The sequence below is a fragment of the Pelodiscus sinensis genome, chromosome 4, assembly GCF_049634645.1.
Source record: "Pelodiscus sinensis isolate JC-2024 chromosome 4, ASM4963464v1, whole genome shotgun sequence".
NCBI classification, from domain to species: Eukaryota; Metazoa; Chordata; order Testudines; family Trionychidae; genus Pelodiscus; species Pelodiscus sinensis.
The window spans coordinates 43,803,022-43,875,110 of NC_134714.1; the positions used below are offsets into that span (position 1 = coordinate 43,803,022).

The 72,089-nt window shown below is 46.7% G+C and overlaps 1 protein-coding gene across 1 annotated transcript; it reads right to left on the reverse strand.

Annotated features, from left to right (window-relative positions):
• Positions 1–16,616: 16,616 nt before the first annotated feature.
• Positions 16,617–59,157, reverse strand: JDP2 (Jun dimerization protein 2). Its single transcript, XM_075926856.1, has 4 exons — positions 58,602–59,157; positions 39,617–39,840; positions 24,159–24,263; positions 16,617–17,782 (listed from the first exon to the last, which is right to left on the reverse strand). The coding sequence occupies exons 2-4, from the start codon at positions 39,815–39,817 to the stop codon at positions 17,597–17,599; spliced, it is 492 nt and encodes a 163-aa protein (XP_075782971.1). The 5' UTR covers positions 39,818–39,840; positions 58,602–59,157; the 3' UTR covers positions 16,617–17,596.
• Positions 59,158–72,089: the final 12,932 nt, after the last annotated feature.

The following is a 72,089-nucleotide window of genomic DNA, read 5'->3' on the forward strand; positions in this document are numbered from 1 at the left end:
CCAGAGAGTTATTTCAAAAAAACTTCCCTTATTTCGAAATATCAAGGCAAGCGTCCACACTACCAAGCCTATTATTTTCAAAATAAGGGGCTTGTTATTTTGAAATAATAACTCCTGCTTGTGAAGAGGAATAAGTTTATTTCAAAATAGTTATTGCGGGAGTTATTATTTTGAAATAACTAATTTTGAAATAACCTGGTAGTGCAGACATAGCCTATGTGTCCACAGCAACCATGTACACCTTTATGGGTACGTCTATACTGCAGTGCTATTTCAGGATACTGAAGTATCCCAAAATAGCTATCCTGCATCTTCACAGTAAGCCCGTTATTTTGGGCTCACTATTCCGATGTCCCTGTAAGCCTCATTCTACGAAGATTAAGGGATGTTTCAGAATAGCGCTCTATTTCAAAATTTCGCACTGTGTAGACAGCACCAAATGACAAAATAAACTATTTTGAAATAAGATACGCAATTTGCATAGTTCAAATTGCGTATCTGATTTCGAGTTACGGTGCTATGTAAGTGACAAGGAGTCCTGTGGCACCTTATAGACTAACAGATGTATTGGAGCATAAGCTTTCGTGGGCAAAGACCCACTTCGTCAGATGCATGTAGTGGAAATTTCCAGAGGTAGGTATAAATACGCAGGCTAGAGATAACAAGGTTAATTCAGCAGAGAGGGTGAGGCCCACTTCTAGCAGCTTGATGTGGAGGTGTTCAAGGAATAAAAGATCCTCCGGAAAAGGGTTTATTTTCCGGAGAATCACGTCTAGACTGCCGCTTTTCTCTGGCTTATCCCCAAGCCGGAAAAAAGCGGCAGCCATATTAATGCAAATACCGCGGGGGATATTTAAATCCCCCGCAGATTTTGCTATTCCAAAGTGTCTAATCTGCATCCCTTTTCCGGAAAAGGGGTGCAGTGTAGACACAGCCTCTAAATTTGGCAATAGATTTTGGCATCTCAGCAGTGTTTGATCCAGGTCTTTTCTGTTGATGAGAGTTGCGAACATTTTATGATCCATTATCAGTGTAAGTGAATCCAATTCACAGAGATATCTGGAAAAGTTCTCACATTCCCATATATGTGCCAGGGTCTCCTTTTCAATCTGTGCACATAGGCGATGCATGGGGGGAACACAAGGCATCTGCAGTGACAACTTGTGGGCTTGTGCACATCACTGAGAACTAGAGCTGTTGAGATAATTTCCTTTACCTTTCTGATAGCCCAATGCTGTGGGTGAGAGGGGCCAGCCAGCAATCAGTGGGGGACTAGTTAAGGGGGGGTGTCTGGTGCCTCAGCAGTGCTCCAGCTGCCCCCACACTCACTGGCAGCAAAAGGGCAATAGCCCCAACTGTGCTCCTCCAGACACATTGTTTGGGGGCAGGACCACCCTGCATTCACCTGCGGGAAGCAAAGTGACACAGCCAGAGGAGCGTGGTGAGCTGGAGGCTCAGCCATTGCTCTGCTTCCCCCGCCACTGCCAGTGAGTGCAGGGGAGAAATAGACCCCTTGCATTGCTTGGGAAAGAGGAAAGAGGTGGGGCAGGGATGGAGCACAAAGAGGGTGGAGCAAGGGTGAGGAGGGGCAGAGCAAGGGCAGGTGACCCCCTGGTTCCCTTCACCAGTCACCTCTGTCTGTGCGTGTCATTTTTCTGATTCTGTGAGTATGCCAGAATAAAATGCAGCTGGCTTCCACTCAGAGCCATGTCATTGCATCAATACACCACCGCGGCCACCACTGCTTGCATCTGCAGTGACCCTTGTGGGTTTGTGCACATCATTGATTAGGCCTCAGTTGGAGTATTGCATCCAGTTCTGGGCACCACATTTCAAGAAAGATGTGGAGAAATTGGAGAGGGTCCAGAGAAGAGCAACAAGAATGATTAAAGGTCTAGGGAACATGACCTATGAAGGAAGACTGAAAGAATTGGGCTTGTTTAGTTTGAAAAAGAGAAGATTGAGAGGGGACATGATAGCGGTTTTCAGATATCTAAATGTGTGTCACAAGGAGGAGGGAGAAAAATTGTTCTTCCTGGCCTCTGAGGATAGAACAAGAAGCAATAGGCTTAAAATGCAGCAAGAGAGGTTTAGGTTGGAAATTAGGAAAAAGTTCCTAACTGTCAGGGTGGTTAAACACTGGAATAAATTGCCCAGGGAGGTTGTGGAGTTTCCATCTCTGGAGATATTTAAGAGTAGGTTAGATAAATGTCTATCAAGGATGGTCTAGACATTACTGGGTCCTGCCATGAGGTCAGGGGATGATCTCTCGAGGTCCCTTCCAGTCCTAGTATTCTATGATTCTATTATTGAGAACTGGAGTTGCTGAGATAATTTCCTTTACCTTTCTGAAGGCAATTTCTTCATTTGGCCCCCATGGACAAGATGTTTTGGACTTTACCCATTCATTCAGTGGTTTTGTCACTGTAAAAAGTTCTTGTTGGTATCAACCAAGGGAATTTACTATCCCTAGCACACATCTCAATTCTGGTACATTAGCTGGTGCATTCAAATCTTGAATTGCTTTTACCCTTCTCAGAGTTAGGGTTGATTCCATCTTTGTTTATTGTCTGTCCCAAACACTCCATTTCAGGTAGCCATAAAATGCATTTTTCCTTGTTTAGTTTCAGTTCAGGCTGACTGGTTTGGCTTAGGTAGGATTTCATTAAAGGTTTTGTTGTGTTCCTCCATCGAAGATCCATATAGCAAAATGTTATCCATGAAAAATATAACTTGTGTTCCTTAACAGTTCTGCCATCTTTTTTTGGAGAATTTCATGGACACTGGTAGACCCAAAAGGTAATCTCTGAAAGGATGTGATAAAGGTAGTCATTTTAGCACCTTCTTTGGCTAAAGGAGTTTGCCAGAATACTGTTGAAGCATCCAGCTTGGAGCACACAATATCTCCTTTCACTCTGGGGGGGAAAGCATATAGTGTTGTGAGGATTTTTTTAGACCAGTAAGACTAAGTTCAAAACAGGCAAATTGATTGAAATAATAGTAATAATAAGAAATTTCAGACAGATCAATAAAAATAGTTTTGGGAGACGAGTCAACGTGGCTTTTGTAAAGAGAAATTGCCTCCCCAATCTATTAGAATTCTTTGAGAAGGTCAACAAAGATGTGGACAGTAGTGATCCAGTGGATAGAGTACTTAGTCTATCAGAAAGCCTTTGACAAGGTCCCTCACCAAAGGCTCCTAAGCAAAGTAAACAGTCATGGGATAAGAGGGAAAGTTCGCTCATGTATCAGTGACTAGTTAAAAGACAGAAACCAAAATGTAGGAATAAATAGTCAGTTTTCAGAATGGAAAGAGATAAATAGGGCTGTCCCCTACGGGTCTGTACTGGGACCAGGACTATCAGTCCAGCTGACGGGGACAAGGGGCAAAGGGGGCAATTGCTCTAAGGCCTGGTAAAGAGCCCAGAGCTCCTGGCAGCCGCTACTGAAGCAGTGGCAGTGGTCAGAGTCCTGGGCCCTGCCAGAGCACCACACCGTGTGCTCCAGGCAGTGCTGAGGGTTGGTTGGGTGTGGCATGATGCACTCCAAGTGATATGGTGGGCTCCCTAGCTCCAGCCTTGCCCCTTCTGCTCGAGGCCCCACCCCTTCTGGGGCAGCGGTGGGGGGGAGGGGGATAGAACAGGCCCTCCCTCATCTTGCCTAGGAGCCCAGTGAAGCTCTCAGCCCTACCAAGTACTGTTCAACATATTCATTAGTGATCTAGAAAAAGGAGTAAACAGCAAGGAGACAAACAAATTACAGACAATACAAAATTATTCAAGCCCAAAAACCAAAAACAAAAGTCCAAAGCCGAACACATGTAGCGCCCCCTCTCCACCTGGTTACCTTCTTTAAAGCCAATCTCCTTACAGGCTTTGATGGATAGGTCTGGGTTCTTCTGGATCCCGCCACCCACTCAACTTTACTTTTTCTGATGGATTTATTTGGCGGTGCCTCCACCCCCCTCACTCCTTCCTGGCAGGGTCACCAGGGCAGCTTGGGAGGAAAATTCTAACCCAGGATAATCCCCATGTATTTGCCAGATAGTTGGAGTCTTCCAGAAAATAGCACAAACACATACACTATAATAAACACAATTATATTAAACAGGAGACAAATAGAACAGGATAAAACACTATTTTTTGGGTCACAGGTGCCCAGCAACTGTAAGATCAGTGTCCCGTTGGTACACGTACTTTGTTGGGGCCCTTGATGACTTTCGACCACAAAATTCTTCTCTGCAGTGGTTTAGCAGTGGGGCTGACTAGGTCCAGTACAGCCCAAAGGACTCACACATGGGAGAAGGCAGTAAATCCCTCCACAGGTTTAATATGCAGCAGGTAATAAAATCCCCAAACAAATTCCCTGACTAACTAAAAATTGGTGCACTCACACACTCCATGAGAGATGACTCAGTCACTGCAAAGGGGCTGCTCTCTTCTCGCAGGGATCCTCTTCAGGCAGGAATCAGGCTGCTTCAGTCCCAGAATTTCCCCTCACCGCGAAGGGGTGCAGGGCTCAAGGTGCAGGCCACACAACTGCACCAAAATTCAAACTATAACCTCCTAGCCCAGCATTCAGACCCACACAACAGGCAGCAGCCCTCAACTAGCCGATAGAGCAGAGCTGACCATATGGTGACTGGTCTCACCCAGGGAGCTGGGGAGCCAACTCAGCCTGGCTGGGTGAGCCTCCCAGAAAACTCCAAAAACTGGGAATCAACAGTGGAGACATAAAACCCAGCTGAGGGATCCTGCCATCAGGTCCCTAGAGGCTAGTTCTCAGGGAGAACCCTGCATGCAGGCCTGGGGCTTACTAGCTCCCACACAGCCAGTCCTCCCCTTGCCCTGCTGGCTCCAGACTCCCCTCAACAATGGCCTCTCCTTCCTGCTCCTGAACTCCCTGGGAGGGGCATCTCACTCCCTATGGGTTGACTGGCGGACTCTGACCCTGGTAGGCAGGGGAAGCCAAGGAAAACTCAGAGTACCACTCCCTGAGCTGCCAGCAGACAAACCCCTGGGAATCTAAGTAATCTCCTTTGGGGTTACACTCAAAAAATTATGAAGGAATTTCACAAAACTGGATAACTGGGCAACAAAATGGCAGATGAAATTCAATGTTGATAAATGCAAAGTAATGCACATTGGAAAATAATCCCCGCTGTACATACAAAATGATGGGATCTAAATTAGCTGGTATCACTCAAGAAAGAGATCTTGGAGTCATTGTGGATAGTTCTCTGAAACCATCCATTCAATGTGCAACAGCAGCCAAAAAAAGCTAACAGAATGTTATATTAAATTATATTAAATTAAATCTATATTAAATCCAGAGTATATCTACACCTTGAATATTGCATTCAGTTCTGGTCACCCATCTCAAAATAGATATAAAATTGGAAAAGCTATAGAGAAGAAAAGCAAAAATGATTAGAGATGTGGAAAAGCTTCCATATGAGGAGAGGTTTAAAAAACTGACTTTTCAGCTTGAAAAAGAGACAATCCTAGAGGTCTGTACATTTTTTTCTTGGTATGGAGAAAATGAATAAAGAAGTGTTATTTACTCTATCACATAACACAAGAACCAGGAGTTACCAAGTCAACGGGTTTAAAAACAAATAAAAGGAAATACTTATTTACACCAACACATAGTCAACATATGAAACTCATTGCCAGGGGATGTTGTGAAGACCAAAACTAACAGTGTTAAAAAAAGAACTAAATAAATTCATGGCAGATTTGTCCATCAATGGCTATTACCCAAGATGGTCACCGATACAACCCATGTCCCTAGCATCGGTCAAAGTAACTTAACATTTATTGCAACTTGGCTCCTTGCCAGCTCTTTAAATAGCTCCCTGCTGACTTTTGCTGCAGCTCAGCCAGCTCTTGCTGGAGTTGTAAACAGGGCACCCATGCTTACTTTCACCTTTAGTCCCTACATTCTGTCAGAAGCTGACAGTGGATGACAGGGACAGGTCACTTGATGATTGCTTCGTCTGAAACATCTGGTATTGACTGCTGTTGAAAGACAAGATAGTGGGCTAGATGGGCAATTGTTCTGACAGAACAATTGGTCACATGAATGCTCTCTCACAATTGCTTCATTAAGTCTTTTTAAGATCCAGACAAATTCATCGTTTTTCATTTTTTTATAGCAGGTACCAAGGGGCACCCCATGCTATTGATTCAGATTTTCCTTGATTATGCCAAGCTACTCCATTCTCTAACTCCGTTTCTACTTTATGAAGTAATGGAATAGGAATCCTGTGAGGTGCATGTGCACTATATGGCTCAGCATAACGTCCATTATCACTAAATATTCTATTGGGTTCTTCCTTCTTTTTCACCTGCCCATCGTGGCTGCAATTGAGAAAGTTGTTGGTCTGTGGTCCTTTGATCGTATACAAGGAAAAAAAAGCTGTGTGTTCAGAATGGAAGTTGTTTCTGGGGTGAACTGGCCCATGCAGTCCAGAATACCTCCAGGGCTAATTAGAACTGAGGCAGGTGACTTCAGCTTTGGAAGGGGTTGAAGGTGATTGGAAGTCCCTTTTGAGATGACTATGACATCAACTTCTGAGTCAATTTTAAAGTCACTAGGCTCACATTGAATATTCATTTTCATTCTCCATGTAGGCTCTGTAATGTCATCATATGTGATAGATCCCTAAAACAATGGTTCTTGATTGTCTGTAATATGAATCAACTCCCTGACAGCTTTGGTGTGGCAAACAACTGCAAAACGTTTAGATTTCATGCATTTATTATGCCATTTGCCTCTAGCTGGACATGCATCATCTCTTGAGAATGACTTTTTCCATAGTTTGTGCAGGTAGTCTGGAATTTGTCCCTCTTAGCCTTAGAATTCTCTCACCTTGACTCAGGAGGTTTGTAGTAATGACTTCAGTCAAGTGTCTGTTTACAGGTTCTAAGCTATTTTCAGATGTTTCAATTTTGTTAAGTTGCTGTAAGTTTTACTGTCTAATCAGCTGAGATTGCTTTGTTCTCTGTATATCTGTAATTGGGGATAAATCACTCTTCAGTTATAGGTTTTATTTGGTAACCCACTAACCACTTTATCGCTGATATTTTCATTCTTTGCACATCCAAATCAGTTTTCAGGCAATGTATGCAGACCTTTTGTAAAACATTCAACACTTGCCCCTGGTTCTTGACTTCTTGGTGGAAACATACTCTTTCATAAACCATGTTTTTGTGTGGAGTAAAGTATGCATCAAAGATAGCCACAACTTTATTGAGCATTATTGTGACCATCATCAGTAAATTCTAAGATATGCTCTGCCCACTTTCTTGTTACATACATTAAAGAAGATATCTGTGTATTTACAATTTCTTGGTGGAGTTTGTTTGCAATTTGAAATCTTGCTAAATACTATGGATGTTAGATTCAGGTAACTGAATAGTAAAGTAACTGCATGAAATCATATTGGTTACTAGACTATTCTATAGTCCTCAGGGATGGGGCTGGCAGCCAGTGTACTCCCAGCACTGTATCAGAGGCAGCAGCGCGGGATGCCAGGTGGGAGCCAGTCCACAAGGGGAGCCAATTTAAAAAACAGTTCCCCACATAGACCTCGCCTGCTGCCTCTGATACAGAGCTCCCCACAGACAGAGGCTGCTGCTGGAGGGTTGGGGGAGAGAGGCTCCTCTGAAGCAGCCTCTCTCCACAGTGGGGTCCAAGCTCACCATGGACAGAGGCTAGTTTGGCAGCAGCCCCTGTCTGTCGGGGGTCCCCACAGAGAGAGGTTGCTCCAGCCTCTGTCCACTGGGAGCTCCACAGGATGTGGAACAGCCTCTGCCCATGGGTACCTCGGACCCCCCCATGGCTGCCACAAAGCAGCCTCTGCCTGCGGCGAGCATAGGCCCACTGTGGGCAGAGGCTGCTTCAGGGCAGTCTCCCCTGGTCCCCTCACCCGCTCTGCTGCCCGGGGGGGCAGGCAGCACTGCAGAGCAGATGCTGGAGGGAACCGGCTTTTAAGCCGACTCCCCCTAGCACAGGTTCCTTCTTCCTCCACACCTTGCTGCCTCTGATATAGAGGCAGCAAGGCGGGGAGAGGGGAATGCAAGTAGTTGAGAAGATTAGCTGATAAGCCTAAGCTTATTGGTTAATCAGCTAGGCGACTACTCATTAACATCCCTACTAAATACTGCTCCAATCTGTCCGTTGTAAAGGTTAGTCAAAGCTGAAATTCTCTGTGGGCACTGAAGGGTGGCATGTTGGTGCTATCCTGCAATCTTTGTTGTTCCTTTTGTATGCAGCCTTTGTTGTTTTTTCCTGTTTCTGTTCTTAGTTTACTCCTGACACAATGTCATGTTCCTCTGTACCAGATATGGACTGCCTCCAGAGCTTGCTTATACATACAAGATGTATTCAGCATCAGATCCTGTAACGCTCTGCCAAATATGGCTAAGTAATAAAGATGTAGCCATGTTAGTCTGGTCTTGCTGAAACAAAAGACAGGACTATGCAGCACTTTAAAGACTAACAAGATGGTTTATTAGGTGATGAGCTTTCGTGGGCCAGACCCAATTTTCTTCCACAATTTGATCTGAGGAAGTGGGTCTGGCCCACGAAAGCTCATCATCTAATAAACCATCTTGTTAGTTTTTAAAGTGCTGCATAGTCCTGTATTTTGTTTCAAATATCGCTAAGGTTAGCTTTAAATAAGGTTATTTTACACACAGTGCCACCTATTGTTTGATTTGTATAATACAATTTAGCTTTCCAGTGCAACTGTGGTGTGTAACCAGGACTGAAAGTGTAGGTGTCAGGGATGCCACAGGGCAGGACTGAGGTGCCTCTGTGCTGCTAGAGCTTTACACTCACTAGTGTCAGATCCCTGTGGTTAGCAGGCAGGCTGTGGAACAAAGGCTGTCAGTCCCCTGGAGTTAGCAGGCTGGGCATGCTGTGATCTGGGACAGCTCTTCAATCAGGGATTTAATACAAGTTGAGCAGGTTGATGTTAAAGGCTTTGTAAATCCCCACCACTAGAGGACAGCAAAGGCACTAAAGAGCAGCAACTAATCCTGGTGTTTCCTTAGTGATGGGTTGTGACATGGTTGTTGATGGGCCACAAGCCTGATGCAGTGGGGCTGTCTGCTTGGGGTGGGGTTTGGAAAGCAAACCTACCCCACGCTCACATGACAGGGACTGTTCCTGTCCCATGGGTATGGGTCCAGCTCTGTGCTTTGCAACCTGATGCACATGATCACAGCATCACTCCCTCAGATTTGGCCTGGTTACCCTGCCCCAGTCATGACTGTAGTGTAGCCAATTAAATAATTAACTGATAAGCGGATGCTTATTGGTTAATGCTACTGGCTACATGCAATCCCCCCCACATTGCTCTGCATTTAACATATTTTCAGAGCCAGTGGGCAGGCACACTGGCTCAGTCCCGGCTTGCATTGGACCTGGCAGCTATCCTCGCTGCAGCTCCGCAAATCCTTTCTATGAAGAGCTGTAGCAGGGGTAGCTGCCAGACCCAGAATGAGCTGGGACTGAGTGCTTGCAGGGCTAACCCTAATCAATTGTGTAGCTGCCAAAATATTTGTTGACTACGCAATTAATGAATTACACGCTTCTTAACATCCACAGTCATGACAGGAGGCAGGATCAAACCTGAGTGCTGCTGCGACCCCATCCATCACACAGCACATTGGGATCTGGGCCCAATTCCGTGGGACAGAAGCTGATGCTGCCAAATGAGTGCCAGGCAGGCTTGCTGTCCAACCCTACCACCACCACCAGGAACCTCCCCTTTGCCAGGGTTTGGACTGCAGTGCTGGGGCAATGTGTACTACTTCAGAAGAGGAGGCAGCAGTGGTGGAGTTTGCCCCTTCCTACACAATACAGTAATTCCTCATTTAACACTATAGATATGTAGAGGGGGCAAGGCGTTCGGCGAGGGGGAGTCAGCGGGGAACGGTGCGGCGAGCAGCAAACCCTCCGTCGCTTTGCAGGAAGAAGAGGAAGCCCTACACAGCCACGGGCAACAGGCCAGCTGGGGAAATCATGTTATTCCGGGGACGGTCGTGTCATTCAAAAAATGTTCCCTAAAAAAAAAGTCGTGCTATCGTGAAAACGTGTTAAGCGGACACATGTTAAATGAGGAATTACTGTACCCAAGTTTGGAACCTCGAGGGTCATAAAAAATAATCAAAGAAAGAAAATGCAACTGGTGGGATGCCATGGTAAGAAGTTTGCAGAGCATTGAACTAGCCCACTTGGCTGCAGTGTGGTGTTGGGAGCTCCTGGGTGTTATTCAGACCCTGCTCCTCTTGGAAGGCCCAGCACTGCAATTACTCACACTAAGTGAAAAGCTGGGATTTCTTGAGTCTAATGTCCTTCCAGCTGAGCTACTGTGGGGGCGAGGGGGAAAATTTACCATCTTACAGTGTCTAGTCCCCTCTGTAACTTCTATTTCTTCTTATTATTTCAGGGTGTTCTGCCAAAGAAACGTACAGCTGCTGTTTTTATTTGTTCCACGTTGATATGGAAACATTCCCAGACAAGGTGGCAGAGCCTGGAGCAACTGCAAAGTAGCTGCTATTTCAGCACGCTAGAGGGAGTGCAGAAAGCTGTTAGCCACGCTCAGTAACTGTTCTGAAGTTCCTGTGGAAAGCTTTTTTGAGGACAGACGTTCCTGAATGTGCACAAAGCTCTTTGCCAATTAGTACTGAGTTTTTCAGGGGTACAAAACTGGCAGCCCTCTGGAACACCAACCTATTCTTGCAGGGGAAGATAGAGCTGCCAGGAGTGACCCAGACTCATCTGTGGCTTGAATCCAAATTCAGTTTCTTGTAATTGCAGAGTTAGTGGTGTGCAACCATTATTTGTTAAGGTATCAGTACAGCCATTTGCCCCAAGGGGGTAAATAAGTATTTTTATACAGGAGGAGGTTATAGTTATGGAGTTAGGGAAGTTTGCCACTTGCCTAAAAGATTACTGCCTTGTTATTCAACAACACAAGCTTAGAATTAAGCAAGCAGAGCAGTTGTATTCATGTGAATATATATACATATATATATGTTGAGAAATAAGGCATGGCCCTGCCATGACTGATATGGCACCTGTCCAATCCCGCTCAGACTTGCAGGGAGAAGACAAAGCTGTCCAGGATAACCCAGACTGAATCTGGGGATTGGATGTCAATTAGTGGTAATTTTACATACATCGGTGAGATTTAGACTGCGGAACACCATGGGGGAAGAATTGCAGACTGGAAGCCAACTGTCTTCAGGAGGTGTACGACTACAACACTGAATCAGACACCTTATGTGAGCCTAACAGCTACAGTAATTGCCAAGTTTTCTTTTTTACTGAAGTTGTGTACAAGCTCAATACAGTTGATACTGAAACAACAGGTTATACATCTCAGAGGGGTAGTCGTCTTAGTTTGTAACTTTAAAAAAATAAAGTAGTCCTGTAGCACCTTAGGGCATGTCTACACAGCAGCATTATTTCAGAATAACTGACGTTATTTTGAAATAACAAAATGCACATCTAAACAGCAAGCCATTATTTTGACAATGTTGAGATGGAGAACTTCTTACTCCGACTCCTGTAACCCTCATTTTACAAGTAAGGGAAGTTGAACAAAGTGTGTTATTCCTTTGACTTCCTGCTGTGTAGACAACTCCAAAAGCCAAATTAATCTATTTCTACTTCAGCTAGGCAATTGACGTAGCTGAAATTGCATATCTTAATTCGATTTATGCCTTGCTGTGTAGACATTAGACACTAACAAAAATGTATATATAGTATCATGAGCTTTTGTGGGCAAAACCTATTTCTTTTTGCCCACAAAAACTCATGATACTATATATATATATATATATATATATATATATATATTTGTTAGTCTCCACGGGTATGTCTACACTTGCTCCCTAGTTCGCACTAGGGATGCAAATATAGCCGACTGAAATTGCTAATGAAGCGGGGATTTAAATATCCCACACTTCATTAGCATAATCTTGCCCGCGCGCTATTTCACTCACCAGCTGATTCGAACCAGGAAGTGTATTTCGGGATGTGTTAGTTCGAATCAAACCCCTTGGTTCAAACTAATGTTACTCCTCAAAAAATGAAACCAAGGGATTTGATTCGAACTAATGCGTCCCGGAGCGCATTCCTGGTTCGAATCAGCTGGCGAGTGGAATATCGCGCGGGCAAGATTATGCTAATGAACTGTGGGATATTTAAATCCCCGCTTCATTAGCAATTTCGGTTGGCTACATTTGCATCCCTAGTTCGTACTAGGGAGCAAGTGTAGACGTACCCCACAGAGCTACTGGACAACTGGTTATGTGGTACAATTAATTGTTTTATCTACTTCTTGGTGTAATACTCTGAGGGCATGTCTACACAGCAGGGCTAAAATCAACTTCAGCTACATCAATTTCAGCTTTTGGTGCTGTCTGTACAACAGGAAGTGGAGGGAAGAACATCCTTACTTCTTATGAAATGAGAGTTACCATGAGTTGGAGTAAGAAGTCCTCCAGCTCGACATTATTTTGAAATAAAGGCTTGTAGTGTAAACATGCTCTTTGTTAGAATATCAGTTATTCCAAATTAACACTGCTGTGTAGATATAGCCTGTGTGAGTCTATGTGAAAGCAGCTGATCTTCCATTGTCAGAAATCCCAGTCCCTGTATTTACTTTGCAAGGTATTATGTATGTTTATTGGAGTTTAGATCCTGCAATACAATCTTTATTTAAAGGAAAATAAAAACTCTCTAGTTAGTGATGTGGGTACACTGTAACTCCTGTGCTATAATGGTTTATCTCTGGAGTGTTATTCATGGGAAAAAATGTGAAATTATTGTGTGGGCAAGTAACTGTCTTGAAGACTGGTCCTTGGTTCCCAACAAGGGAAAGACATGAATTCTATTACTTCCATTTTTAGTATTGAGATGGTTCCTATAGAAAATCTAGCTGTAGTATAGTGCATAGTTTGTACAAACACCTTAACTCTGTAGCACAGAATTGCTAAGTAGACTGACTTAATTACCCTCTACTTAGATTACAACTATTCATAGGATTTCTCCACTTGTTACATACACCAAGTCGCCATGGATGACTAATGACTCTCCATCTTCCAACCATACCATGCACGCAGCAGCTGCAGAAGTAAATGCAAAATACCACTGACATATAGAGGCAGGCTGTATGAGCCTCTCACCTTGTGGCCACCTCTGAACTTTTCTGGAGGTTGCATGAGCTTGAACTCTGGTCTGGGGCTGCCTCTCTTGTGTGATCTGATTTGCTGTGGGTTTTGTTTTCTGCAGACCAGATATGCCATTTCTCATTTTTCTGCACAGTCCAACCCCTATTCATTAGGCTTATTTGGTCATAGCTGAGGCCTAGCCAAGTACCACTGACAAAATGACCTAAGCTGAATTGCAGCCAGCTGGCGATTGACTGAAGAGCAGCAGAGGGTGAATTCTGCTGAGGTGAATGAAAAGGAATGGGCTTTACCCAGAATCCCCTGCACAATCACCCCCTTCAGGGAGGTGCTGGTGGATCTGTCCTGAATAGTCACTTTGTAGGCATTTATTGGCAGCCCATGTCCTAGTGACTGAGCAATGCAACATATAAACAATCCAGTTTGTGTCTTCTCCTCTCGCCTAGTGGCAGCAGGATGTGGCTGGTTGTTGTTTTAAGATGGAAATGACTTACTTCCACATAAAGGTGGTAAGTACTGTTGCTCTCATAGCCTTGTGTGAGGGGGAAACTCACAACAGTATATCTATCACTGTGTGCTCTCCTCAGTGCCTCCTTCTGGCCACATCTGAGGATGAGTTCTGTCATGCTGACACCCTTCCTATAGTTCATTCTGTTACTCTCTCAGGCAAGGTTCCCTCTAAGCTGCGCGGCAGCATGGTCCCTCAGCTGCTTAATGAGCACAACCCAGGGGCTTAAAGTGATCATGCATGAAGCTGCCTGACTTGGGGAGGGACACTTTTCCCTCAGATAAACATACAAAATGATGGGGACTAATTTAGCTATAACTACTCAAGAGAGAGATCTTGGAGTCATTGTGGATAGTTCTCTGAAAACATCCACTCAGTGTGCAGAGGCAGTCAAAAAAGCAAACAGAATGTTAAGAATCATTTCAAAAAGGGATAGAGAATAACACAGAGATTATCTTATTGCCTCTAGATAAATCCATGCTACACCCGCATCTTCAATACTGCATACAGACGTGATTGCCTCATCTCAAAAAAGATATATTGGCATTGGAAAAGGTTCAGAAAAGGGCACTAAAATGATTAGGGGTTTGGAATGAGTGCCATATGAAGACAGATAAAAAGACTGGGACTTCATCTTAGAAAAGAGGAGACTAAGGAGAGATATAATAAAGGTCTATAAAATCATGACAGGTATGGAGAAAGTGAATACGGAAAAGTTATTTACTGGTTCCCATAATGTAAGAACTAGGGTTCACCAAAGGAAATTAATAGATAGCAGGTTTAAAACAAAGAAAAGGAAGTTTTTCTTCATGCAGCACAGTCTACCTGTGGAACTCCTTGCCAGAAGATATTGTGAAGATGAGGACTTTAACAGTGTTCAAAAAAGAACTTGAAAAAATCATCGATGTTAGATCCATCAATGGCGATTAGTCAGGATGGGTAGAAATGGCATCCCAAGCCTCTGTTTGTCAGAGGCTGGAACTGGATGACAAAAGAGGGGTCACTTGATGAATACTTGTTCTGTTCACTCCCTCTGGGGCACCTGGTCTTGGCCACTGTTGGCAGACAGGATATTGGGCTAGATGAAGCTTTGATCTGACCCAGTATGGCCGTTCTTATGTTCTATGTTAATGCTGACTTCTTCCACAGCCACATTCAGACAAGGTTTCCCCCGCCCCTTCCTTTAAAATGATAGCATTTAAGTCAACTTTATTTCCTCTCTGCCCAGTTCAGTTCTCCGGAATGAAGGGCCAACAGATGTTAGGTATCCCTAATGGTGCATCTGCACAGTACTCCTAGCAATTCTACCCTCAGGGATCCTGCAGCAAGGCAGCTCCATCCATGGTCATGATGGAGCACAGATGTAGACAAAGAGCAGATGTTTTTCTTATCTTATTGTATCTGCTAGGTGCAGAGACAATATGTTGGGTTTGGGGCTCATTTCTCAATGATGTGCTGTGAAGGACTTGTGTTTGGCTCAGAGTCTCCAATTACATGTGGACACAGTTACTAGCCTTGTTGTTATAGTGAGACTTGAGCTAGAGAACTCATCTGCTCACTGGAAATAGAGGAATCATGCTTTGAGCTTTATCCCTTCACAGCAACAAGTACAGAGGCTATGACTGGCCAGAAGAGGCATGTTAGGGAACAGAGAAATCTTATATCACCTTCTTTCACGTGCACATGATGCCTGCCCACTTCCCCTCCCCAAATGTGGTCACCTAAGCTACTGTGCCCCTTACAACATGGGGACAGGAGAGGAGCAAGAAGAGCAATTCGGAGGAAGGCTCAGAACGGCATGGCCTCCCTAACTCACAGCTGGGCTGGCTTGGTAGTAATTTACATCCCACCCTGTCTACATGCATATGTGAGTCTGAGCTATTCCTAGAATCATAGAATCATAGAATAATAGGACTGGAAGGGACCTCAAGAGGTCATCGAGTCCAGCCTCCCGCCCTCAAGGCAGGACCAAGCTCCGTCTACACCATCCCTGACAGATGTCTATCTAACCTGTTCTTAAATATCTCCAGAGAGGGAGATTCCACCACCTCCCTTGGCAATTTATTCCAATATTTGACCACCCTGACAGTTAGGAATTTTTTCCTAATGTCCAATCTAAACCTCCCCTGCTGCACTCCTTGTCCTGTCCTCAGAAACCAAGAGGAACAAATTTTCTCCTTCCTCCTTGTGACACCCTTTTAGATATTTGAAAACTACTATCATGTCCCCCCTTAATCTTCTTTTTTCCAAACTAAACAAGCCCAGTTCATGAAGCCTGGCTTCATAGGTCATGTTCTCTAAACCTTTAATCATTCTTGTCGCTCTTCTCTGTACCCTTTCCAATTTCTCCACATCTTTCTTGAAATGTGGCGCCCAGAACTGGATGCAGTACTCCAGCTGAGGCCTAACTAGTGCAGAGTAGAGCGGCAGAGTGACTTCACGAGTTTTGCTTACAACACACCTGTCGATACAACCTAGAATCATATTTGCTTTTTTTGCAACAGCATCACACTGTTGACTCATATTCAACTTGTGGTCCACTATGACCCCTAGATCCCTTTCCGCCATGCTCCTTCCTAGACAGTCACTTCCCATCTTGTATGTATGGAACTGATTGTTCCTTCCTAAGTGGAGCACCTTATATTCCTCCTTATATCTAGGCATGTGCCTCATACCCAGCCAAGGAGTGAACTATCTTTGGGTCCAAGCCACCATTACTGATGCATACACCCATCCTTCATGGCTCAGGAACTAGCCCCACTGAGCCAAGGACCATCAACCACGACTGTAACAAGTGTGGGGGGAAAGCTGACAGTCACTCTCTGGTGTAAAGGGCTGACCAGAGTCTGTGCCAGCCCAGTAAGCACAATCCAGACAAAGCAAAAGAGACAAGGGAATAAGTCAAAGTAACATTTACTGAGAGATACAGGACTGCGTATTACGAGGACATACATCGATGGAGATGGCATTGGAGCCAATGTGGAGGGCTGCATGGGCCTCTTTCCCAGCATGCCTAGGGGAAAGTAGCCAGATGCCATCTAACAAGTAACACAATGAGATAACTGTGGCATATGCGTTTGTAACAAACAAACCATTATAACATACATTTCTATGGGATCACGTCTAGTGATTATATAAATCCATATAGAGACTGCTGTATAAAAACTTTGTAAAAAATATAAAAAAGTGTAAAAATGTGCATTCAAAAGCACGGCCGAGAGGGACAGCTGGGCTGTAAACATTTTACTGAGTGTGCTTGTGGGGCGCCTGCGCCACAGTGCCATGGACAGGCCCCGCTGCAAGGCAGGGCTTGTGTCAAGTGTTTGCAATTCTTTGTTTCGGATTCCATTCCGGAGTGTGCGCAAGGAGCAGTGGCAGGATCCAGAGGGACGGAAATAGGACAGACCTGGGAGATACAGCCAGCATGTCTTGGCCTGTCATCCATTTTCCACGTGTTCATTTCTCCTGGGTCAAGCCCCCACTCCCAGCTAGGTGCATACCAGTACATGTGGGAAGAGAAGAAGCTGCAATTTCCCTTCCCTGTATCTCAATGTGATCCAGCTTCAGAATGCCCTGCAATGGGCTGCTTGCTTGATCCCTACGGCTGGTGAGCAGGTTGAAGGGCCATGAAGATGTACTGCAAAGGGTTGCCCTCACCAAAGCTGCTAGACCCATTCCAGGTTCAGCTTCAGAATGGAATGAATGGTAGATTCCTGATGTTCTCCTTCCCCTTATTTGGTTGGCCTGTAATCCCCAAGGAAGCCTGCTGGGTTCTGGCTGGACAAGGCCTTGGTGCACAGTTCTTCATACAGTACATAAGTGAGGTTTTTGGAGACCCTGATTTGTTGTCTCCTCCTTTTCCTGGCTAGTGCCACCTTCACTTTTTCTCTAGTTGTTCAAGCAGTGGGTTGGCTTCACTCTCTGGTGTCTTGATGCTGTCTGTCCGCACAATGCAAGTGGGACGGTGTCTGTTCAGCATCAGAATCAGCTGCTGCCTCTCCTGCTTCAATTCCTCTATCTGGGCTTTCAGCTCGGCATTCATGAGCTCCAGGCGTTCAGACTCCTAGCAGGGCCAGAGACACAGACACATCTTTAATCTGTCAGCTCATAAGTATGGAGAAAGCACAACCTGCTCTACAGCTCCCCGTGCACTCAACCTTCCTCTGCTGCCTGCACAATACACAAAGAGAAACTGTCCTCTACCAATCAAAGATCTGTTTGCAAACCACCCCGGCTTGATATTGTTCAGCAGTCCTGTGTGAAAGTGATGGCCGTGTCTGTGGCCGCATTAAAAGGTTCAGTGACAGCCAACTCTTTTGGCTAGATTTTATTCCTACTGGTCACTCAAGTCTAGTGCTGGGATCAATTGGGATTTTCCCTCTCAGCCATCTCCTGGGACCCAAAGTAAGACTGTTCCCTACTGCATATTTATTACATGTTTTGTTCTGATTAATGCCCAATGATCCATGAAAAGTGAAGATTAGTCTTCAGCATTCACATGTGCAAGATGCGCACACTTTTATGGGGTATATAGACACCTGTTTTGAGGATATGGCTTAAATGTACAACTAACAATGATTTTGAGATCATCAACAGATATAAATCCCATCAGATCTTGGTTGAGTCTCCATCATTTATTACAGAAAACTTTGGCTTTAGAAACAATCTTCTCAAAAAAGGTATTTTGAACTTAATTCTCTTTGTCTCATTTTTACATGATGAGGTGGGTGTTTTCTGTAAGCAGCAGAGCTTGTGTTGCTTTGCTTAAATTTTGATCTAAGAATTGTACTCTTCCAGATTACAGATTGCATTGTCTATCTCCAGGAGATGGAGGAACAACCTGTGCATTTCTTACTTCCCGTGTGTGGCCCCCCTCCCTCCAAATGAGTGTAGCTAGGTGGGGGTTTTCTATTATTCACTGAACCGTGGTCTAAACTAGGACTTCATTTCAAAATAACCCTCCCAAGGTTGAATTTATAAGTGGCGTGTCCACACTATCAAGCCTGTTGTTTCAAAATAATGGGACGCAGAATTCAAAATCTGTAATCCTGCTTTTCATGAGGAGTAACGCTAATTCCAAAATAGTTATTTCAAAATAGTGTTAGTGTGGACACTTCGGTGACACTATTTCGGAATAATTACTCTCCATAGTAATTCAAACTAATTACTCCCCAGTACTTCTTGGGGCTCTAAGTCTGAGGTAGGGATGTAAGCGACGAGTTGACTACCCAATAAGAATTTGCTTACTGAGTGTAGTTGAGTAAGAACTCGACTAGTCTCTTCTCCCCCCTTGCTGCCTTTATCAAGGGGGAAGCAGGAGCCAGTGCTAGGGCGAGTTGGCTTAAAAGCTAGTTCCCCCCAGCACCAGCTCCATGGGGGGCAGGGGAAGCAGAGGGCAGTGGGGAAACAGTCCCACTCGCACCAGTCCCGACTGCTGCTCCTCTCCCTTTGAAATGTACAAGAGCCGTCTGTGGCTCTTGAACATTTCAAAGAGAAAAAGGCAGCGGGACCGGCTCCTGTGCATTTCGAAGGGAGAGATTCAGCAAGGATGGTGAGCTCTCCCCCTTATCAACTAATCAAGTAGTCAATAGAAATTCCTTCGACTACTCGATTATCTGATTAAACGAAATTTAACATCCCTAGTATGAGGTAGCGCGTCCACATTAACGGATCCTGGCTTGGACTAATTTTCAGGCTTCCCCGTAGTATGGACACACTAGTTCGAATTTATTAAATCAGGAGGGCGTTAAGTCTAATTTACTAATTTCAAAATAATTCCCTTGTGTAGACATGGCCTTACTGTCAGTCTCTTTGAATCAACTACTCAGAAAGTGATAGATATTCCTCAACAAGAAGATCTGGCTATGACTCATGAGTTTGCCCTTTGATTTTCAACTCTGAAGATGGCGATGGCTTTGAACCATATTTGAAAGAGGTATCAGATCCTCATTTCCAGGGCTCGACAAATACGCTTGCCCGCGGACTGGCCCGGTGGGCCATTGTAACGGGCTGGCCGAAGCCCGCACTACGGGCGGCACAGCCCCGTCTGATCTGCTGCCTGGGTGGAGGAGTGAAGCGCCACCAGAGAGGGGGAAGTGCAGTGATTCTCGGCACCGGGCTGCCTGCATGCAGCTCCGGCGCGAGGAGGCAGTGTGCGAGCCAGAGGGCGGGACGCCGGCAGACACCAGGACGCAAGTGTGATGTGGCGTCGTGACGTCATGGCTGGTGACCGCCGGATTCAAAAAGGCTCCAGCAGCCCCGCAACCTGGAAGGCAGAAGCCAGGTAGGGGAGGGAAAGGGAAGGGGTAAAAATAGGGGGAAGGGGCTTGTGCTGAGGGGAGGGAAGGGGGAAGGTCAGGAGAAGAAAGGTGAAGGCACCAAGGAACAGGGGTGCAGGAGAGACAAATGCCAGGGGGCCAAGTAGAGACAATGAGGAAAAGGGCAGGAGGGGAGGTGTCAGTGGGAGGGGGGAACAGGGTGATGCTGGGAGAGGAGAGGGTAAGGGCATTGGGGGCTAGAGGGGGGAGGAGGAGGTACTGGGAGAAAGCTTGAAAGAAGAGGTGGGCATGAGGAAGGCGGGGATGTAGCAAGGCATGTGTGAGAGCACAAGGGCATGAGGGGAATGGGGGCAGAGGGTGGTGAGGGGGTGGGCATCAGGGAAAAAGAGGGCAAAGAGGGCAGGGGCAGTGAGGGAAGGGCGAGGCAGCAGGAGGGTGCAGGTGCCAGTGGATTCTGGGGGTGAAGCAGAAGGGAAGACACCTGCAGGGGAGGGACCAGAGGAGAGAGGCAGGGCAGGTGTGTAGAAGAAGGTGTTAGGAGAGGGGATGAGGAGGGGTAGCTCACATGATCAGAGTGGGGCTACTGGAGGAGTGGGCACGGGGCGGAGAGAGAAGGACTGGTGGAGGGGGGCAGGTCTCAGGAAAGCTGAGGGCAGTGAGAAGGGCAGGAGTCAGGACAGCAGAGGAGGGTGAGGGGTTGGGGGGCAGCAGGCACCAGGGGAGCTGATGGAGCAAGGGGAGGAGACATGGCAGCAGAGGGAAACGGTAGAGGTTATAAGATATTTATTAATAACTTTGGGTATGTCTACACTACCATCCTAGTTCGAACTAGGGTGGTTAATGTAGGCAACCGGAGTTGCAAATGAAGCCTGGGATTTGAATTTCCCAGGCTTCATTTGCATATTGCCGGGTGCTGCCATTTTTAAATATCCACTAGTTCGGACTCCGTGCCCACGGCTACACGCGGCACAAACTAGGTAGTTCAGATTAGGCGTCCTATTCCGAACTACCGGTACACCTCGTTCCACGAGGAGTAACGGTAGTTCGGAATAGGAAGCCTAATCCGAACTACCTAGTTCGTGCCGCGTGTAGCTGCGGGCACGGAGTGAGATCTAGCGGACATTTAAAAATGGCGGTGCCCGGCAATATGCAAATGAAGCCCGGGAAATTCAAATCCCAGGCTTCATTTGCAACTCCGGTTGCCTACATTAACCACTCTAGTTTGAACTAGGATGGTAGTGTAGACATACCCTTGGGTGCCACAGTGGCACATCCAAACAAGCCACATGAATTCAGTACTGGTGCACAACACAAAATTCATTCTGCTCATGGAAGGAAACTCTTAGAGGGAACACTTCTCCCAGCCTCTCTGCCCCCAAGTTAATGTCACACACATTGGGTTAATGCCATTGCAGGACCGTTGCATGAGGGGGTTTTGGTGGGGGCCAAACTAATCCCTATTGGTAGGAGGATGGTGGGAAAAGTCCTTGGGGGGGGTGTCACATGACACCTTTTACTTCTGGTCATGTGTCCATCTTGCCCTGAGGGTGTTACCTCCAGAGGCGTGGTTAATGGGAGTCAGGGGGTGTGGCTGATGGGGGTCAAAGAGTACATTAAAAAAAAATTCTTTGGGTGCACGCTCTACTGAAATGTGCTGTGTACGCCTATGAAAATATTGTTGTAACCTTCACTGACGATTTTGACACTGTGTCAAAATGTCAAAAAATGACAAACAACGATAACCGTGGCCATGATAACTGACGTAAACAAACATGCTGTCCCGGTCATCCCGTTCTCCGGTGGTGCGTGCCTGCGTGGTGCAGGGAGAGGTGGCGAGTCCCTTTTTTGTCTCGCAAGTAGGGTTTTGCATAATTTGTCAAGCCCTGCTCATTTCCATAAGGCATATACTCAGCTAAGATTTGGAAATATAGAAACTGCTGTCCAAAAGTAGATATTGAAAAGTTCCTTCCCATCTTTAGTTTTGCCCATGTTAATCAGGAATGATGGAAGATATAGCTCATTACTTTTTGACCTGTAGAATTTCCCAACTTCTGAGCACATGGAGTATGTCTAGACTGCATCCCTCTGTCAGCAGAGGGATGCAGATTAGGTAGGTCAACATTGCAAATGAGGCAGGGATTTAAATATCCCGTGCCTAATTTGCATAAAAATGGCCACCGTGTTTTGCCAACTCAGCACTTTGTTGGCAAAAAGCGGCAGTCTAGAGGGGGATCTGTCAAGAAAGAAACCCTTTTTCGACAGATCCCTTATGCCTCCCTCATTTGCAATGTCAACCTGCCTAATCTGCATCCCTCTGCCGACAGAAGGATGCAGTCTGGACATACTCATGCTGAATTATAGCTCCTTTGTATTAAAGACATGTCTATCACCTCAAAGGAAAATGGTTTTTAATATTTTCACAATCCCCAGTTGCCATTAAATCAGTGGTGAATGTTGCCCTTTTAGCACTATGCCAAAGAAGAGAGTTCTGACTGACAACTGAAAGCATGATATAGATGTTGCTGTTTTGTAAACACAAGAGAAAAACATGTACAATCTAACAGACACATCATATGCAATCTACTAAAACTGAACTGAATATTACAGAAAAGATATTTTATACTAGAAACATTTTTCTGCCCTCAAGAAAACAAGATCCAGTAAGTAGGGGAGATCCAGCTTCTCAGGAAGAAGAGAAGCAACAAGGATCTTTGTATGGTTCAGACTTTACTGGCTTGTCTTATCAAGAGAATTGGCTTTAAAAACATCTTTGTGTCCTATGTAAGGAGCCCCAAGTCCAAGAAATGACCCCTCACTGCACATGACTGTGCTAGGATATGGCATTTATCCCTGCTGAGGGGGAAGAAGTGCAAGGAAGGGTGAGTGATCTTTGGGGTGGCACCATGCACTGTAGGAGGAAGAACATATGTGTCTACTGTACTTGGGAATCATTCTGGGAGAGACTTGCATGTGCCTTTATGAATCTCTGAGCTTTGAGAGAAATGAACAGACCCTGGGCATGTCAGGACTCTAGACTCTGGTGCTCCCCCTGTATATTCTGGGTGCCTGTTTGTGTTGCACTGGTTGGGCCTGTGGCCTTTTGAGGTCATTTGGAGGAGATGAGCACTCTGCAGGGCTGCACACAGGGATGGGACATGGAATTCAGCTCAGACACGAGAAATTTATCAGATGCCTTCCTGCCCAGCACACCCCATGCTGCTGCTCTAGCTGGTAACAGATAGGGATGTGAAGGACTAGTAGACAGGATCATCGACTGGTCACTTCCCCCCGCCTCCCCTTGCTGCCTCTATCAGATAGAGGCAGCAAGTGAGGGGGGGGGAGAAAAGGGGGTACTTCAAAGTGGCAGCGCTGCTTGAAGCCTGGGGCCAGACCCTGGGCTCCACGCAGCACTGCCGCTTTGAAAAGCCGCATGCAGCCCAGGGCCAGCTGGGATGTCCCCAGGCTGGGTGTCCCCAGGCTGCGTGTGGCATTTCAAAGTGGCAGCGCTGCGTGGAGCCCAGGATCAGCTAGAGACTTCCTAGCTGACCCCAGGCTCCGTGCGACACTGCTGCTTTGAAATGCCACGTACAGCCTGGGATCAGCTGGGGAATCCCCAACTGACCCCGGGTGTTGTGTGGCGCTGCTGCTTTGAAACGCCACCAAAGGTTTTTGATACACTTCAAAGGCAGAGGCACCCTACTGACTAATCGAATAGTTGATGCTAAATGCATTAATTATTCAATTAGCCAATTACTCGATACTTAACAACCTTAGTAACAGACACATGAGGTCATGGTCCATTTACCCCTCAGGACCAGCTGGGGAAAAATGGGAGTGGACCTATGTTCTTGCATGCAACTGGCAAACCAGAGATTGCATCTGCGAGGCACAAGGCCTCAGGAGCTGTAGGCCACTGCTGGACTCCCAGATCCAGGGTGAGGAGGTGAGTGGAGGAGGGAACGCTGAGCCTAGCAGTGGGGGAAAGGGAGATTCAGCAGAGTGAACATCCCCTGCTGGTCAATTATTGAAGAACTTTTAATAGCCTGGGGACTAGGTGTGTATTCTACCATTGCCTCTCCATGGGGAGAAGAGAGAGGAGTGCATTGCTGCAGAGGGGAAGGCTCTACTCAGCCTGCTGGGGAAGGGGCATGGGGCACTCACCCGCTGCAGAAACTCTGTCCTTTCCTTCTTCTTGTTGCGACATCGAGCTGCTGCTACTTTGTTTTTCTCACGGCGCCTTTTCCTCCTCTCCTCTTCCTCGTCCAGCTGGAAGAGGACACAGGCCCCACATGAGAACAGCCAGACAAGAACAGGGAAGTGATGCAGCTGGCAACAGCCCCCTCACCAAGTCTCACAGGCAGCGGTTTAAGCAGTGGCTGTGCAAGCCTCCCCCAGATCACTTGATGCTCCTCAATTCTGATCTGCAGCATCCCTGGCTATTGTGGCCCGACTTCCTCTTCCCCTCCTCCCATGCTGCTACCAGAGCACCTCAGTCCTGCCCTGCATCTCCACCTACTAGTGCAGTTCCGGGCTCTTTGGAATGATCAGCAGTCCCTGCTCCAAACTGTGACAAAATTACTCCTTGTCTGTAATGTGGACTCTAGAGTAAGAGAAACTAATTTTGCTAAAAAACGGTGCAGCAGGGAAGGGTCTTGTGCAATAGCAGAGATTCCCCTGCCCTAACACAGATGTGTGGGAGTATAAACAGAAAGCCTGTAAAGTCACTTGTAGTGGTCTCATGTGCCAGGAGCAACACTGACCCTCCCACGGCTGAGAGAGCAAGAACAGTTCCCCAGAGAGGGCCTCTCTTCATGCTGCCAAGTCCCCTGGCTGGACTCAGCCCAAGCATTCTGCAGAGCTGAGGTTTGTGAATTAGTTCAGTACAGCTCTGGTACAGTGCTGTGTGTCTGGGGGGCACACTACACATATTTACAATGCGAGAGACTTCCACTCTCTTCTCTATCTCAGGTTAACTAACCCTGGGCTGATATTGTAACAAGCAGATACAGTATTTGAAGGAAAATATTTTCTTTAGTGGCCGTACAAAGCACATGGTTGGCTTCACCTGATCAGACTGCTTCTAAGCAGGGTTCTCAGTGAGAGAGAGAGGTGAGGTCCAAGAGACAGTTCTGACTACAGCTGTAGAGGTGTAAAATTTACACAAACAGCGAGGAAGGACTGGCGGCAGCTGAAAGGAGTGCTGTCATTCGAGGAGCATCAAACAACTAGCCTGGCTCCAGAGGGCCATCAAGACCTGCACGAGCCATTTCCTGTTCGATTCTATTAATTTCCTGTTCATGCAACATGTTCAGCACTCTGGGCTGGGAATGTTCGGGTCTGTTTCCTTGGAGCTTAGTGAGCAATGAAAGCTCTAGTGCAGTGTGTGGCGTATAGGGAGGGTGCAGCAAGATATGCAGATCCCATTTTAGCATGGGACAAAGACAGAAGTTTCTGCATTTTACTTCATGACTCCATTGTTCTAGGCTAACCGACTCAAACTCTGTTAAGCCTACATCACACAGACTGCTCAAGAACCCTGTATCTTAGGGTATGTCTACACTACAAAGTTAATTTGAACTAACGGACGTTAGTTCGAATTAACTTTGATAGGCGCTACACTAGCGCTCCGCTAGTTCGAACTTAATTCGAACTAGCGGAGTGCTTAGTTCGAACTAGGTAAACCTCATTCCACGAGGACTAAGCCTAGTTCGAACTTACTAGTTCAAATTAAGGGGTGTGTAGCCCCTTAATTCGAACTAGTGGGAGGCTAGCCCTCCCCAGCTTTCCCTGGTGGCCACTCTGGCAAATACCAGGGAAACTCTATTGCCCCCATCCCAGCCCCCGGACCCCTTAAAGGGGCACGGGCTGGCTACGATGCCCATGCCAGGTGCAAGCCTGCCAGCACCCAGCCAGCAGACCCTGCACCTGGCACGGCTCGAGCCAGCCACCCGATGCCCCCCAGCCCTCACCCTCTTCCTGGGACGAGGCTGGCGGCTCCTGGGAGCTTGCCCTGGACCGCAAGAGGCGGGCACCCGCCTGGTCCAGTGCAGACATCGTGGACCTCGTCCACAACCTCCGCACTAGGCACAGGAAAGCAGCCGTCTAGGGCAGGAGAGCTGCCAGCCTGGCCACCCAGGAGCAGGTTTGCATGAAAATCAAGGTGGTTCACTGAGACCCCCCGACCCTGAGCCCTGAGCTTAGAATGGCCGTACTGGGTCAGACCAAAGGTCCATCTAGCCCAGTAGCCTGTCTGCCGACAGCGGCTAACCCTAGGAACCCTGGAGGGGATGGACCAAAGACAGTGACCAAGCCATTTGTCTTGTGCCATCCCTCTCCAGCCTTCCACAAACTTCGGGCAGGGACACCACTCCTACCCCTGGCTAATATCACTCCATGGACCCAACCTCCATGAATTGATCTCACTTCTCTTTAAACTCTGTTCTAGTTCTAGCCTTCACAGCCTCCTGCAGCAAGGAGTTCCACAGGTTGACTATTTGCTTTGTGAAGAAGAACTTTCTCTTATTAGTTTGAAGCCTGCTACCCATTCCTTTCCTTTGGTGTCCTCTAGTCCTTCTATTATGGGAACTAGTGAAGAACTTTTCTATATGCACCCTCTCCACCCCACTCGTGCTTTTATAGACCTCTATCATATCCCCCCTCCATCTCCTCTTTTCTAAGCTGAAAAGTCCCAGTCTCTTTAGCCTCTCTCCATATGGGACCTGTTCCAAACCCCTGATCATTGTAGTTGCCCTCCCCTCTCCCACCCTCTCTCTTCCCCTCTCCCACCTCCTTTTCCCAGTCTCCCCGAGTTTTGTTCAATAAAGAGAGATTCTATTTTTGAACACAATTGTCCTTTATTTTGTACATCAGGAAGGGGGGCTAGGGAGGGGTAAGTGGAAGGAGGCGAGGGAGGAATGGGGTACGAGCCCCCGATGGGGAGGACTGGGCTGGCTCTGCGGGCTTCTGGGGGTGGAACCTCTCCTGCAGCCCCCCCCAATTGCCCCCTCTCCCCAGATGGCAACCTGCGGCAAGTGCGGCCGGTCTGATTGCCGAGTGCTGTGATGTGCCCAGTGTGTGTACTCCGAGCAATCCAAGCCAGGACTGCTTTGCAAGCGGGGCACCCCTGAGAACTGTCTGTCCAGGGTGGGGGTCGGGTCCCTTTAAGCACAGCCCTTGGCTAGCCTGAGACAGCAGCTCCACGCTCTAAGTCCTCATCTGATGCCCTGCCGGCACTGCTTCCAACCATCCTTAACCCCGGTTCAGGGTCCACTCTGTGTGGACATGCTTGTTCGAATTAGCAAAACGTTAATTCGAACTAGTTTTTTAGTCTGGATGCGTTAGTTCGAATTAGCTTAGTTCGAATTAACTAATTCGAACTAAGTTCGTTCGAATTAGCGCTGTAATGTAGCCATACCCTTAGAAAGCCACTATCAAAGTATCAGGGGCATTACTTCAATAACCTAGGGCAGTAATAATAAAAAACCTACTCCAAGCCCTTTGTTGTAGTACAGTTCAGTTCATAAATATTCATATATTACTTAAGGATGTTGACCCAAATCCTCAAGGTACTTAGCTGCCCAATTACCATTGAAATAAGTGGAAGTAGGTGCCTAAATACTTTTTGAGGATGTGGGCCTTTTACCCTTAAACAAATGTAATCTCAAAAGATACAAGTGTAACAGTGCCTGGAAATTCAACATTCAGGTGACACTTGAAAAATGAATATCAGGGAACGTGGAACTGCAAGATAAAGTCACTCAAATAGCCTTATGCATGCCGCACAATGAAAACCAGGAGCCAGCCTTAAGATATTTCTACATGACAAATGGAGGTGTGATCGCAGTTTGTGTACTACACAAACTAAGCTTTAATCTAGGTAGCCTGGATATCAAAAGCAGTGAAGCTGCAGTACCGAGGGAGCAGTCTTCCCTCTAATTTTTCCCACCCCTGAGCAGAACAAACTTTGTTATGTGCACCAATGTAGAGGTTCTGTGTGACATGGAGATGATGTGTGACATATCACCTTCATATTGGTGCACATAACAAAAGTCATGTGGTGAGAGTGGAGCCAAAAGATTCCAAGTATGAGAGGGGGTTCAGGCCTGAGGCAAAGGGTTGGGGTGCGAGGGCTCTGACTGGGGGTGCAGGTTTTGAGATGGGGCCAGGAACGAGGGGCTTAGGGTTGGTATGAAGGGCTCTGGTGCAGCCAAGGGATTTGGAACACAGGAGAGTGATACAGTTTGAGACAAGGGGTTGGGGTACAGGAGGGAGGGAGGACTCTATGGTGGGACCAGGAATTAGGGGGTTGGGATGAAAGAAAAGGCTCCAAGTTTGGGGAGGGATTCAGCAGTGGGCTCTGGACCAAGGCTCAGGAGGGGGGTACAGACACTAGACTGAGTGTGTGGGCTTTGGGATGAAGGGGTTGGGGAACAAAGTAACAATGTAAAGGGGTAACCGGTTAACCAGTTATCCAGTAAGCACTGCCTTACTAGCATGCTTATTGGGTAAGTGGTTAACTGGTGCCCAGCTGGGCCAGTGCAGACCCTTCCAACCATGCTGCAGCAGGCCCTGCCAGAGCAGCCTCCTGCTTGCAGTACCTGGCCGGACCCATGATGCAGCGGGGCCGATTAACTGTATATTTTGACCGGTTAACATTTTAAATGGGATTTTACATCCCTAGTGCAAAAATGGCTCTGGGTTGGTGGGGGCTCAGGGAGGGACCTGGGCTTACCAGGGTGACTCCTGGTCAGCGGTGCTAAGGCAGGCTGCATACCCTGGGGCACACACTGCACCCCAGAAGCAGCCAGCACCAGCTCCTGGTGGGGTGGCCATGAGGCTCCATGGCATGCAGAGCCCTGTAGTTTCCTGGGCCTAAGAGCCTGGACCTGCAGTGCTGGCTACTTCCCCGCTGGCCCCAGCACATAGCTGCCTCAGCTGCTGGGGCCAACAGGTAGAAGCCCCTCTCCCCGAGCTGAGGCAGTTCTGTGTAGGGGCTGGGGGAAGAGAGGCACCTCTGTGCCAGCTACGGCAGCTTTGACGTTTGGGGAGAAGCCTCTCTCCCTGTTGCAGCCCTGAGCACCTGCACAGCTTAGCAGGAATTTAGCCAGAGACTAGCTGCCCAAGTAAAAACCCAGTCTCCGTGGCAGGCTTGTCTAGTCCAAGCTGAAGCTCCTGCTGTCATCTGTACCTGAGCTAGGCACATACAAACAAGCTCAAGTGTATCTACACGTGCTGCAATCACATCCACGACTGCAGAGTGGACATACCCTTAGCCACAAATACTCCCCATCTCCATTACATCAAGGACTCTGAGAAATTACCAAATTAAACTGCCTCCCACTTCCTGCATGACTTGACCATGCACTTCTCTTTAAATGCTGCTGCAGCACATCTTGTCATTGCTTCAGCAAATTACTCCTGCCTTCTCTATGGCCAGCTGCAGTCACTGACAAGACAGCTTTGTGCACCTTTGTGCCAAAACGGATCACACTCCGGATAATCATTTGGGAAAATTCTCTCCAAGTTGAGTATTTTAAGTGTTGATGTTCTATGAAGCTCAGCAGTGATATGTGACTACTGTACCTAAGGTTAGGAATCTCATACAGACCACTGGGAAATTCTGATAGTTTATCACCAGTGACGCAATGTTACCACAGACATATCTAGCAAACCAAACCCATTGTTCTAGGGCTCCCGATCTACCTAGGCAACTACACAAGCTGCCGGCTTTATACAGGCCAAACACCCTTAATCAAAATGTCTCCATGTGACACACAAGCGAGAAGGAAAGAGTCAGAGTTAAGGTGACATTTATTGAGCATCTCTAATGCTTGCATTTTAAAGCTAACCAAGACATTGACCACCTGTCAGGTAGTTATGGAACTCAAGATTCTCCCCCACCACCATGTTACCTAGATATTTACATTCCTAGTTCTAGTTTATGGAAGTATTTTGCCTGGGAATAAAATATTAAACAAGGCCAGTTTCAATAAGAGCAGTTTCCATTAAATACACAGAGGGGCCAACTCTCTCCTGCTCTGCACATCATTCACCCCTGTTTAAAGGGGGCATCCAGTCAGACTGACTGTTTTACACTTGTTTTGCAGAAATGCAAGGTGTCAGGCAGGGGAGATCAGGCCCAGAAACAGATTTATATCTCACAATACACTTAAATATAAATAAAGTTGCCAAGTCTTTCTACAAACCATTAAACCTCCATGGGTATGTCTACACTACAAAGTTAATTCGAACTAACAGACGTTAGTTCGAATTAACTTTGATAGGTGCTACACAGGCAAACCGCTAGTTCGAACTTAATTTGAACTAGCGGAGCGCTTAATTCGAACTAGGTAAACCTCATTCCACGAGGACTAACGCCTAGTTCGAATTAAGTAGTTCGAATTAAGGGCTGTGTAGCCACTTAATTCGAACTAGTGGGAGGCTAGCCCTCCCCAGCTTGCCCTGGTGGCCACTCTGGGCACCACCAGGGAAACTCTTCTGCCCCCCTCCCGGCCCCGGAGCCCTTAAAGGGGCACAGTCTGGCTACGGTGCCCGTGCCAGGTGCAAGCCTGCCAGCACCCAGCCAGCAGACCCTGCACCTGGCACGGCACGAGCCAGCCATCCGCTGCCACCCAGCCCTCCACCTCTTCCCGGGACCAGGCTGGCGGCTCCCGGGAGCTTGCCCAGGTCCGCAAGAGGCGGGCGCCCACCAGGTCTAGTGCAGAGATCGTGGACCTCATCCACAACCTCCGCACTAGGCACAGGAAAGTGGCCGTCTAGGGCAGGAGAGCTGCCAGCCTGGCCACCCAGGAGCAGATTTGCATGAAAATCAGGGTGGTCCAGTGAGACCCCCGACCCTGAGCTTAGAATGGCCGTACTGGGTCAGACCAAAGGTCCATCTAGCCCAGTAGCCTGCCTGCCGACAGCAGCCAACACTAGGGACCCTGAAGGGGATGGACTGAAACAATGACCAAGCCATTTGTCTCCTGCCATCCATCTCCAGCCTTCCACAAACAGAGGCCAGGGACACCATTTCTACCCCCTGGCTAATAGCACTCCATGGACCCAACCTCCATTACTTTATCTAACTTCTCTTTAAATTCTGTTCTAGTTCTAGCCTTCACAGCCTCCTGCAGCAAGGAGTTCCACAGGTTGACTATTTGCTTTGTGAAGAAGAACTTTCTCTTATTAGTTTGAAGCCTGTTACCCATTCCTTTCCTTTGGTGTCCTCTAGTCCTTCTATTATGGGAACTAATGAAGAACTTTTCTGTATGCACCTTCTCCACCCCACTCATGCTTTTATAGACCTCTATCATATCCCCCCTCCATCTCCTCTTTTCTAAGCTGAAAAGTCCCAGTCTCTTTAGCCTCTCTTCATATGGGACCTGTTCCAAACCCCTGATCATTTTAGTTGCCCTCCCCTCTCCCACCCTCTCTCTTTCCCTCTCCCACCTCCTCTTCCCAGTCTCCCCGAGTTTTGTTAAATAAAGAAGAGTTTCTATTTTTAACACAAGTGTCCTTTTTTTTGTACATCAGGAAGGGGGGCTAGGGAGGGGTAAGTGGAAGGAGGTGAGGGAGGAATGGGATACGAGCCCCCGATGGGGAGGACTGGGGTGGCTCTGCGGGCTCCTTGGGGTGGAAGCTCTCCTACAGCCCCCCGATAGACCCCCTCCCGGATGGCAGCCTGCGGCAAGTGCAGCCGGGCTGATGGCCGAGTCCTGTGATATGCTGAGTGTGGGCATTCAGGGCACTCCAAGCCAGGACTGCTTTGCTGTCCCTCATCAAGTTAGACAAGCGAGTGGGGAACCCCTGAGAACTGTCTGTCCGGGGTGGGAGTCGGGTCCCTTTAAGCACAGCCCGCGGCTAGCCTGAGACCGCAGCTTCATGCTCTAAGTCCTAATCTGATGCCCTGCCGGCACTGCTTCCGGCCATCCTTAACCTTGGTTCAGGGTCCACTCAATGTGGACATGCTAGTTCGAATTAGCAAAATGCTAATTCGAACTAGTTTTTAGGTTTAGATGCACTAGTTCGAATTAGCTTAGTTCGAATTAACTAATTCGAATTAAGTTAGTTCGAATTAGTGCTGTAGTGTAGACATACCCCATGTTTCCAATGTTTGCAGGCAAGTGAACTGAAAGAGGTTTTGCCCCCTTACTTTGCCAACTGTACAAGCACCCACGGATTCTTCCTTTTCGGATTTTTGAAAGAATAAGAATTTTAGAGTTAAGGGCATATGCAACTCTCAACAAATCTGTGCAGAATTCAGCACAGTTTTGGAGGTCAGGGTAATCACCATTCCACTCCCATTACATAGCTTCCACCAGCTACTGATTTGTCTCTGAGGTGGGCTGTGAGTGGAGAGGCCAGAGGAACTATTAAAAGCAGCCTGCTGAGTGCAAGAATGAGGGGACATCACAGCCCACTCACTCTCTTTTTAACATGCAAAAACATTCCCCTATGTTTATGCAAAGCAGGTGGTTAGCTATGGCAGCAATAGGGAGTGATTCCATTCATGGAACAACACTTGTGTCTGTCCATGATTCTTATCTGATGGACACATTTCTGTGGGTGAGCTCCATCCAGTCTGAGCATAGAAAAGGGAGCGAATGACCCCTCTCCATCCTCATCTCACTGATCAGTTGAAAATAAATTACCCCATCCATCCTACTAGTATAGAAGACATAATACAGTAAAACTCCAGTTGTCCGGCATCCAGTGGTCCAGCACTCCTGATAGTCTGGCACCACCTGGAACCCGGAAGTGCTCCGGCCAGCCGGACAATTGAAGCTGCTCTGCCCCGGGCTTCCCCGAGTCAGCCGTTGGTCAGTTTCAGCAGCGGCTGACTTGGGGACGCCCGGGGCAGAGCAGCTGAGGTGCTGGGTTTGTCCCGTAGCGCCACGTCGACGCTGTGGGACCAACCCGGCAGCACCCCAAATGCTCTGCCCCAGACTTCCGCAAGTCAGCCGCTGCTGAAACTGACCAGCAGCTGACTCTGGGAGGCCTGGGGCAGAGCACTCCAGCTGCTCTGCCCCGGGCTTCCCGGAGTCAGCCACTGGTCAGTTTCAGCAGCGGCTGACTTGGGGACGCCTGGGGCAGAGCAGCTGGGGTGCTGCCAGGTTGATCCCGCAGAGCCGCCCCCCCCATCAGCTCCACCCCACCCCACCCCACACCCCTCATAGCTCCCCCTTCCAATAGTCCAGCATATTTGATAATCCGGCACCCCCAGGTCCTAAAGTACCAGATTATCGGAAGTTTACTGTACAGAGAAGGGTCACACCTCCTAGAAAGGTTACAAAAGCTCTGGGCGTGTGGCTTGGCAGTGGCAACAGGAGAATGTGATTCAGGACTCGTGGGGGTCTAGCTGTGATTTCTTCAGATACTGTGTCACTTTTTCTCTTTCTGCTTGTCATCTGGTGACACTGGCCCTTTTAAAAGGGTAAAAAGTGCAGTGGTCAGCTAACTCAAATTGGATTTAAAAAAAGGCATGGGGCCCTTTAAGGGAGAGAGGCCTGAGTGCACTGACAGAGAAGGGTAGGAGGGACACCTGAAGAGGAAAAGGAGGTCCAGAGAACAACAGGAAAGGAGAGCAAAGTTAGCACAGGCAGCCACTGACAAGAATACAAGATTGATTGTGAGGAGTGGCCAGAGCTGAGGAACCCCAGCTGAGACAGAGAAGAGCTCATGAAGGCTCTTTCGAAAGAGAGCGTCTAGACTGCACGCGGAACTTTCAAAAGAGCAAGCCGCTTTTTCGAAAGAAAGCACCCAGTGAGTCTGGATGCTCTCTTTCGAAGAAGCCCTATTTACATTCAAGAACGCCTTCTTTCGAAAGAAGCACTTTCGAAAGAAGGCGTTCTTCCTCGTGAAATGAGGTTTACCGCCGTCGAAAGAAAAGCCACGTTCTTTCGATTTAATTTTGAAAGAACGCGGCTGCAGTCTAGACGCAGGTGAAGTTTTTTCGGAAAAAGGCTACTTTTCCCGAAAAAACCCCTGAGTCTGGACACAGCCGAAGAGGCCTCTGTGAAGAAAGGGAAGAACCACCCTGGTTAGGAGAAGCTGAGCCCAAAAGAAGAAGGAGGTTGATCCCACAATAGGGGTAACTATGTGCAATGCCTCAGGGAGTTCTATCCTTTAGGGTACATCTACACTACAGCATTATTTTGAAATAGCGCGTCCACATTGATTGGACGCTGAATCACATTTAAGGCCATCTGGAACTGGTTCCGGCAGGGTATCAGGTCAGAAGTTACCTTGTGGCCAGGGAGGCCAGCAGGGCACCCTGGGAAGGGCTGGAGGCCCCCTATTTTGAAATAAGTGTCTACATAGCACTTATTTTGAAATAGCAATTTCGAAATTGGCACTATTCCTCGTGAAATGAGGTTTACCAATTTCGAAATAAGCCCTCCACTATTTCGAATTAATTTCGAAATAGCAGTTGGCTTGTGTAGACGTTAGGAAAGTTATTTCGAAATAATGGCTGTTATTTCTAAATAACTTTGCTGTGTAGACATACCCTTACTTGGAGCTCTAGGAGAAAGCTTGTGGGAGAAATGTGGGCCTTGGGATGCTAAGACAGGAGTCCTGGTGAATGGGGTCCTTGAACAGGTGCCACAAGGATTAGGACAAAGCAGTTAATGACTCATGTCAGGGTGAATGACATGGGAATGGGATTGAAGATCTACTGTGAGTAACCCTTTAGGGATTTGTGAGGAACTGTTTTTACTATGAGGAATCTGGCTGACAGTGGCATTTTACATAGCTAAAAGGATGTCAATGCTGCCATGAAAAACACTATTCCTTCGCTCAGGTGGATTCCAAGGAAAAACTGAGACTGGCACACTTCTTGTGCCACTGCCTATCATAGGCAGATGCTCCATCTTTTCCCAGTAATAAAATGGGGATACTGACACTGGCCTTCTCTGACAGTGATTGAGACTTAATTCATGTTTTTAAAGCTCAGTGAAATGTATACATAGGGCCATTGGGTATACATACAGGAAAGAGTTTAAGTAGCTAAAGGGTTAAACTGGGGAGGCAAGGCAGAGGAAGAGAAGAAATTTCCAATGAGGAGAGGGGCTGAAGGATTTTATGTCATTTAAGTTCTTCCCATTCTCTCCAAATCAAGAAGACGCTGGAGTTGCCTTCTTCACAGTGCAGACTATGACCAACATGAATTTCCCCAAAGCACAAGCACACACACACAGTGGAGCTGATCCTTTCAGTAGGGTTTAGGAAGCAGTCTCTTCATCCCAGTGCCAGGGGAGACCCTGTTCTTCCAGCCAGGCATGCTGATATGTGTAGTGTCTGAGCTGCACCTCCCCTAGAGATGAAGGCAGCTGTAGGCTGCATTGTAAAAACTGTGTAGGCTGCTCTTTGGCCACTCCTGGGATACGTAGTTTTGGCTTTAGTTTTCCCAGGCTGCAGCTGCAAAACGTCTGCTTTGAACAGCTTCATTTAATATCCTCGGCTTGCTGCCTTTAGGTCTAGTGCTGCTAAGGAACATGTTACAGCAGGGCACCTGGGTTGTGGCATGTGCCAGAACCTGCCATTTAGATTTCCCCTGTTTTGTTACAGGTCTTAAGGAAACTCTTTCAGTACTTGCCCTATGTTAGAACACAGAGCATGGAAGAATGAATCTCCTCTCCCTTCCTCCCATCACCGACACAATGAACAACACATGACTCGTAAGGGTCTAGCTGACTAGAGGCTCTCTGCTGTTGAGTGTGTCATGGACATTAATGGAATAGTCTCACACAAGCCCTCTGGTCGAAAGAGAGGAACAGTATGACCACCCCGCCCACTATATAGATGAAAAAGCAGAGGCGTGAAGAGGCTAAGAAAAGTGTCTAAAGCCCTAGCAGGAGCCAACTATAACAAAAACAGCCAAATGATCGGGGATGGGGAGAGCTATGGAGTAAGGATGTTAAATTGCGGTTAATTTACGAGTCAAGTAGTCGATAGAATTTCCATCGATTACTCGACTAGTCCATAAGCACCTCCACATTCCTCCTTTGACATGTACAAGAGCCCTGCTGGAGGTTATACATTTCAAAGGAGGAATGCGGAAACACAGGTGCAGCCCAGAGCCAGCTGGATGTCCCACTGACTCCAGGCTGTACATGGTGAGCCAGCTTTGAAATGTACAAGAGTCCCCAGTGGGGGCTCTTGTGCATTTCAAAGCGGCAGCTCAGCATGGAGCCCAGGGTCAGTGAGTCACTTAGAGTCCCCTGCTGACCCCGGGCTCCATGCTGCACTGCTGATTTGAAATGCCACGTGGAGCCCAGGGTCAGCTGACCCTGGGAACTCCCCAGCTGACCCTGGGCTCCAAGCAGCATTTCAGCAGAACCTAGGATCAGTTGGAGACTCGCCAGCTGACCCCGGGCTCCAGGCATCACTACCACTTTGAAATGCCGCCTCGGCATTTCAAAGGGGCAGTGCTGCATAGCTGATCCTGGAATCAGCTGTGCGGCACTGGCCTTTGAAGTACCTCCTTTCTTCCCCCCTTTGCTGCCTCTATCAGATAGAGGCAGCAAGTGGGGGGGAAATTGACTAGTCAACTGACTATCTGACTAGTCTTTAAGGGTATGTCTACACTACCCCGCTAGTTCGAACTAGCGGGGGTAATGTAGTCATCCGCAATTGCAAATGAAGCCCGGGATTTGAATTTCCCGGGCTTCATTTGCATAAAGCCGGCCGGTGCCATTTTTAAATGCCGGCTAGTTCGAACCCCGTGCCGCGCGGCTACACGCGGCACGGAGTAGCTAGTTCGGATTAGGCTTCCTAATCTGAACTAGCTGTACTCCTCATTCCACGATTAGAAGCCTAATCCGAACTAGCTACTCCGTGCCGCGTGTAGCCTCGCAGCACGGGGTTCGAACTAGCCGGCATTTAAAAATGGCGCCGGCCGGCTTTATGCAAATGAAGCCCAGGAAATTCAAATCCCGGGCTTCATTTGCAATTGCGGATGACTACATTACCCCTGCTAGTTCGAACTAGCGGGGTAGTGTAGACATACCCTAACATCCTTACTATGGAGCTGTTTTTCAAACTGGCTGATGGCAAGGGAAGTAACTGGGGGAAAAGGAGCAGAATCCCAAGGGCAGGATGTTCTCGTTCATAGCAGGTATGATTTGTGTTCAGTGCCTGCAGCAGGGAGACCCTGGTTAGCACTTACTTTGATCTCTAGCAACAGCAGATTCTAAAGGCAGGTTCCTCTATTGAGAACACTGGTGAGATCCCCCCTAGGAACTGTCCAATACAGTTGATGCATCAGGGCACACAGAGAGACAAGGCAGCTGGTGACAAGGCATGAAAAAGAAGGGTGAGGCCCTTGAATTTCAGTGGCAGTATGTGTAGAGTGCTGAGGTAGGCAGCTCATCATGGTCTGCCCTGCCTCTAAGGAACAGTGCCGCTTAGGCTAGCTAACCATTGGACAAGTTACATTTTGTACATGCTAGGCCTATGCTGGAGCTCATGACTGCTCAGCTGATAAAGGAAATAATCTTCAGCACACACCCATAGCACCTCTTACATGAGTTAGACAAGACAGCTTGACAAAACTTCAACTAATTGCAACCTGTGTCTCTAAAAGTCTCCTGCAGTTTCAGTGGGATCTGAGAGTTTCCTGACTTCCTGGCCTAGCCGGTTGCACAATATTGGTGTGTGGCTGTTAATCAGCTACTGTGTTACACTGCACAGGGGATGATGTTGCAATGGTGAGTGAGTGAATTGGTCCTTCTATGTAGTGTATATAATTACTTGGAATCCTCTAGCATGAGAATCCCTCTGAGAGCGGCTGGTGGGATACCTGATTTTCATGAACAGTTATCTCTATTTGGTAGGGAGGGGAAAGAAAAGAAAAAGCCTTTCCACTGTGCATACCTTAATACTGCGTGTGTGCTACTCATGCCACAGGAACGAGAGATAACAACTGAGACACCAGCTTAAATCCCGGGAGAATTCCATGTCCAGTAAGCTTCACCTACTAACCTCAGAGGCATTTGTGGGTGATGAGCTGGACATTCATAACCCCCATGCTATGTAATGGGTGAAATGTAGATTTTTGGTAATAGCTTGTTTAATCCCACTGGCCTAAAAACAGACTCCCTGCCCTACAGTGTTGCTGTTCCTTCTCCCCTACATACTGACACCTGCAAGCAGCACAGAACTTTCACCAGCTATCACAGTGCAGGAGTGCCTGATACCAGCAGTACAAATTCAGATATTCCTTGGGAGGGGGCAAATACTGGTACTTCCCCCAGCAGGGGCTCTGTTCTGGTTCTCACACATCCTGCCCCCCTTCCACGGTGAGCACAGGTCTCCCTCGGCCAGTGAGTTTTCCCCTTTTACCAACAATGCACACGCTGGTTCTGCCAGGAGACAAAATCATGTCAGACTCCGCTGCAGTCTGATGTACAGTGAGAGAATCTCTGTGCATCAGGCTGTAACATCATTTGGCCTGGTTTCCCTCTGCCTGGACTGAGGGATGTCTGGGCCAAATTTCATTGTGGTTGCAACCCGGTGCATCCGATCACAATATCATTTACTCAGAATTGGCCCAGTTTCCCTCTGTACAGCTGGATTAAATGTCAGTGGTACTGCAAGCATGTAACTGGACTAAAGCTTTGGTAGTACCTATACTGATTAAAGAAAGGACAACTGCTTGAAAGTGTTTGGTCCAAGACCCCTCTGTCTTCTAACCACTGGCTTGGCAGACTATGGAACTTGAAGTACATGCAAAAACCTTGTGGCAGCCTGAAAACTTTCCATACAGTAGCAACTGAACAAAGCAAGGGGGTTGCTATTGGACCTTTTAATGCTTCTGACAGAGGCTAAAACTTTCACTGATTTTCGGGTTCCCAACTTCTTGTACATTGGGCCTCACATTCACAGTGGCTAAGCACTTGGAGCTCCAATTTGAAGTCACTGGGAATTGCAATTGCTCAGAACCCATGGAAAAAATCAGCTCAAAGTAAGTCAGGTAGGTAATCACAATCTGCAGCCATATATGGAAAACTTGGAGCAAAGAACTTTGATGCTCACTGTGTAATTCCGATTTTGTGCACCACAGTACAAGGTATAAAAAAAATATACAGTATATAAGAAATGGAAGAAAGATTAAGTTGATAATAATGAATATAAATCAGAAGCTAAGCACTGTAAAACATTGATAAGGGAAGCAAAGGGACTCTGAAAAAGTTTGGGGGGATTATGGTAAAAAATCAGCTGAATCTCAGATCTCATTGTGATGCTGTGGCCAAATTACAAATATAATCCTTGGATGTATAAACAGGGAATACTAAGAGCAGGCGAGAGGTTATTTTATCTCTGTATTTGGCACTGTGGCAATTGTAATGCTGTGTCCAGCTCTGGCGTTCACAATTCAAGAAGGATGTTGATAAACTGGAGAGGGTGCAGAGAAGCATCATGAGAATGAATAAAAGGGTTAGAAAATGTGCCTTTTAGTGATGATCTCAAGGTGCTCTTTGCTTGGGGAGAAGTAGCATGAGGGGAAAAGCTTGTCCTGCTACTATCCATGGATAGAGGGCGTCAGTCTACGGAGCCTTTAGAGCAGCCCCCTGAAGAAGGCAGGCAGGGCTTGCAGAATTCCCCTCAGAACTCACCTCACTTTTCACAGGCTGGGACCTTTTTCCAAGTTTTACCTCCAGGAAATGCAGTGGCGAGATCATGGCCCCAATGTTGCGGATGTCAGCGTACTTCAGCTCTTCCACCGTCAGGGTGGTGCCAGGGAGTCCCGTCAAAGGGCCAAGCCCTGGCAGAGCGCCAGCTGTCAGGGATGGATCTGGAATCTGCCCTGGCATCATAGCAGGGAAAGCAGCTCCAGGCTCTAGGGAGAGACCAAGACACGGGCCATTAGCCATGGAGTCCCACAAACTGGAGAAAGCACAGCTTACTCCAGAATCCAATAGGGTCTGAATAAAGGGGAGCAGCTGCTCTCTCCCTTTCTGCTCTCACTCCTATACCTCAGGAGCACCAGGTGTCAGGGCCACTGAGCTAATCTGTTATGAAGGCTCTTTCCCCACATCTCTGTGGTGCTACTGAGGAGGTGAAGAGACATGTACAATCTCAGAACAAAGAAGAACCAATTCCCCTTCCCTGTGCTCTGATGCTGCAATTTGAGCCTGTGTCAGAGTAAGTGCATTTCATCCCACCCTTCCCATCACAAAAAAACACCAAAAAGGCCATTGTACTCCCATTCCTTACAAAAGACAAATGTGCTTGAGGAAGAGATACCATTCCCCAGTGTTACCACTCCTTGTATATTGTAATTGGTGAGCCACACTCAAGTCCCAGAAGGAACGCAGCACAGACACAAAATCTACCAACATTTGAGAGTCCTCCCACAAGAACTCAGTCACGACCAACTCTGACAGTTACATTATCAACTAGAGAAACAGCCCCAGCTATACCATGGCACCTCCCACTCCCCAGCTATGTGGCCACACTGAGTAGATTAAAACACACTAAGGGTATGTGTAGACTACATGGCTCCATCAACGGAGCCATGTAGATTAGGTTTCAAGACATAGGAAAATGAAGCGGCGATGCTTCATTTACATCAAAATGGCTGCCGCGCTGTGCCGATCAGTTGTTTGGCGGCACAGCACGGTAGTCTGGATGCTCCGCGGTCGACAAGGGAAGCTCTTGTTGACCGCCCCATTATGCCTTGTGCGGAGCGTCCAAACTACCGCACTGTGCCGCCAAACAGCTGATCGGCACAGCATGGCAGCCATTTTGATGTAAATGAAGCAGTGATTATTTAAATCGCTGCTTCATTTTCCTATGTCTAGTAAACTAATCTACATGGCTCCGTCGACGGAGCCATGTAGTCTAGACATACCCATAGTGAACAGTAACAGTGTATACTGCAGAGAGCCTAGAGTAAAAAAGGAAAGGGCTGCAGATAAGGGGCTTTGTAAACACCAGTATCAATTGGTAACTAGTTCCTCTCAGGGAAGGCTGCAGCGGAGAGAGGCAGAGCAGGAAAAGAGGCACAAGAATAACTATACTTGTAAGACAAAAACTAGTCAGGTAGCACTTTACCAGACCAGTTTTTGTTTTGTAAGTTTATCCTGTACAGACTAACTCGGCTACCCCCTGAAGCTTCTATACGTCTAAGCTTCTAGCACTACTGTGTAAGACATGGTTGGAATATTGCAAATCCTGACAATGAATGATAGAGGGAAAGTTAGGTTTGGTCATAGAGGCTTGGGAGCCTCCACAGTGTTCCCCACAGAGGAGTCCACAATCTCCTTGAGAGAAAATACCTACAAGAGGAGGAACATCAGGCAGAACCTATGTGAATAAAATCCCTAGGTCAAAAGAAATTAACTCTAGCAGGAGGGGCACATCTGCAGATCAGAATGGGAAGAGAAATCAGACAGAGACAACAAAAGACAAGAGTGTTAAAGGGCAACTTCAGCTACTTAGAGGTCAATGGATCAATGGTTCCTTCAGGATGTGCTCTGGAGAACAATGTCTTGATACTACAGGTGACTGCTTCTTGAAACATCTTGTTCAGGATCTGACAAGATCAGAGTCTACTCTAAACATAGTTCTAAGTAATTTTCAGGCATTGGTGCAGGAAGTATATACCAAGGAGCCATCAACAATTATGATAATATGCATTGATTATGACATCCTCTACGGAGGAACAAACTGACAGCCTGTGAAATTTAAGAAGGGGGACTTTTCCTGACTGAAGATAAAGGAAAATGCTAGGAACTAAAAGACACAGAAACAGCATGAAGGCTGCATAAGACTAACTTAGAATCACAGATGAGATCCGTTCTCCAAAACAAACAAAAAGAAAGGAAAAATCCTCAGATACAAGAGTTTATTTTGGCCAAAAACAAATTAAAAAGTGGGGGGGGGGGGGGAGAGAAATCCAAGCCAGGTGAAGCAAATAGACTGGGGCAAACTCTGGCAGGACAGTTACAAGCTGAAGAATGAGGAGAGCTAAAAGGAAATATGAAAAGGAGCTAATCTATTAAAAAGAATAAGAAGTTCTTTAATTAGATGAGAAGAAGGAAGACCATGGAAGAGTGAATGAGTTCTGAGACCAACAGAGTATACAGAGAACAACTGGGTACCATCTACACCAGGGGTAGGCAATAATTTTTGACTGGGAGCCACTTCAGAAATTTTTGAAGTAGCCCTGGGCCATCCTAGAAGGGGTGGGGCCAGGACACTTCCGTGCTTCCCCACCCACAGACTGGTCCCCCACCCACAGACTCGGGGTAGGGGGAGCATGCAAAGTCTTTGCCCCCCCGCCCCAGAGAGAACCGCCAGCTGTTTTGAACAGCTGGAGGTTCCCTCTAGGTACTTGTGCCTCTAGTGATGGGAGGAGACTTTGCGTGCTCCCCCCTGCTGCCCCCAGGTCAATCAGGGCCTGGGGAGAGGTAGCATGTGAAATCTCTTGCTCCCTGCCCCAGCTGGTGGTTGACTTTAAGTGCTGAGCCCCTTGCAACGCCGGAGGAGACTTCACACACTCCCCCTGCCCCCAAACCCCAATTGGCCTGAGGGCGAGGGGAGTGCATGAAGTCTCCTCCCACCCTGCCCCTGTACTGCAAGGAGCGTGTGGTACTTAGAAGCACCGCACCCCTTGCAAGGCAGGAGGAGATTTCACGCACTCCCCGTGCCACCAGACCAATCAGGGCTTGGGGGCAAGGGGAGCACACAAAGTCTCCTTCCACCCTGCCAGGAGTGCACGGCCCTTCTAAGTGCTGCTCACTTCTTGCAGGTTGGGGGCAAGGTGGGAGGAAACTTTGTGTGCTTCCCCCCTACCCCCAGACCCTGATTGGCCTGGGAGCAGCAGGGCCTCTGCGGGTGGATCAACTCACTTGGCAGGCCAGATCCAGCCACGGAGGCCTTTTTGCCCATCCCTGATCTACACTGTAACTATATTTGTATTTCTGTAACAAGGCCAATGCTTACAAATGACCAAAATTACAACATACATAGAATCACAGAACTGGAAGGAACCTTGCGAGGTCTAATCCAGTCCCCAGCACTCATGGCAGGACCAAGCAATGTGAGGCAGTTGTGTCCAGTGTTCCCTGTACGCCATGTGCTTGTGCAGCCTCTCAGAAGATTCCAATGCATCCCAGCTGATCAGCAGAGCACTCACAGCTAGGTTTTTGTTTCTCCTGGTGATGCACATTTGCACATGCCTCAGGGCACATGGAAAAAATATTCCACACATCGATGGAAAAGTTTAGAGGGAACACATGTTGTGAAAAAAGCTACTGCATGGACACAACCAAACCACATCACCATGTTTGTGCATGACACTCATGACTTGCATAACTGGATTTGATTCTGTGCATTCTGGGAAAGTCTGGGCTTCTACCCCCACTGCCTTGGCAGACAGCATACTCAAGCCATGTACATAGTGCTAGAGAATGTGGGCAAGGCTCTCTGGCATGTCCTATTACCCAGAGAGCTGGGAGGAAGAAGGACCAGCTAAACAAGGAGCATTAGAGGGTCCCATCTACACAGTCTACCAACAATTGTAGAGCTGGTTGTATAAATTCAGCCTAGGCAGTTGTCAGGGTGCAATACTAACACCACATGGGAAATGGACAGCATGGTGGCAGCAGGTGATAACGTGACTCACATTAGAAAGAACAATTTGAAATCTTTATGCTCTCTAATATGCTCTCTTTGTGCAACCTCTAATGGAGAGGTCACATTGAGCAGTGCACAGAAGGGCATCTGCTAACCATGCAGCAACAGTCACAAAAGCAATAGTGTCTATGAACAGAAAGTAGTACTGGAAACCTGATAAGGGCATTATCGTAAGTCAGGGTGTGTCCTCTCAGAATCCAGCACTCAGCTTTGGCCACAGGGACAGAGAAGAAACAAAAAGGTAATAGAAAGGATTAGAGGTGTTCAATAAAAAATTCTCTCAGATACTAGGACATTTTTGCTTTGAAAAGAGAAAACGAATAAATAAATTATATAGTCTCAATTAATGAATAGTCTTGCTGGACTAATGCTACTTGATAAAAATGGATGTTCTTCCAATATTCCAACTTACTTGGTATAAAAGAGAAATGAGAGACAAAAAATGAAGTAATTTTATGTGGCACAGGAAGAGACAGAGTATCAGCTCATTGAGGCTCCAAAGACAGAAAACGAAGTAAGATAGTAACATCTCCATTCGAAAATTCTAGCACTGGCCAGCTATAATTCTACATGTTTAGAACTGGTTACATTTCACAGACATTCAAAACAATTCCCCCTCACCCCCATACAGCAGACCAGTGAAGCAACATATCATTCTCCTTTTATTCTTTCCAACCTGATTTATGGCTACATCATTTTGCTCCCTCAAGAGATGAGAAAATGTTCTGTCCTAGGCCCCACTCTGTCAAGTGCCAACCCCAAATTCTAATTTCCTGAATAAACTGTTCCTCTAGGTTAGAAAGGCACTAATTTAAAGAACACAGACTGCCAAAAGGCTGTTGACCTTTGTAGACTTTTTCCAAGGCACACAACCACAGAACTTTGAACAGCTCAGAATTAATTTAATATATCTTTTGGGGACTTCTATATGTACTTACAAGTCTGACATTTCCTATCCACTGTTTTTAAAGGCAACATCATCTGGGAAGAAAATCTAAGGAAAAAAAACAAGTTCAGGAGAGCAGGCAGTTCCCCTAAGAGAGATATCTTAAAGACACAACAGCAAACTATCCCAATGAAAGGAAAAACAGAAGAGTAGTAAGAGGTCAAAATGGCTTTATCAGGAGCTCTTTAATGATGTGAAAATCAAAAAGGAATCCTACAAAGAGTGGAAACATGGACAAATTGCTACAGATGAATACAAAAAAATATAATGTAGAAACAAAATAAAAAGGCTAAGGCACATCTAGCAAATATATTAGATGTGAGAGGATGAGGGAAAGTATGGATCTTCAGTATTGCCATACAAATTGTAATCAATTGTATGGCAATACTGAATCAGACACTAGCTTCTCTGTGTGTTTTGACATTGTGGAGAGCTGATCTAAATTTCCTTCCAATACACAGATGGTCAGTCTTGTTTCTGATAATTCCAGCTTGGGCATTCCAAATTACTTTGTGGATATATTTGCAGAGGAACAGTGTTCCATAATTTATGATCACTGATACCAAGCACAGTTCTACCAATCTTTTACCATTCTGAGTTTGGCAACCAAACTTATGCCCACCCATTGCTGTCTCCTCTCTGTTGCTATCATCCACAACTTTTCCCTTTAAGTCCTCACTAACAAGCACAAATCATGTGGTCATGTGACTGCTTCTTGGAGCAGCTGGTTCTCGAACCAACAAGAGGAGAGGCAATTCTTGATTTAGTCCTAAATGGAGTGCAGGATCTGGTCTAAGAAGTGACTATAGCTGGACCGCTTGGAAATAGTGACCATAACATAATTAATTTTAACGTCCCTGTGATGAGAAAAACACAATAGCAGCCCAACACTGTGGCATTTGATTTCAGAAAAGGGAACTGCATACAAATGAGGAGGTTAAACAGAAATGAAAAGGTACAGCGTCAAAAGTAAAATCCCTGCAAGCTGCATGGCAACCTTTCAAAGATACCATAATAGAGGCTCAACTTAAATGTATACCCCCAAATTAAAAAATACAGTAAGAGAACCAAAAAAGTGCCACTTAGCTTAACAATGAAGTAAAAGAAACAGTGAGAGATAAAAAGGCATTGTTTAAAAAGTGGATGATAAATCCTAGTGAGGAAAATAGAAAGGAAGATAAACTTTGGAAAATTAAGTGTAAAAATATAATAAAGGAAGGCCAAAAAGGAATTTGAAGAATAGCTAGCCAAAAACCCAAAAAGTAATAGCAAAACTTTTTTTAAGCAGATCAGAAGCAGGATGCCTGCTAAACAGCCAGTGGGGTCATTGAATGATCAAGATGCTAAAGGAGCACTTAAGGACAATAATGTCATTGTGGAGAAAATAAATGAATTATTTGCATTGGTCTTCATGGCTAAGAATGCAAGGGAGATTCCCAAGCCTGAGTCATTCTTTTTAGGTGATAAATCTGAGGAATTGTCACAGACTGAGGTGTCATTAGAGAAACAAATTGATAAACTGAACAGTAACAAGTCACCAGGACCAGATGGCATTCACCCAAGAGAACTCAAATGTGAAACTGCAGAACTACTAACTGTAGTTTGTAACAGGGATGTTAAATGTAATCGGCTAATCAAATAGTTGATGCAATTTGCTGTTGCTACACTTCAAAGGCGAAAGCGCTGCAGGGAGCACAGGGCCAGCAGGGGATTCAAGCAGTCCCCTGCTGGCCCCGTGCTCCCTTCAGCGTTTCAAAGCAGCACTGCCGCATGAAGCCCGAGATTAGTGGGGGAGTCCCCAGATGATCCCCGGCTCCACGTGGCACTGCCACTTTGAAATGCTGCATGCAGCCCAGTGCCAGTGGCTTTCAAATCAGCAGTGTCAGCAGTGTCATTGGTTAACCATTTACACATTTATACTATCATGTCCCTATCCCATATGGGTCTGTTCTGGGATCAATCCTATTCAACACATTCATAAATGATCTGGAGAAAGGTGTAAACAGTGAGGTGGCAAAATTTGCAGTTGCTACGAAACTCCTCAAGAGAGATAATACTGTGAAGAGCTACAAAAAGGACTTTACAAAATTAGGTGACTGGGCAACAAAATGGCAAATAAATTTTAATGTTGATAAATGCAAAGTAATAGATATTGGAAAACATAATCCCAACTATATATACAAAATGATGGGGACTAAATTAGCTGTTACCATTCAAGAGAGAGATCTTGGTGTAATAATGGATAGTTCTCCTAAAACATTGACTCAATGTGCAGCAACAGGCAAAAAAATCTCAAAAAAGATATCTTAACATTAGAAAAAGTTCAGAAACGGGCAACAAAAATTAGGGGTTTGGAATGGCTGTTACGTGAAGAGAAATTAAAAAGACTAGTACTTTTCATCTTAGAAAAGAGGGGACTAAGGGGGGAATGATAGAGGTCTATAAAATCATGACTGGCATTGAGAAAGTGAATAGGGTAAAGTTATTTACTTGTTCCAATCACATAAGAACTAGGGTCAATAAATGAAATTAATAGGTAGCAGGTTTAAACCAAACAAAAGGACATATTTCTTCACACAATGCACAGTCAACCTGTGGAACTCCTTGATAGAGGAAATTGTGAAGACCAGGACTTTCACAGGGTTCAAAAAAGACCTAGAAAAATTATTGGAAGACAGGTCTATCAATGCCTACTAGCCAGGATGGGCAGGAATGTTGTCCATAAGCTTTGTCTGTCAGAAGCTGGGAATGGGTGGCAGGTGATGGTTCATTTGAGGACTACCTGTTCTGTTCATTCCCTCTGGGGCAACTAGCATCAGTCACTGTTGGAAGACAGGATACTGGGTTAGATGGACCTTTGGGCTGACCCAGTATGGCTGTTCTTATGTTCTTAATGTCAATTGGCATTTGTAGAACTGATCTTTAATCTCATCATCATAGTTTTCTGTTGGTGAGTAACATTGAGTAACTCCCATTTTCATGTACTGTGTTTGACGCCTAGTTCGGGGCAATCAGATGCCAATGGGCACCCAGTCTATAAGCATTTTTTCTGCTTTGAAAATTATAATGCTGCTATCTCTAAGTGGCACCAATCTTGCCTCCTTGGACATATAATGGCTAAATTTTAATTTTTGATGTTTTGCCAGTTCTGTAAACCACAGCTTCTGAGATTATATCCATCTGTTTGTGTGTGTTAGGGTACGTCTAGACTACATGCCTCTGTCGCCAGAGGCATGTAGATTAGGCTACCCGACAGAGTAAAATGAAGCGGCGATTTAAATAATCGCCGCTTCATTTAAATTTACATGGCTGCCGCTTTGAGCCGACAAGCAGCTGATCAGCTGTTTGTCGGCTCAGCGCGATAGTCTGGACGCTCCCCTGCCGACATCAAAGGGAGCTGTCGACAACCCAGGTATGCCTGGGATGAGGCATACCTGGGTTGTCGACAGCTCCCTTTGATGTCGGCAGGGGAGCGTCCAGACTATCGCGCTGAGCCGACAAACAGCTGATCAGCTGCTTGTCGGCTCAAAGCGGCAGCCATGTAAATTTAAATGAAGCGGCGATTATTTAAATCGCCGCTTCATTTTACTCTGTCGGGTAGCCTAATCTACATGCCTCTGGCGACAGAGGCATGTAGTCTAGACGTACCCTTACTTTGGTTGTTGTTCAGCCCATTGTTAAAATGTTGCAGAAATTCACTTTCCTAGTTCATTTTACTGTCAGGAAAGAACCTGTCAGAATATTGGGTTCCTGGTGGCTCCCTTGTCATTTCTCCATGACAGAGTCCATTATTTGGCACATTGTTTGTCTGAATGGCTACCTTGTTGTGTTTCCATAACTCAACTTTAAAAACAAAAACAATAGGATGTTGGTCTAACATTCTTCCCCCAACCCACAGGATCAGTAAGTTTCTTTCAATATCTTCCCTACCCTCTGACCTATCTTGGTTGGGTAACCCTGTCAGCAAGCAAAGCCTTCCAGCACCATAGCTCTCAGGGTCACAGTAGTAACAAGCCTTCCCTCCCCATCAAGGGTAGTCCCCAGAGAATTGCTATGTTAAATGTTATTAATTTGTAGATATTAAATAAAAACTAAGCATTCAATACGCTGAGTGCCTTAGAATGCAATAGAGTTTTCCTTCTGTTATCTAATATAATTGAATACTCTCTCATTCTCATGCAAATGTTCCTCACTTTATCACGAATGCAGAATACTCTGTATATATACATAATTTTCACATACATGGTTTACAGAAGGCCTGCTGAGCTACTATTTGCCCATTCCTGCAATACAAGTCCTAGGACACATTATTTTGAAAAACAATATCTATAACCCTTAGATCGCTTTCAGACTTCAAAGTAATGAATACTCAGAAGAATACCACAGAAAAGGATGCAGTCTAAATTCGGGATGTGAATGTGTACCCATTTACACGATTAGTTGATGAGCGTGGGCTTATCAGTTAATCCTAATGATTACACGCAGTCCGGCAGCGGAAGCTGATGCGCATGGGGAGCTGTCTTTTAAGCTGGCTCCCCGTGTAGGCCGACTCCCACAGAGCCACCTTGCCCCACCCCATGCTCCTGTCTCCCACAGAGGCAGTGGCGCGGGTGGGGGAGCAGGCAGGAGCCGGTACTCATGGGGAGCCTTGCACACTACTCCTCCCTATGTTGCTGCCTCCCTGCCGTGGCAGCTCCCATGGAGCTGTCTGCCCCCCACATTGCTGCCTCTGATACAATTTCAGCAGTTACACATTTACAAAAATTAACGTATTTTAACACCCTTAGACTAAACTGATAAAAAGTCTGTGATCATCATTAGATTATTTGCCAGTAACTAGAACACGGCTGTCTCCAATACCTGCAGATGTATTTTATCCTCTCAGGGCAGGTGTATGCTAGCAGAGAAAATCAATGTAAGAAACGCAATTCCAGCTACACAATTGTCGTAGCTGGAGTCAACATACCATACATTGATATTATGGGGTGGCTGCATAGTGGGAGCTTGATGGAAGAAACTCTCCGGTTGACTTCCTGTACTCCTCATGACTGTTCAATTTAGTGGATCTTTACTAGGTCAGCTAAATCGAACCCCAAAAGATAGATTGCCAGAGCATGGATCCTCTGGTAAGTGGAGATGTGGCCTCCAATAACTCTGTGCTAGATACTGACAAATGCTAACTTTAATGGAAACCACTGGTCTTGTGTGTGCTATATTAATGTGAATCTTTCTGATGTAAAGGAGTCACGTATGTTGAGTACATCAGAAAATCAGCTATAGTGATGTCAGCAAAGACAAAACCATGAAGGCGCTCTGGGCTTTTAGGGTATAGTCACAAACTGGGATAGCTCAGGAAATAAACCCCCTCTCTCTGACAAGGCACTAATATACGCACAAGTTATTTACTTGTTCCCATAATATAAGAACTAGGGGCCACCAAATGAAATTAATGGGCAGTAGGTTTAAAACAAATAAAAAGAAGTTCTTCTTCACACCGTGAATAGTCAATCTGTGGAACTCCTTGCCTGAGGAGGTTGTGACTATAACAGGGTTTAAAAGAGAACTAGATACATTCATAGAAGTTAGGACCATTAATGGCTATTAGCCAGTATGGGTAAGGAATAGTGTCCCTAGCTTCTGTTTGTCAGAGGGTGAAGATGGATGGCAGGAGAGAGATTGCTTGGTCATTACCTGTTTGGTTCACTCCCTCTGGGACAGCTGGCATTAGCCACTGTCAGCAGAAAGGATAATGGGCTGGATGGACCTTTGGTCTGACCCAGTATGGCCATTCTTATGTTCACTACATAAATCACTGTCAGAGATGGGATGTCAGATTAGCTAAACCAGGAGCATGCTGCAGTATGGTAGCCTCTGTATGCCCAATATGGCATGAGTAACCTATAAGTGCAAAGCAATGGAAAATTAGACACCACTCTCTACAGAAAACCCACTGACTCATACAGTTACCTACATGCTTCCAGCTCCCATCCAGAACACACCATACGATCCATCATCTATAGCCAAGCCCTTCGATACAACCGCATCTGCTCTAATCCCACTGACAGAGACCAGAAGCTTCAGGATCTCTACCAAGCATTTATAAATCTCAACTACCCACCCGGAGAAATAAAAAAGCAAATTGAAAGAGCCAGACGAATACCTAGAAACCATCTACTTCAAGACAGACCCAAGAAAACCAACAATAGAACACCACTTGTCATCACCTACAACTCCCAACTTAAACCTGTCCAACACATTATCAATAAACTACAGCCTATACTGGAACAGGATACCATACTCCAAGAGGCTCTGGGAGACAGACCCACAGTCTCCTATAGACAACCACCTAATCTCAAGATGATTCTTACCAACAACCACAGGACATACCACACTAATACCAACCCTGGTACCTTCCCTTGCAACAAGCCCCGTTGCCAGCTTTGTCCACATATTCATTCTTCTGATACCATTATTGGACCTAACCAAGTGAGTTATAAGATCAAGAACACATATTCCTGCGCATCCAGAAATATAATTTATGCTATCATGTGCCGAAAGTGTCCGTCTGCTATGTACATTGGACAAACGTCTCAGACACTTCGCCAAAGGATTAATGCCCACAAAATAGATATCAGACAGGATCACAAAGAAAAAACAATTTCTTGCCATTTCAACCAGAAAGGACACTGTCTCAATGACTTAACTATCTGCATTCTGCTACAAAGACCTTTTACATCTGCACTTGAAAGGGAATCCTCTGAACTGTCATTCATGCTAAAATTCGACACTCTCTGGGGGGATTGAACAAAGACCCCAACTACCTTACCCATTACAAAGATAGCTTCCCCAATTATCACCTCTAATACCATTAGCTCACTGACATCTACCTTTCCCCACCTCTAATATCATTAACTCACAGACACTTACCTTCCTTCCCCCCCACCCCACATCCCCCTTCTGTTCTGAAATGTGATTTGTCCTTTTCATATGTGTTCATTTTTTTTAATTGTATCCTTTGGTATACAGTCAGTCCCCGGGTTACATGGATCCAACTTACATCGGATCCCTACTTACAAACGGGGTGAGGGAACCCCGCACTAGCTGCTTCCCCCCAGCAGACCAGGGAGACGCGAAGCTAGCGCCCCCCCCCCCCCAGCAGATCAGGGAGATGAGGAGCGGCTTTTCTCAGCAGACACCTCAGCTTGAGAATAAAGGACTGAGGGAAGTGAGGTGTGGGAGAATAAAACTGAGCTCTGGAGAAACGTTTGGCTAGAGTTTCCCCTACAATATGTACCAGTTCTGACTTACATACAAATTCAACTTAAGAACAAACCTACAGTCCCTATCTTGTACGTAACCCGGGGTCTGCCTGTATATGGTTGTGACTATTTTCTTCCACTATTTGATCTGAGGAAGTGGGTCTGGCCCACGAAAGCTCATCATCTAATAAACCATCTTGTTAGTCTTTAAAGTGCTACATAGTCCTGCATTTTGCTTCAGCTACACCAGATAACACGGCTACATTTCTATTACTATAAGTGCAAAAGCTTTTCCAGCTTAAGTCAGGAAAGCACATTGAAGAGCCAGACCCTGTATCTGTTCTGACTTAATAAGCAACATCAATGCCCTTCCCAGAGACACCCACCCAGATGCCCTTGCAAGAGGATAGGATGTGAATAGTCATAGGCAACAGACTTTATAAACTCCCATCCTGGCAATGCCTTTTCCCTGAATTCTTGGGCCCCAGGGAAGCTCCCACCCCCCTCAGGGCCCTGATGATTGTGGCAGGGAAACAAAGTGGCTAAGGGGGATTGCTCTCCAGGAGATAGAAGCCAGAGCCCATTTCCGGTGTGGGAAGGGTCTGGCTCTGCCTTGAACTTCTGTTTATTTTCACACAGATGGCAGAAATACCACAAGAGTCTCTCACAGAGAGATAGCTCTGCCTTTGGGCTTATTATGAAGGTTTTACTAGAGCACAAATCCAACAAAACAGCCTTGCTGTCTACCTCCCCTCCCTAGATGTGTGAGTGAGACAGCCCCACTGCTTGTCCTCATACCTCATCAGAGAGACAGCCCCTCTGCCCACCTTTCTATCAGAGACAGAATCCCCAAAAGATGGCCATTCCGCAGCCCTATCCGGTCAGCAGAAAGTGCCACTGCTTAGCCACGCTGCTCAGCTCAGCCTCTTGGGCTGCATTTGTGAATTTATCTCCAGCGCTGCTGCAAACAGGATCTTTTAAAACAGAACATTTGTTACAAACCTACAGGAGTATCAGACATGCTCAGTCTAACAGTGAAGCCCCCAAATACAGCTCAGGTTGCATTAGAGTCCTCCAAATACACAATCCATCAAAGAGCAACCATCCCTACTGCTTTCTAACTTGGCAGATATCTATCCTCTTCATGTGACTTCCCATGCTCTGGATACAGATCATATCATATGGCTCCACCTTGCCGCCTCTCCCCCCCTCCCCCCGCAACCTTCCCTACCACATCCATCAAGCACACTAAACTGCCATTAGATAAACAACTCTTGTTCTTCCTGTTTCTCCAGTACCTTCCACCCCAACGAATCCCAAGCTTTAAACCACTAAATAAGCTATACATCAAGATCACACTCTTCTTGCCCCCAACCCCACTGCTAGGCAGCCATCTAGTTAGCTTGTGAGCTCTTTGGGACAAAGGCTGTCTTTCCGTCCTGTACTGTGCACAGCAACTAGCACTACAGGATCAATGACTAGGACTCCCAGGCTCTACCACATACAAATCATCATCATCATCATCTCTGGTGCGGAACATGACAAATGTTCAACACCACAATGCACAGCTAAAAGCAGTTTATAACATGAAGATGAGAATCATCTTACTTCTAACTGAAGCAGCTGGGGAATTTAGGGAGGCAACATGTAATTACTTCATCTGGAATTTAGCCTGGACACTGAGGTTAACAACCTGACTCCTGTGAAAAATCCCCTGGAACATTTAATGACCACAACTGGTCAGAACTGGAGTTTATTTTAAATGACATTTCATCAGAAAGCTGGCACCATCAAGCACTGCATTGGGAACCTACGGTGAGCGCTGACTCAGAGGGGAGAATGCCCTATACATATTCTTCAAACCACTTCCGGCAACTCTGGGCGTTCCTTAATAATCTCTCACTCAAAAAATGACCCGGACTAGTCACTTTACACTAACCCTGCTCAGCAAACAAGCCCATCTGTACTCCTCAGTTATCTGGCTACAGGTTAACTATCCTTCAATGTTTGGATCAATATTCTGAATGCTAATGGCTTTCTCAGTTGCCTTTAGATCAGTCAGTGATAGATGGACTCCCCACCCACTTCTTCCTCTGCGGGCTGCTCTAGGGCCTAAGGAGGAACCATGTAGCTGAACACAGTGGCTTGTGCTATGCACTACAGGTCTCAATCTCCAGGGTAGCAAATATGGTGTCAGATTTACCTAAAGTACTCAATATCCTACACACCTCTCATGGTTATCCCAATGGGAAGAATCTCAGAAAAGCTTAGCACCAAACTGAATTTGACTGGATATCCAGCCACTGGAGTGCAGCAGGGGCAGCAAACTCAGCCCAGGGTATAGGGGGGAAAGGAGGTGAGTAAAACATTGCTCACAGCCATGCATTCTGATATTGGCTAGTTAGCAACACTGAGGGATGGGGTGTGGGGCTCTTATTTATTCCTCTTTAGCAAGGGCCATAACACAAGACCACAAAGCACTGGAGGGGAATACTAGATTGTGAGAGAAAGGTACAGTTACATCCACAGGCTTTTAAGGTCACAGGCTGATGAGCCACAGAATGAGACAACAGTTTGTACTTTCTCAGTGGATTCTGTTAAATCCCAAATAGCCAAATAAACCTGGGAGACAACGTGAGTAAGGGTATGTCTACACTAGCCCCCTAGTTCGAACCAGGGAGGCTAATGTAGGCATTCGAAGTTGCAAATGAAGCCCGGGATTTAAATATCCCGGGTTATATTTGCATGTTCCCGTCTGGTCGCCACTTTTAAATTCCACTAGTCCGAAGTAACTGCCCGCGGCTACATGCGGCAGTGAAATAGTAATTCGAACAAAGTCCTTAGTTCGAATTAACTGTTACACCTCATTCTAACAGAGGCAGCAGCACAGGGTGCCAGGTAGGAGATGATCTGTGAAGGGAGCCAGTTTAAAAATCACCTCCCCTCACGGACTGGCTGCCTGTTGTCCCACATTGCTGCCTCTGATACTGGAACTGAGCTAGGCTGCCAACCTGGCTCCTAATACACTTTAAATGCAGAGCCGCAATGGGGGTAGGTCCCAGACTTGGTGCGAGCCAGGACTGAACTGGACTGCTGGCCAGCCTGCTAAAAAATTTACTGGCAATAGAGTGGGGGGGAAATACGCGTAGTCCAGAGCTATTCAATTTTGGAAGCTCCAGGGGCCACAATGATACTTACAGCACTGCAATTTAAGTGTGGTTGCATGTACATGCAAATATATGCAAATAGCTTTTCACACTGATGGCATGAATACAAAGATTAAGGCAAAGCTACACAACACCTGGGAGACAGGTGTAAAGTCAGTTTTGCTGATATTAAACAAATGTAATATTTACCCAATTTCTACCCATATGACAGCATTTTTAATGAGCAATGACAGTCCAGGAATTTAACTACTAAAATGCGTATCAACAGAAGACCATTATATTGACTACTTTTTTGTTTTGGCTTCCATCTGTGGGCTGCGTGTTGAGCCCCACATAAACCCAAGCTGCACCGCAGGCTGCAAACGAACGGATCATGGGCCGCATGTTGAATAGTCCTGGTGCAGTCTATAGAATTAATCTATAAGCTTTTGCTTATCGGTTAATCGACGACACCAGGGGTGCACAACCCGTGGCCCAGACCCCAGCTGCCCAGATCTAAGCACCGTGTGGCCGCTAACAGCCAGGCCCAGCCCCCAGCCACCTGGATCTAAGTGCCACATGGCCGCCAACAGCTGGGCCCAGCCGTGGGGGTCGTGGTTGCAAAAAGGTTGCACAACACTGGACTACACTATTACATCCGTATCCGGGACTTACCCCTGCTGTGGCTCTGCATTTAAAGTGTATTTTGAGCTGGGTGGAAAGGCAGCCTGACTCAGTTTTAGCTCGCACAAGGTCTGAGAGTTCAGACCCGCCCCAGACAGGGGCTGCTGCCACCCCGCATTGTTGCCTCTTTATCAGATGCAGCAGCACAGAGTGACAGGCAGCCAGTCCACAAGGGGAGCTAGTTTTTGAACTGGCTCCCCTCGGAGACCAGCTCCCACCCGGTACCCTGCACTGCTGCTTCTGATACAGAGGCAGCAGTGCAGAGTGGCAGGGGGCTCCTCGAGAGTGAGGCTGGAGTGCACTGGCTGCCGGCCACACCCTCGGGGACTACAGAATAGTTGACTAACCGATAAGAATTCATGAGGTTACTCAACTATTCAATTAACCAATGTTTAACATCCCTAATATCCCCAGACATCTCCATGTAAAAGCTAGCAAATTCCCAACACAGGCTTCTGGCAAAGGCCTCCAGATAGAAATTTTCATGCTAGTTTCAAGAAACATGCTAAAAATTCCAAGTCTGAGTAGCTGAAGCATTTGTCTCTTCTGTGCTTTCAGCGATCATGCACACTCAACACGTGCGCGCGCACACACACACACACACACACACACACACAGAGTTTGGCAGTGGTTGCGTTCCAGAGCTGGTAATACAAGCTATGAAGCAGGCTGCCAAGACAAGCAAAAGAATGAGCCAGGCCCCATTTCATTGGCCCACCATACACTGCATATGGCCCTGGAACCAGCCAAGAGAGTGTTCTCACCCTCCTTGAAGGCATAGGAGGGCCTGTGTTTTCAAATACACCTCCACAGGGCCTTCATTAAAAGCAAAATGGAAACATAATGTGTGTGTGTCTCTCAATATTTCTCCCTTTCCCCCAATTTGCTCTCAAAGCTATTTCCCTAACATTGAAACAGAATAATGCCTTCTGGAAAGAAAAAGCACAAAAGAATGTGACTTTCATTCAGTTCTATGTCTGGCTACTAAAATGGACTTGGGACTGAATGAGCAGAAGGAATCTCCAGGGGCTCCCTTTCCAGGGCACAGAGAGCAAGTAGGAGGAAGCACACTCATGAGGTAGCAGAACACATTGCAACCCTCCCTGTAACAAAACCAAAGTGGGCCTCCCAGAATTCAGATTTTCTTATTCTTAACCCACACAGCAAGCATTTAACATTCACTGTGTGGACAGGTGAACTAGAAAACAAAATCTGAGGAAGTAATAAAACCCACTATGGCACCAATCAGAAATGAGTTGTTACCGGAACCCATTAAAGCCAGGCATTAAAAACATAACGCTAGGGCAAAATACAGTGTTTGTTAACCTTGATTCCACTCTCTATGCATTTGTAGGTCTCATTTGGGTACACCTACATTGCACTAAAAAAAGCATCAAGTCTCAGAGCCTAGGTTAACTGACTTTGGTTACAGGCCTAAAAACTGCAGCACAGACATTTGGGCTCAAACTGTAACCTGGGCTCTGAAACCCAACCCCGGGCAGGGTTTCAGATCCTGTGCTCCAATCCAATCCTGAACATCTCCACTGCAATTTTTAGCCTCTCCCGCCCCTTCCCCTCAGCCTGAGCTGGAACTCTGTCATGGGTCCAGTGTAGGCATGTTGTTTATGCCTTTGTGATGTGCCCATCTGTGCAGCATCTAGGTGTCCAGGACATCAGTGAGAGTTTCTTGTACAGGGAACAGAATGTCAGTCAAAATTCAGGTGCATTGAAGAGGAAAATGCTGCAGGTAAACACAGTACACAGCAGGCTCTGAAGCCAACCCTCAGGAGGCTTCTATCTTTGTGTTTTAAGGTCTGTTAGCCTTAGCCCTATCCTATCAGCCCACTCTCCTTAACCTATCAGAAGCTGTGCCGACACCGAAACATGCATAAAATCCTAGCACCTAATGCTGCAGGATATAGGTGATGGAACTAGGGGTGCTGTTGCACCCCTAGCTTGCAGTTATTTATATCCTATTCTGGGTTTACATTTTGGTTCAATGGCTCTCAGAACCTCAACTGTGCAAATTGTTCCAGCACCCATAGCTTGGGCCTCACCTCCCCCATCCATCCCTTTCCTTTTGTTGTTTCCCTTCACTTGCCCAGCTGGACTGTAGGCTGCTGAGACCAGGGCCTTGTAAAGCCCCCACACTGTTGGCTTCTCAGAATTAAAAGTGATCAGTACCTGGCACTAGGCCCTACACACTTCAGAGCGTCTTCACACCAACCAATGTGGGATAGAGATAGGGGCCACACTTTGCCTCAAGCTTCCCTTCCACAAGGGACAGCCTGCCCTCCCTGACCAGCAGCCCCAGGGTGCAGTCATGGGTGGTAGCACAGAGGTGAGAAGTGGCTGGACATGGCACAGCAGCTCCCAGGGCCAGCACACATTCCGGAGCATGGCAGGCAGGCAAGGCAGTCCCTGAGGTCATTAGGGGGACACGCAGGCGCCCTGCTCTGGCCGCGGGGAGGGATGCAGGCAGTCACCAGCCCATGCCAGTGACAAGAAGACCCTGGACCCCTGAGCGCCCCCTGCATGTGCGTGAGAGGAACGGGCAGGACGGGGGCTGCAAGGCAGATCCCAGAGCACAGCACAGTCCGGGGGGCAACAGGCAGTAACGTCCCCTCCGGTCGCCGCGCCGAGGATGGGGGGAGAGGCCCAGAGCCCCCCAGGCTCCCGTGACCCAGGCCGGTGCAGGTTCCGGGCCTGGCTTTGCAGCTAGCCTGTTTCTTTCCCGAATCCCGGCCCGGCCCAGCTGCTACACCGGGAGGTTTTCCCAACCCATCGCCCCGTCTCGAGAGTCGGCCCCCTGTTCCGAAACTCCCCAGGTCCCACTGCCAGCCCCACACCGAGTTGCCGCGGCCTCCCGGCCCCGCACCGAGCCCCCCGTCCGCCCCACACTCCCCGCTCCGCCCAGACCCACCGTGCAGAGGGAGAAGGCGGCCGACGTGCCCCCGGGGCCCGGCTGTAGGAGCCGGAGACAGGCGACACGCTCAGCCCCTCCGCTGCCGCCTGGCTCCGGTGCTCTGCCCCTGTCCCCAGGCCCGTCCTGCCGAGTCCGGTCCCGGGAGAAGCCGGAGCAGCTGCCGCCACCGGGGCGCCTGGCCAGCAGCCGCCGCCGCCACAGCCGCCGCCCCCCGTCGCTGCCCCGGTGCGTCCTTCCCGCAAGCTGTGGCGGGCGGCTGGGTGGGTTGCATCAGCCCCGGTTATATAGCGGCCCCTGGGCTGCGGGGAGGGGTCGGGAATGCGGAACCGGCCGGGCTGCCAGCTCCAGACGTCAGGGAGGGTGGAGAGGAGGGGACCGCAGGGGAGGAGAGCGCAGGCCGGGGGTGGGACCAGCTCTAGAGACAGTGACCTCCAGCTCCCTCCGCCCGTTCACCGCGCTGCACATCCCCGGGAGCGAGAGCGTGCCGTGCCGCACACCCCTGGCGGCCTCCTTCGCCCTGCACCCGGGCCAGGAGGGCTCAGCTGCATGAACTCTTCTCCTCCGCGCCCTACATCCGGGGGTGGCATGACACATACCTCCTCCTCCTCCTCCTCCTCACGCCGTGCATCCCAGTCAGGAGGCTGGGGGGAATAGAGGAGCCGGCCGCATGTTGCGCACACTCCGCTACCCCTTTGAGCTGTAGATCGGAGCAGGGCTGGGGAGTCAGCTCCACAGCGTGAGAGAGGCGCAGCGCACACGGCCGGCGCTCTCCCCATGCAGCGCCCTCTTCTCCGCCCCCGGTTTGGGAGAACGGAAGGCGAAGAGGGAGGAATTGCCAGGCTCGCTGGCAATCAATGCCTGCCTCACCCCCTCTCCTACATTATCCACATCTCAGCCAGGGCAGGAAGGAGTTGCACCATGTTCCAGCCTCTCCACCCCATCAGGGGGGCAGGACAGGGTGCTCCAGATCTCCCACTGCTCATTCCTACCTCTGGGAGGGAGGGAGAGATCTGAGAAACAGATGGGACAGCTGAAGAGACCGTATCCCACCTACATGCCAGGGCCAGACAATGAGGAGAGAAAGGTAGGAATAGGAGGGCTGCAAGGAGACCCCCCCCCCCCACATCTAAGAACACAGTGAGCTTTGCCTTGCTCTCTAGCTTCACCATCATTCACATCTGAGGTGGAGCCTGTGTAGGCTCCTTTGCCATACACATACAAAGGGTCATCAACAGTTTTGTGCCCTTCTCTCCTTCATCCAGAACTCTTGAGATAGATGAAGAGACGGACGTTTAAGGCTACCTCCATCCAACAGCTGTCATCACAAAATTGTAGGACAGGAAGGAACCTTAACTGATCACCCTTCTCTATCATCTGGATCTCATGGAATACTGTACCTCCATATGTACATACCCACACATACGCTACTCTCCTCCTCTTACACTATATCCAAAGCAGACAAAGTAGCAGGCAGAAAAGAGTGCTAGGGTCTTCTAGATAATGTAGACACAATTATTTGACCCACCTCCTTCCTCCCCTGAGACATTTGTCACCTATCTCACTCACATTTGCCAGGTCATATTAGGTTTTAAGACCACAATAATCAGGCTTCAGGAGCATGGTGGACTTGTCACTGATTCTAGATATCCAAACAGCTCTAATGGCCAAAAGTCCTATCTTCCACTCAGATACATCTTTTTCTTTGATGAGGACCTCCTGAGTTCATCCCTTCAGTCTGCACAATGTAATTCCCCCTGCCTGAGACTAAACCTAAGAGATCATGTCCTCTAAGCAGGGCAAACTACAGAGATCATATTACACCACTGTTCCACAAACTGAACTGAATGTGCATTCACTTCCACTTTCTGGTACTGCTCTCAAAGCTTTTATTGAGACACATTAGGGATTCTCAGATTTTTTTTCCATAATGGGTACAAAAGTCTAAACTGAAAGATTGTCTCATACACACATTCACTATCTTCTAGCCCAGAGGTAGACAACTTTTTATAAGAACGTAAGAACAGAAGAATGGCCATACTGGGTCAGACCAAAGGTCCATCCAGCCCAGAACCCTGTCTGCTGACAGTGGCCAATCCCAGCTGTCCCAGAGGGAGTGAATCGAACAGGTAATGATCAAGCGATCTCTCTCCTGCCATCCATCTTCACCCTCTGGCAAACAGAGGCTGGGGACACCATTCCTTACCCATACTGGCTAATAGCCATTTATGGACTTAACCTCCATGAATTTATCTAGTTCTCTTTTAAACCCTGTTACAGTCCTAGCCTTCACAGCCTCCTCAGGCAAGGAATTCAACAGATTGGCTGTGCGCTGTGTGAAAAAGAACTTCCTTTTATTTGTTTTTAACCTGCTGCCCATTAATTTCATTTGGTTCTTATATTAAGGGAACAAGTAAATAACTTTTCCTTATTCACTTTCTCCACACCACTCATGATTTTATATACCTCTATCATATCTCCTCTTAGTCTCCTCTTTTCCAAGCTGAAAAGTCCCAGTCTCTTTAATCTCTCCTCATATGGGACCCGTTCCAAACCCTTAATCATTTTAGTTGCCCTTCTCTGAACCTTTTCTAATGCCAGCATATCTTTTTTGAGATGGGGTGAGGTCACTCCATGAATTTGGTAAGTTGTCAAGGGCTGCCCTCTTGGGGACAGGTATTGGGATGCAGGAATTGGATGGGGTCTAGGTTGTGACCTAGGGCAGGGGATAGGGTGCAGGAGAGGATTCTGATCTGGAAGAGAGGTGTAGGAGCAGGATACAGGATCTGGGAGAGAATTGTGAGGAGGCAGGGGTTCAGGAGGGAGTACAGAGAGCCTGAAAAAAGGTCTAACTTCTTCCTATGTACACAAGCACATTTTTCTGTGCAATTGCAAGGAAAACACTTATATGGACAAAGAAAACTGAACATTTGTCAGAGTCAACAATGGCTCCGCAAGAGGTTGGGAACAATAAAAAAATACCATAACACAAAATACAGTGAACAGATGATACTTTGAAACTATACATTTATTATTTGTGTCAACAAAATACTGGAATCACATTCATGTATTTTTGTGCTATACAGATTATATGGAAGGATAAAGGAAGTGGATATGAAAATGAGGCAGTACAGGCAGTCCCCGGGTTACATGGATCCGACTTACATCGGAACCCTACTTACAAACGGGGTGAGGCAACCCCGCACTAGCTGTGCCCCCTCCCCCACAGCAGACCAGGGAGACGCAGAGTGGCTTTTCTCAGCAGATACCTCAGCTTGAGAATAAAGGACTGAGGGAAGTGAGGTGTGGGAGAATAAAACTGAGCTCTGGAGAAATGTTTGGCTAGAGTTTCCCCTACAATATGTACCAGTTCCGACTTACATACAAATTCAACTTAAGAACAAACCTACCATCCCTATCTTGTACGTAACCTGGGGACTGCCTGTACAATAGACAGGAAAATATATTAAGTATACTTAATGGAAAGTTCTAAATAGAGAGACCCTACAGTCAACAAAGCAATTTTAATAGAAGGTAATTTGCTCCCAGTACTTTGGAAAGGTAAAACTGATGCTATTAAGTGGGGGTTAATTCATCTGGTCTGCGAGACCTTCAATAAGGGAATCAGTTATTTTCACATATTTTATCTTCCTTGTAAGTACATTCACAGAACCACCAAGGTATGCATTTTCTGGGAAAAAGTAATGGTATGATCGAATTCTTGTAATCTTTATCCTTTTTCATCCAGTGGCACTGGAACATTTTTAGTCACGAGGGTGCTGAAAGCCCCCTTACCCAGTGTCTACCACCAGCCATTCCCCTAGCACTGGGGCCAGGAACAGGGCTATCTCTCTGGGAGGAAGGGACCCAGGCAGAGGAAAGGGAGCAGAAGTTAAGGCCAGGGCTGGAGCCAGGCACGAGGCCAGCAGCCAGGACCCTATGCATGGAGCTGGTAGCCAGAACTCCTGTAAAATGTGGGGGTTCTGCAGCACCCATAATTCTCATGCCTATGTCCTCACCTTGTTGCTTTGAGTATCACCTTTGCTCCTGTCACAATTCACATTTAGACTGTAAATTCCCTGGAGCAGGGCTTGTGTTTTCCAATCAGAGCTGCTTATGTAACCTAGACACCTGGTGGGTGTGGTTCATTGTCCCATGTAGTGACACTTGGACTACTTACAGAGAGGAAGTATGAGTTTGCTCTAGGGCAGTGGTTCTCAAAGTGCAGTCCCCAGACGACAAGTGGTCGGTGGCCGCCTCCCAGGTAGTCCACAGCTCAAGCTCAGCCTCTCCACCCCCACACAGGAGGGAGCCCATGCAGCCACAAAACTGCAGCTCCAGCTTCCAGCTCCGAAGACACGTGGAGGTGGAAGGGGGTGGTGAAAAAAGCAAACTCAACCCGGACCCCACCCCCACCAGTGCTGGACAGTCTGGGGCCACCCCCCACCACTTTGTCACACCTCCCTGCCCCTTCCCCCAAGGACACCCTACCCTCCATTTTCCTGAACTCCCACCCAGCCACCTTACCCCAGCCCTATTCCTAGTAGCACCCTGCCCCTCATTTCCCTGAACCCCCTCAGCCACTCTGACCCCCAACTTTATCCCCAGGCACTCCCTGCCCCCATCTCCCTGCCCCTGGCCAATCACCCTACCCCAAGAACCTTCCTGACCAGACATCCTACTCCCAGCCTGCTCCTGCACCCACCCCCTGGCCAGATACCTACCCCCACCTGCTCCTTGCACCGTCTCTCTTGGTCACACACTACACCCTCCCTTGCTCCTGCTCCCTCCCCCTAGCCAGATACCCTACTTCCAGCCTGCTTCTGCACCCTACCTCCCACCCAGACCTTCTAACTTCTCCCCCTTCTGTACCCCATCCCTATCCCACTCACTGGCAGCCTGTCCCACATACTGAACCCCTCATTTTTGTCCCCACCCCAGAGCCTAGGGGGATGTTTAAAATCCACTAACTCCAGAACCCCAGAAAAGTAAATCTGGCCTATGGGAAGCCCTGAACCTCCGTCCTCCCTGTTCTTTCCCCTCATCCAGTGGGGTGAGGTGTCTCAGTTGGAGGCCACATCAGTGAGAGTAAGGAAGTTTTGGAGGAGTTTTTTTGCTTCTCACTTATGTGGTCCCCAACTGATTTTTCTGTGGGACAGTGGCCCCCAACACAAAAAAGGTTCCCCACACCCACCATAAAGAAAGAAAACATTGAAACCTTTTGTGTTGGACATAAATTAATACTTTACTTTATTTAAAATGAAGTTTGATAAACTAACATGAGAAAGTTAATATAAATTAAATCAGTCTCCTTAGCTGCAGCAATAGCACAATGGCTCGGGTGTAATCATGTAATTAACAGTGAGTTTCCATTAGCAACTGGTAGTTCATGGAAAGGTTTATATTGAGCCAGGTAGTCCATTGGACCAAAAAAATTGAAAACGGTTCTAGGGCCTTATCTGAGCACTAGTTGGCCTTTAGCTCATTTAGTAGATGCACATGCACTATGCTCCAGAGATCCCAGATTCAATTCTGCTTGACAGTGTTACAGTACCATTTTTTGCAAAAAAAATTCTCAACATTGCTACTGCTGTTCCAGCAATGGTGAGACAACAATTTAGACCAAGGGCATTCAAAATATGGACTGTGGGCTAAATTCGACCTGCCATGGTCAAATAGGACCCTCAAGCAAGCTGCTTGCCTGCGGCAGACCCACACATCACTCAAAATTTCTGCATGGCACACCCCTTAAGGAAGGAGGAAAGATTTCCGCACCGTGCCCCTGCCCCCAGTACCAATCTCACAGCTTTCCATTAGCCACAAACTGTCCAGTGGGGACTGCAAGGGTAGTGCTTTCTAGGTGTGTGCAGTACGTAGAGACCTTCTGTCTCCTCCCCACAACAGGTGCACTGCACAGAGACACACATGCACACATCCACTGACCCCTGCCTCTTTGAGTGGCTGGTGGGACTGCAGCAGCCAGGGAGCTTGCAGCCTGAGAGTCCTGCTGCTCCACTAGCCAGGAGCCACTTATGATAAGCGCTTCCCAGCCGGAGCCTGCACAACCTCCTCCTACAGCCAAACCCTCTGCACCCCACCTCAGGTCACAACCCCCTCCTGCATCCAAACGCCCTCTCTGATTCTGTCCCCTACTCCTGCTCCTCTGCCCCAGATCAAAATCCCATTCTGAACACAAACTCTCTCCCACAATCCACACCCCCTCCTCTGCCCTAGTTCCTTACCCAAAACTCCTTCCTATACCCAAACTCTATCCCAGACCCAGCACCCTTCCATTAACGTCATTAAGAAGTGTGGCCCTGACCACATACCAAATTCTTGAAATAGCCCTTTCTGGAAAATTATTGCCCACCCCAGTGCAGACAATGCTCCTGATGGCCACTGGCATTTTAAACACGATTTCATCTAATCCTGCTCAGAGCAGATCCACAGCCACAGTGTTAAAAATACTGTCAATACCAGCACTTTTCAAAACCTAGGGCCACCATTAGTGGAAATTAATTTGTGGGCAGGGGGGGACCAGTGGAAAACATTTTGCTAAAGTCAAGGGTAGACAAGACATAGGTCTATTTGCAACATACAGCACAATTCTGAGTAGCTAAATAATTACTAGTACAGCAAGGGTCTTATACAATACAGCGTCACCCTTTATTATAGCTGGGTAATACAGCAATGCATATTAGAAATGCATAGACAGCCATGCATGCATACACAGATCCTGCATGTGGTTTTTCATTGCTGCTCTGTGCAGAGCTGATGGGATTAATGATTTTCTCTCTGCCCACTTGGGATCAGCAGGCAGTGTGATTGCTCCATTTAGCTCAGATTCCCCAGATTGGCTCGTAGCTTCTAGACTAATTATCTAATATCTTTGTACATTAAATGGTATTTACCATCTGTTGCCCAATCACCTAAAACATCCTAATCCTCTGGAATCCAGTTCAAATGCTCCTCATTATTTGAACTGCCTCCAGCATTAGTATCATCTGCAAACCTGGAGATCCTATTTCCAAAATCCTCATCCAAATAACATATGTTTGTTATGAGCAGCATTGTCACTAAAACTGACCCCTGGGGTTTGCCAGTAGTTACCCCTTTCCAACAGAACAATGTGTTCCAGTCTATCTGTGGCTTCCCTTTGCTTTTCACTTAAGCCAATTTTCTAATCAGTACCCTCACCTCTTAGCTCATGGAATAGGTTTGATGTTAAGGCACAGGAATAGAACTCAAGAATTCCAAATTACATTGCCTTCTATGCCACAGACTTGTTCTGTGGTCTTGGTCAAGTCATTTAGGTCAACATTTTGAAGCTGATTTTGCAAGGTATATAACACCCACAGCTCTCAATGGACTAACACACAATAGAAAAAGTGACTCAAAACCAGACCACTTAGTTATGAACATCGAAATAACTAGATAATAGATCAGACCACTAGATCACTAGTCTAGTATCCTGTCTCTGAGTGCTCAGAGGAAGGTACAAGAAAACTTATAATGGACAGGCAGTTATGGTACACAGAGTTTTCTCTCACCAACAGAAGGTGTCCAATAATGGATCCTTACCCAGCTTGTCTCTCTAATACTGAGACTGACTTGACAACAACACCACTGCATTCATACAGATACAATGAGAATGATTAAGAGTATCCCCTATTTCTTCAGCTAGAGGTGACTTGAATTGAACACAGTGTTCTAGGTGAGGGCATACCACTGATTTATACAGAGGCATTATATTTTTCTGTATTATTTTCCATCCTACTTCTTCTACATTAGGGATGTTAGATATAATTTATTTTAGTAATCGTGTAGCTGCAACAATTTTTAGTGGTTACATGGTTACTAAAATGCTCCCCTCTGGGGACAGGGTCCCCTGGCACTAGGGATGTTAAGGACTAGTCAACTATCCGATAAGTGACGAGGAGTCATGTGGCACCTTATAGACTAACTGAAGTGTAGGAGCATAAGCTTTCGTGGGCAAAGACCCACTTCGTCAGATGCATGCATCTGATGAAGTGGGTCTTTGCCCACGAAAGCTTATGCTCCTACACTTCAGTTAGTCTATAAGGTGCCACAGGACTCCTCGTCGCTTTTGCAGATTCAGACTAACACGGCTACCCCTCTGATACTATCCGATAAGTGAATGCTTATCGAATAGTCGACAGGATAGCCAACTAGTTGCTTCCCCCCCACCCCTTGCTGCCTCTATCAGATAGAAGAAGCATGCGGGGGGAGGGGAGAGAAGAGGGAGGTATTTCAAAGCAGCAGCGCTGCACAGAGCCCAAGATCAGCTGTGCAGTGCTGCCCCTTTGAAATGCCGCTGTGGCATTTCAAAGGGGCAGTGCCGCATGGATCCGGGGTCAGCAGGAGTCCCCAGCTCACCCCAGGCTCTGCGCAACTCTAAGCCCAGGACTGGCTGTATAGCACTGCCCCTTGAAACGCCACCACAACGTTTCAAAGAGGCAGTGCTGCATAGAGCCCAGGATCAGCTGTACAGTGCTGCCTCTTTGAAATGCCGTGGCAGTGTGAGTCCCCAGCTGATCCCAGGCTCCGTGCAGCGCTGCCCCTTTGAAATGCCCTGGTGGCATATCAAAGGGGCAGAGCAGCTCTATCAACTAATCGAATATTCGATTAGTTAAATACATGCTACTTAATATTCTTACCTGGCACCTCATGCTGTGGTCTCTGTATCAGAGGCAGCAATGGGGGGTGACAGACGGAGCCGGTCTGTGAGGGGAGCTGGTTTAAAAATTGGCTTCCCGTGCAGACAGTTTCTTGCCTGGCACCCCATCCACTGCGAGGCCTCTGTGGACAGAGGCTGCTCTGGCATCCCACAGAGGCAGCAGCATGGGGTGGCAGGCAAGAGCTGATTTTTAAACTGGCTCCCTGCATGGACCAGCTCCCACCTGCCCCCCTGCAGCAGGGGTGGCAGGTGGCTCCCTTGCATGCTCTTCATTTAAAACTGAAACTGGCGGGCTGGGACTGAGCCAGCCTGCCAGTCCATGTTTAATATGCAGAGCACACAGGAGGGGATGCTGTGGCTAACCTGAACTTTTAGCCAATAAGCAATCATACAGATACTTATTGGTTAAACAGTTAGCTGGCTAGCCACTAACATCCCTATTATGAACCCTAACATTGTTTGCTTTCTGGCTGCTGCTGCATATAGAACATATCCTGGGCTGTTCCACCTTGCATTGAGACAGTAATCCCCTTGTGCTGGATTGGGGAAGTACAAAGCTAACTTTGCTTGGACCCTCATATACACATGAATTGTACCAAGTGTTTGGGACCTATGTTGTCTGTCTGTTAGCATTTAATCAATGATGGTACTTTAGTGCTCACTTCATGACTACTTAGATTCCTTAATAGATTCTTGTGGTGGACTCTGTCCAAGGTTTTTTGAAACTCCAAATCAATTTGATTTCCATATATCTCTTTCCGCACTATTCTACTGACACTCTCAAATATATAGATTAGAAAGGTGCAATTTTCCTATACACCTGTAAGGGATGGACAAGATAGATTTGGTCCTGCCTCAGCACAGGAGGCTGGACTACATGTCCTCTCAGGGGGCATGTCTACACTTGCGAGATGATTGATCCTCTGGAGGTCAATCTTCTAGCCTTCAATTTAGCAGGTCTAATATAGACTGGTAACTGAACACTGAGGGCAGCCCTCATCTGCATCCAGTACTCCCTGTTCTGTGAGGAATAAGGGAAGCTGACAGCAGCACCCTGCTGTGCGGACACCACCATGGCTCAGCTTAAAGTAAACTGACTCCAGTTACACATTTTGCATAACTGGAGTTTCATACCTTACGCCAACCTGCCTGGACTAGTATAGACCGGTCCAAGCTGCCTTCCAGCCCTATGTTTCTAGGATAGCATGGTCATGTAGATGTCTTATAATCCAGTGTTTAATTATACTTTCAACCTCTCTGGGACTAAAGTAAGACTCACTGGTCTGGGATTCCTTGGATCATTCCTACCACTTCTTTTCAAAGAAGTATAACATTTGCTATCTCCCTTCTACCAGTATATTAGCGGATTTTAATGAGGTTGTGTTTTTTCATTAGCAGCTCAAACACTTCTTTCTTAGTCTCTTCTTACATATCAGAAGATAACAATCATCAGCTGCCAGAGCAGCCATTCACTATCCTTCTACCACCCAGGCCTACCAGAGACTCTGCCCAAGAATCAAGCATAACTAATGTTTTGACTGTATTTTTAAAAGGTCCAAGGAAAATGTATCTGACCCCACAGAAAATATTGTATGAAGACTCCTGTGTGTGAGCCACATGAAGCATTATGTTCCCTGAAGCACCTTGAACCACTAGGTGAAATGTCAGAAGAGACCCGTCAGGATATTGAGGTTTCATCCATACAGATCCATGCCACATGAGATAAATGCGGGGGATAATGAACTAGATGAGGCCACCAAACATTTTGTAAAGAGCTTACTAGCAACCTAACATAGAACAGCAAACTTTTGCAGTCAAAGAACTTTCCAGCAGGCCATTCCCTCCAGTCACCATCTATTTTCCTGTTGCTCAGCTTTCCTTTGTTGGTGATTTTTTCAGAGGACTTGCACTTTGAAGGTGACTAAAGAAAGATCCTCCAGGAAGCGTGCTAGAAGAGACAGTGGATTTGGGTTCACTCAGTCTTTGTACATTCAGGAGAGCATGGGCATGGAGGAGGGGATGGAATTGAAGAAAGACCTGTGTAGATTAGAACCAATTTTGTAGCAGGGCAGGCTAGAAGAGCTTTAAACCTTTAAGGTAGGGAGGCAGAGCTGGGACCCAGTAAAAGCACAAGAACCAGAAAGCTATGAGCCATGTATCAGGTCAAGTCATTCTTAATGGGAGGCTTGACTCTGCATAAACACAACCACTGCAGGTGGGTGGTACTGATGGGCAGGTGTTCACAACTATGTAGCATCTTAGCCATTGCTTTCTCAGTATAGTTGTGGGACTTCAGATCCCACTCCTGTTTTATTATTTTTAATGTGGTTGCATCTTTGGAATACGAGATTCTAAATGCACACGAGGATCAAATTCCAGATTGAAATTGGGGCTACGGAGGTGGACAAAAGTCTAAAAAAATGGCTGATGACACATGGAATGTAAAACAAAACTGTAGCAATTTTTATGGCTTGAACAGGGGTTAATAGGAGAAACTGAGGGTTGCATGTGTGAACAACACTGATTTGGGTGCATCACAGAGACTTAGTGAGATAAACTACAGAAGGGCATGAACAGATCAGGGACAAGAGATAAAGGGGAATGGAGTTGGGTTAATTATCAGGGATATAACACATGCTCAGAGGGGCAGATGGACATGAGAGATACTCATGGTCAATATCTCTGGGTTAAAAATTAAGGGAGAAAAGAAGTGAGGGGAAGTTGGCAGTAGGGGAAAGAGGATGCTATAGAGCTCAAAGCAGGAAGAGGAGATAGACAAGAGATTCCTAAACAGTTGGTAAGTATTGCAATCACAGGAAATGGGAGGCACATGAACTCTTATTACCTGGGTATCTGTTTTAAGGTTAAAGCACTGGGAATCAGAAAATTTAGATGATCTATGTGATTTTTGGCAAGTTTTTCTCTGAATCTCAGTTACCCCTATGTAAAAATTGTCATTGTACCTCCCAATAGCAGCATGAGGATAGATCTGTCTCTCATGCTCAGCTGCTATGAAAACAGAGATCATGTCACAATCTTTAATGTGCTTATCCTCCCAAATCCCAATGAAGTAAGGTTGTCCTATTAGCAACACAATTACTCCTCAGGCATAGGAAGACCAAGTGACTTGCCCAGCATCACACAGGAAATCTGTGATAGAAATGTAGCCGTGTTAGTCTGGGGTAGCTGAAGCAAAATGCAGGACAATGTAGCACTTTAAAGACTAACAAGATGGTTTATTAGATGATGAGCTTTCGTGGGCCAGACCCACTTCCTCAGATCAAAAACCAGGAAATCTGTGGCAGAGATCTCTCCTCTTCATCTTCCCTCTTTATATTAATATATGTGAAGTGCCTAGATTCTACCATCCATGCCAAGAGACAGAATGCCAACAGAGCAGAAAACCATCCCAATGCAAAGGGCAATTGCAAGTAACAGAAAGATAAAAAGGTGTCACCAGGAGATATTTGAGACTTGAAAGTGAAAAGGGAATGATATAAAAAAATAGGCAAAGGAGACATGCCACACTCTGGGCAGCTGTGAGAGGCCTCCAGGAGGGCAATAAGTTCAAATTAGCGGCACTAACATTATTTCAAAATTACTATTTCAGAATTAGCATTACTTCTTGTGAAAAGCAGGAGTACAGAGTTCAAATTCTGTGTCACGTTACTTCGAAATAACAGGTTTGGTAGTGTGGACACACTATTTATAAATTTGAACTTGGGAAAGTTATTTCAGAATAAGGTCCTAGTGTAGACTAGGGCTAAGGTGCTACAGTACTACTCTCTTATTTTTTTAAGTTTCAGACTAACATGGCTCCCCTCTGAGTTAAACTGAATCAGCCAACATGTTTGTACAAGCTGGTTTGGACAGTCCAAACATTTGTGCCCTGGAACAGATGTCTGTGGAGTATCCAGACAAGCATGTACAACTATGTTGGCTCCCTCGATTTAATTAGCAGTCAATTGCAGTTAAGGACTTCAGTTTAGACATATCCAAAATAAGACTGGATACTCCATTACATCAAACTTTGTTCAGTACCCAGAGTTGGACTAGTTGACCCACTAAAGATTCCTTCAAAGACAAATTACACTGGTCTACAATTTTTTATAAGTTGTCTGTTTCAGAGATAAAATGTGCTATTTATTATGTATTTTGATGTGCTGAATTCGAATATGACAATTAAAACAACTGATAAATATCTTGGAAACAGTAGCCTAAGTTTTTACATTTTACGTCTATGTATATTGTGTAGATAGTAGAGTTTTAATCATAAATTGTAAACCTAGGTCTTTTCATGTGTTTATGGTTGCTTTACATGATAATATTTCACCTGTCCTGTTTATATAACACTTTAAAAATCAGCAAAAGGGTTATATAAATAAAATTTATTATGAAACAAAAGGCAAAAAACTATTATGTACATAGTTTAGTCCTATTCAGTGTCTACTCGGCGCTTCTTGGCTTGTCTCTTGTATTCATTAAATGGAGCATCTCTTGTCACTGTCCAGCAATAGTCTGCAAGCATTGATGGGCTCCATTTGCCCTGATAGCATTTCTCCATTGTTGCAATGTCCTGGTGAAATCACTCGCCGTGCTTGTCGCTCACTGCTTCGCAGTTCGGTGGAAAAAAATCTAGAAGAGAGTGCAAAAAATGTATCTTTAGTGACATGTTGCAACCAAGGCTTTTGTATGCCTTGAGGAGGTTTTCCACCAACAACCTGTAGTTGTCTGCCTTGTTGTTCCTGAGAAAATTTATTGCCACTAACTGGAAGTCTTTCCATGCTGTC

Coding starts and splice junctions, on each gene's coding strand:
- JDP2 (XM_075926856.1), bottom strand. CDS start 39,817: ATGATGCCAGGGCAGATTCCAGATCCATCCCTGACAGCTGGCGCTCTG. Junction 24,264..39,616: donor CCCAGCCTGTGAAAAGTGAG/GTGAGTTCTGAG, acceptor GTCCTCTTCCAG/CTGGACGAGGAAGAGGAGAG. Junction 17,783..24,158: donor GGACAGAGTTTCTGCAGCGG/GTGAGTGCCCCA, acceptor TGGCCCTGCTAG/GAGTCTGAACGCCTGGAGCT.